General features: G+C 38.4%; 2 protein-coding genes and 2 non-coding genes across 4 annotated transcripts; all 4 read right to left on the bottom strand.

The window, feature by feature from the left end:
- Nucleotides 1-2,660: 2,660 nt before the first annotated feature.
- Nucleotides 2,661-4,775, bottom strand: LOC148574340 (uncharacterized). Its single transcript, XM_088505888.1, has 2 exons — nt 3,836-4,775; nt 2,661-2,677 (listed from the first exon to the last, which is right to left on the bottom strand). Exons 1-2 carry the CDS (start codon nt 4,773-4,775, stop codon nt 2,661-2,663), a joined length of 957 nt encoding a protein of 318 aa, XP_088362014.1.
- Nucleotides 4,776-13,294: 8,519 nt separating this feature from the next.
- LOC148574337 (uncharacterized) lies at nt 13,295-65,396 on the bottom strand. Its single transcript, XM_088505887.1, is given in 4 exon segments — nt 13,295-13,597; nt 62,097-62,905; nt 62,908-62,994; nt 65,282-65,396. Coding segments are annotated over 4 exon segments (1,314 nt in total).
- LOC148574339 (small nucleolar RNA R71) lies at nt 20,654-20,760 on the bottom strand. The gene has a single exon (XR_015906788.1). It is a non-coding gene; the product is annotated as a small nucleolar RNA R71 (small nucleolar RNA).
- LOC148574338 (small nucleolar RNA R71) lies at nt 28,099-28,206 on the bottom strand. The gene has a single exon (XR_015906019.1). It is a non-coding gene; the product is annotated as a small nucleolar RNA R71 (small nucleolar RNA).
- Nucleotides 65,397-72,089: the final 6,693 nt, after the last annotated feature.

The following is a 72,089-nucleotide window of genomic DNA, read 5'->3' as shown; positions in this document are numbered from 1 at the left end:
AAGTTGTTATAACTTATTTATTTTGTACAAGAACCCTTATCATTGGAGGTCATGTGATCGTGGTTCTCTATGTCCTAACCTCGTATAAACTACACTCGTTAATTATCATTAACCCATTGTTGGTTGGATCCTTCAATTGCTTTTATCATTAGCAATTTTTGTTATCAATTTGCTAAACTTCAAAACAACATCCATTAATTTGTTATTCATGTTATGTATACTACTTAAGTGTTTTCCCGAGGCAGTCACTTCAAGGCTTTCTTTAAGAATTGCTAAAACTCAATTTTCTTTGATATTTTTTGTTAGTTATTTTCAAAGTATTTTGGAGGTTGGGAAAACATTGTCTCTTATTAGTTACATAGGAAGCTAGATTTGCAGTTAGTGAAACTAACATTAATTAAGGACTTTAGAATAGGAACTTAGCGATCTATTTGAAATAGATAGGTTTTCAATGGATGTCTCCAAAGATTGGATGGATATGCCCCATCATTTGAAAGAATATCAACTCCGTGTAGAAAGGTTTTTACATTTTTCTTTTTCATCAGCGGGAATTCCTCAAGGGGAAGAAATTCAATGCCCATGTAAAAAGTGTTGTAATAGACTTTGGTTAAAGCGAGATGACGTGTATAACCATTTAATATACCACGGATTTGTAGAAGGTTATAGGTGGTGGTTTAATCATGGAGAATCATTTGTTGCTATGGATGCTGACAGTGAAACAAACGATGAATATATTGTAATGATAACATTGATGAGCTGTTACGTGATAGATTCAGAGATACTACATAATTTGATAGACAAAATACAGGGCCCAACGAATGTGCAAAGGAATTTTATAAATTGGTGGACGAGGCAAGCCAAGAATTATACCCCGAGTGTAAAGGATTCACAAGATTATCTTTTACTATCCGTCTTTACCTGTTAAAATGCTTGCATGTTAGAGATTCCTGAATTTCAGTTTCGTAAGCTAATTCGGTATTGGAGTCTTCCTACTATCAAGGTAATGTTATGTCTTCTATTTCTTCTAGCTATCCTTGATTTTTTTGTGATTAGACTTGGTATTTCAAAAAAAGTTGATGTGATTTTCAAAGAGAAAGAAAATGTGTCCATTAAGAATAATAATATCTTTTTTTCATATTTATATTTAGGCTATGTCTGTTAAGAATACTAAAAATAGGTCAAAGCAAACATGTCCTCACCAAATGGGATCCACAAATTTTGCAATAGTGCGCAAGCAGCTGGTAACATAACTTATTTTTTTGTGATTTCTCCTTTATATCCATGTTATATTGTCGAGTTAGTATGCTTCATGTAAATTTTTCTCTTCATACTCTAGCGTGACTCTAAAGATAACAATGGAGAGCCATCAAGGGCTGAAATTTTCATAGCAACTCGCACAAGTAAAAATGGAAAAGAAATTAATGCTAAAACACAAACAACAATTGTGAGTTGTTTTGTATTTGTATTTAGACTTGTACAATATAAATTCTAGATAGATTTGTATATATATTAAGTTAATGTGACTTTGTATTTTTGTTGTTGTTGCTTTTGGTAGAATGAACTTCAAAGCTGCATAGAGGCAGGGGAAAATTATGAGGATGCATTTGTAGCAGTGCTAGGAAAGGACCGACTAGGTCGAGTTCGTTGTTATTGGACTTCAGTTACAAGAAGCTCTTTTAGAAAGGATGATGAGATTCGCCAAGTGAAGGTTGAATACAATGATAAGGTTTTATCATTAGAAAAGAAGATGGATGGTGTTTGTGGTCTATTAAAGGTGATGTTACACCAACTCAATCCTAGAATGAGTGACGAAGAGGTAGCAGCCTTAGTGCAAGTAGCCCAAAATTCTCCTTTGGATGCCTCAAGTAGTAGACCAAGAAATACTCCCCACTCCTTCGAAGCAACTCACATTCCACCAACCAATGATGTAAGTAACTGTTCTAACCTCGTATTATTGTCATTCCCTTGATTTAGATTATAGAATTTCATTTTTGATGTTGAATTTATGTTGCTGGCTGAATATGTACTGTTGATTTATGTCCTAACCTCGTATTATTGGTTGTTGAATTTTCTTGTAGTGTACTATTGGCTGAATATGTATTGTTGATTGCTTAACTATAATTTTTTCTATGCTTTATCTTCTCATTGACATGGCCAAAAGTAACTAAGGGAGGTTTACCAAATAGCTAATTACTCCCTAATTACTATATTTTATGTTTAGCTATGAGTGGATGATTACATGTTGTGTCCTGCACCAGGCTGTTAAAGGTAGCTGATTTGAATAGCTACAACAACACTTGAGTTATTATAAAGACTACACAACCCATAAGTCGATAACTTCCACATGATCATGTGATATTGTATGTATATTGAAGAAAGACCACCGCTTTTTGTCTAGTTAAAGCTTGTGTTAATTGTTTGATCTAATCATTAGAAATTGGAAATAGAAAAAAGTGATGCTGAAGCTACCAACTGTGATTTTGAAGCTTCTTCGTATATTGTCTTGTGGCTGGGAAATTACTGAATATGTACTATTGATTGCTTAATTTGCTGCTTCGCATGAGTTTTTCTTTCAATTTTTTGTAGATAAATAGAATGAAATAAGTATATGTGTTCAATTCAATTTATTGTAGGAGCTAACCTTCTATTTTTCTTAGCTTCTATTCAAATAAAGTATCTGTTGAATTAGAATATAGGTATGTTATCAATGGTGCTAGATAAAAAAGTGCCAAGGGGAGCATATATGGTTGTGACCTTGTATAGGGACTATTTCTTTTGTGTTTGATATGTGTTTTTTGTTCTAATGGCTGAATATGCAATATTGCGGGACCTAATTAAAGTTGCCTTGCTATTTTCATGTTTAATCAATTTGGATTTGCAATTGGATTTGTTGGACTTAATTGAAGTCTCTTTTATAACATGCACTAACACAAGATTCTTTAAAATTCTGCAGGGTAGTGATAAAAACAATGGAGCTCATAATGGATGATCACACTACTCATGAAATTTGATATTTTGTAACTAAGAATATAAAAGAAGTAGATATGTGACAGTTGATGGAATTGCAATTCTTATTTACTTGTTATGACTTTACTTTTTGGTACTTTGTCATCAAAGCCTACTTTTGTGGTGACAATTTTTGTATGTATGTCTTTTTTTATGGGAAAATTTATATTTGTTGGATTAGTTCAATATATATAATTTTATTTTGGTCTATGATTTTAAAATTATGTATGAATTTTGCACGAAATATTAGGAAGATTAATGAAAAAAAAATTTTGACCAAACTTATGGGCACACTAAAAAAGGGAGGCTATATCTTAATTTTGGGCTCAACAAGCACGCATAATAAGCGTGGCCATAACTTGGCAACCGGCACGCTTTAAAAGCGTACTCATATCCTCATCTATTTGCACATTTTCTAAGCATAGCCGTATCTTTCCGTATTTGTAAATAGCCACGCTTTTGGAGCATAGCCATATGTTTACCCTATTGGCACGTTTAAAAAGTGTAGCCATATCTTCTCCTATTGGCACACTTTTAAAGAGTACCCAAAGCATACATTCTGGGACGTTTTAAAAGTGTGGTGATATGTGTACTTTTCGGTACGCTTTTGAAGCATATAGTACCTATAGGTTAAGACCTATGGCCACGCTTTTTAAGCGTGGCGATAGAGCAATTGGCACGCTGGCGGATGTGACCCTTTCAAAAGCGTGCCGATAGCTCAAAAAGCGTGGCAAAAAGTTATTGGCACGCTTTTTTGTACTTTTTGGCACGCTTTTAAAGCGTGGCAGAAAGCTTATTTTCTTGTAGTGTAGCCCTAGTCTTATGTTACGAGATTCTATAGCAAAATTAGGACGAAGCCTATCAAAGTCTTTCCATGATTGGACATTAGCTGGATGTCTTAACTTTCCATCTTTTGAACGATGTTCATCATGCCACCTTAATGATTCAGCTATTTTTGAACACATGAACAACTTCTTAAGCGTTGGAATCAAGGGAAAGTTCCTCAAAACCTTTGCAGGCACAGATTTTTTCTTCAACTTATCAACTTCCGTATCTACCTCAACATTTTCAATGTACCTAGAAGCTCCACAAATTGGACAAAATTCATCATCTTCATATATATCCCAGAACAAAATGCAATCATTGGGACATGCATGAATTTTATTATAACCAAGTCCTAGATCTTTTACCATGACCTTGATTTTATTGAAAGAATCAGGAATATTCAAATGAGGAATTGCTTCTTTCAATAATTCAAGTAGAGTAGTAAAGGATGCGTTGCTCCAACCATTTAGAGTCTTCAACATATACATTCGGATAACGAATGATAATGTGAAAATTTTTTTACAACCAGGATACAACTCTTGTTTTCCTTCCTTAAGCAATTTATAAAACTTTTCAGCATCTTCATTTAGTCCATCACCATCTTTATCTCCTTCAAGCACATGCCTAAATGTCTCATTTAGCAACCCTTCAATGTCATCGAAAAATCCTTGCTGGACCTCAACCTCTTCAGAATGAATATCCATGTGACTTATCCTCTCGCCATGATGAACCCACACAGTGTAACCTCTTTCAAATCCCTTACTTATTAGATTGTCATCAACTTCATCCCTTCGCCCCCAACTAAAGTTGTTACATATTGAACAAGGACAAAGGATTTCTTGTCCTTGTGATCTACCTTTAGAAAAGGCAAAATCCAAAAAAGAATTAACACCATGCTGGTACTCCTCAGTATGTCTTGTTAAACTAGTCCACTCTTTGTCCATTACTTTGTCAACTAAAATAAAATTTACAGACATAGACTTTAGACTAACGATAAGTGATTTTTTCAATCAATAGCTTATTAATTTTAAAGGTTCCTAGAAGTCAACCACTAATGCTTAAAAGAAACATCTCAAGCAATCATAAAACTAACAATTTGTATCCAATAAAGTATTCAAAGAAGTTTAATCAATCAATCAATCACTAAATGTTCTTAATAATTAAATCTTCAAAAGAAATCAAAGAGATAACATGCTAAATTATTTACCTGTAGTGTAGTTCAATTTCTAAGATGGTGGCAGCTACAAAGAGTGGAATAGTTGAATGTTTAATACGGTGCAATTCTCAACAGCTTGTGCTTTGTCATTACCTAGACAGTGCTCAAGTTAGTACTTTTGAACTACGACATGGATGCCTTAATAATTAGGTGGAAAAAACAAGAAAAAATTTAAAAGTAATAAAAAACATCAAATTAGAAAGTTAATTGTGCCATGTTTTGAAAATCAAAGCTAGTTTGGCATTATCAATATTAGTCATTAATGAATGTTAACATTTTCTCAATATTAGTGATTAGTGAATGTTAACATTTTCTCATTGGAAACTTTTCAAACAAGCTATTAGAAAATCAAAATTACTATTCATTGACATTTTTTTTATATAATCATTAATTAATATAACTGAAATACTTTAGATTTCTTAAAAAAATAATAACATTGCATAAATTGTAAGGAAACAAGAAAAAACCGGAGCATATTATAAATTGGATAAGGTTTTGGGTCGGTGGGATGACTGGTACTAAATTTGGTACTAAAATATGAATGTCCTAACCATATATATATATGAATCAAATTTAATATAAGTTATAATTAAATATGCAATTTTATAGTTACACGCGGTCTTAGACATGCAGATGAAAGACTTAAATAAATAGCATGCTGACAAAAAAAATGATGTTAAGAAATTAATTTTTTTAACTAATACTAATTAACTTTTTTTAATTTTTTTATTTATTTTAAATTCTTGATAATAAATCACAAATTCTTATTTCTTAATTTCAAACAAGCTATTAGAAAATCACTACAAATTTTGTCCTAGTCAACTATATTAAAAAGGCAAAAAGTTTTTTAACTTAGTTTATATCATTCACAAGCCTAAAAGCAATACCTTACTTACATAAACAGTTTCTAAAAACCCTAAAATCTAATTGAAAAAGTACCTTATCTAACTTTTGAAAGAATCGACTCTCTAAGAGGGAGCCATCCATGAACAACTTCACCAACAGTAACTGTGAGTCAACTTGAAAAAATCTCCTCCTCTTACCTGTACTAGTATTGTTCCAAATCTGATGCTACCTTCTTCTGGAGACATGAGTCAGACTCATCCCTTGCTTCCTATGAATCAAATTTTGGACCCAATTATTATATAGAATAATATATGCGTTCACATTTTTAACTTATATATGTCTAGATTCGAGGAGTGGGTTATTTTCTAATTAAAAACATTGAAATAGATAGATTCTATTAACAAAAGAGAACAAGGTTTTTCCATATGCCCTGCTTCTAAGTTCCTCTATGTATTTATTATTATTATTATTATTATTATTATTATTATTATTATTATTATTATTATTATTCATGAATCACATAATATTGCTTTTAATCAAATAGTAATTAACATTGAAAGAAAAGAGAATGTAAGATGGAAGCAATATATAAGATCGAAGCAATTTATTAATATGAAGAGACTTGAGTTACCTAAATTAGTGGTTGAGCCACAACGAGCTGAGGAGGCAGAGGACCGCAAGCAATTCAGAAGCAGAACAACGACGACAAGGGTAGACCATGACGCAATGCGAGGAGCGACTTTAGCAACGACGACTAGGAGAGAACCAGCAACGACCACGCACGCCGGGAAAGAGGAGAGGGGCATACACAACCAACGTTCACGGTGAGGAGAAGGGCAGACACGACCCACGTACGCGGCAAGGAGAGCGGCAAAGAGGACCCAAGTATGCGCAGGACAGAGGCAGAGACGCAACAATAGCGCACCACGAATGGCTTTTTTCGGCGGTGGGTTAGGGCTTCCTAGTAAAGGGAATGAAGATGGTGACTGATGGGTTATGCTGGTGGGAGTTATAATCACGTGAAGGAATGAACGGGAACTAGAAAGTCTTCTATTGGGCTCTAATTAACTCTTTGGATTTTTCTTTAAAAGTTTTAAAGTAATATTATATGTTAAATTTTAGAGGAACTGAATGAAACAAAACTTAATATTTGTATTAAATTTATTTTTTTTATAAATAATATTTGTTAAATTATTTAAATAATATTAAAAAATTATTATTTTGGATTTTTTTAAGTGTCAAAACAATATATTATGTTAAATTTTAGAGGAAATTGAATGAAACAAAAATTAATATTTGTTTTAAATTTATTTTTTCATAAATAATATTTGTTAAATTATTTAAAGAACATTAAAAAATTATTTTTTAATAAAAAATTTGATGTAATGGTTATAAAACCGTTCTTTAAAATAGTCAAAGAGAACAGTTTTATTTTATTGCTATAACGTAGTAAAAAATTGAACTTCAACAATAACATTGTAAAAACCGTTCTCTAATATTATCTTATAGAACGGTTTTAAAGTGTTACAATTTTGTCAACATTTTTTATGCGTGTTCTTTGTACAAATATTTAAACAACAATAAAAAACCGTTGCCTAAAAATAAATCATTGTAACGGTTATAAAACCATTCTTTAAAATAGTCAAAGAGAACAGTTTTATTTTGTTGCTATAAAAATAGTGAAAAATTGAACTTCAATTGCAACAGTTTAAAAAATCATTGTCTAAAACCCTCTAAGAGAACGGTTTTAAGGCGTTACAAATTTTGGCGTTGCTAAAGCCCATATTTGTGGTAGTGATGCCCCTCCTCCTCTGGTCTCTAGAACTCACAATGGGGTCCTTGAAACAGTCTTCTTGAAACTTGGCCCCGCATGTAACGCCGGGCCGCGACGTGTGGAACGCCACTCAACTAAAAAAGGTCTTGGGAGGTAAAAATGTGGCATGTGACATGCCCAAAGTGGGTCTAAAATTCCCTTGTATATTGCACATAGAAGCCTTCACTTACTGTGTCGAAGGTGTGTAAAGCTCAAACGCCCGTTCTTCCTGGCGTGTGGAACGCCCATTATTCACTGGGTCGTGCGTATGCATGATCATGATAAAAATCTTTAATCGTGCATACGCATGCAGCATGCATACGCATCAGTCCTCACTTTTCGAGCTTTTGCGCGTACGCATGTAGCATCTGTACGCATGAATCCCCATTTTTCAGGTGTTGCGTGTACGCATGAGGTATGCGTATGCATGAGTGCACTTTCGAAGGCATTTCATTCTACACACCCATTCAACCAGGCGTGTTAAACGCCATGCAATTCTTCGTGGGCCATGCTTTCAAAAGTGTGGACTAAAGTTCCAAAGCATGTCTAAAGCTTGAAAGTGTGTCCAAAACTTCCTTTTTTTTCTTCTTTTGAGCTTGTTTTGTGCTTTTTGCTTCATTTTCTATTATTTCCTGCAAAATTCATCAACTCAAGCAATCAAAGCAATATTCAATTTAAGCATAAAAATTCTCTATAATTAAGCATTATGCATTGATTTCTTATATGAAAAAGCATAGCAAAACATAACATGATGCGCTTGCATCATTGAGATAGAAGAAGAATTAAAATGCATTAGAAAATAGGTGCAGTATATTTGCTTAGAAATGGACATTTATACTTTGTTGATGTTTATTTATACTTTTCACAAGTGATTGTAATGCCTTGTAAGGCAATTACTACAAGAAAATCACCCATTCAGCAACACTTTTTTTAAGCTACATTTGAAAAGCGTAGCCTATGCATAGAATAGGCTACACTTTTTTGCGTATTACATTTTTTATGAGAATAGGAAACACGAGTATGGCATCACTTGAAAAGTGTCTCCCTAGATATTAAAAAAAATCACATATAAAGCGTAGCCGTTGCTTAATATCTATGGATACACTTTTCTTACCAAAGAGAACGCTTTTGAAAAGTAACCTATTTGTTATATTTTGGGTGCACTTCAAAAGTGTCTCCTAATATTAAAAATCCAAATAAACACTTAAGTAAAAAATTTTTTGTCCTCACCCTCAGTCCCTCACTCACGCAATAGACCCCCTCATACTCACTCAACACACACTTGAAAGAGGGAAGAAATCAGAAAGCTAAGGGGGAGAACGGGAAAAAAAAAGATAGGAGAGGAAAGGAAGGAGAGGACGACGCCGGCTAGGGCTCCACCATCGTCTTCGTCGAACAACAGTGTGAGATGGAGAGAGAGAGAGAGAGAGAGCTCGAGGAAGAGAGAAAACGCAATGGAGGAGAGAGGAAGGGAGTGCTCTGTTGCCGCTGAAGCTCCACCGCCGCTGCTAGGGCTTGTTGTCGTCGCCGTTCTGCCACCGTCGGGTTGCTATGCCGCCGCCGAGGAGCTCGAAGGGACGTCTCGCTGTTGTCATACTCTGTCGCTGAGCTGCCTTCGACTGGAGCTTGCCGCTGAGTTGCTGAACCGTCTCCAAGCCGTTCCGGTGCTGCTCATCTCTTCTTCACTGTCACTGTTCATCACCATCATTGTATCCTCTGTCACCAGGTAAGCAATCTCTGTTATGTATCCTCTCTTTCTCGCTCATTCTCTAAAATTGCTCTCACTTTTCAGTTCTAAGGTGTGTATGGCTTTGATAGTGGCTAAGTGAGATAGAGAAGGTATGTATCAATTTTCAGTTGGTTTTGTGAATTTTTGGGATTTTTGGGTTCTAATTTAAGGTTTTCTAATTTTAGGTTTTCAATTAGTTTAGTATCTTAAGGAAAAATTAATGAAAAGAACAAGTTTCACACTGAAATATTTTAATTTATGTCTTGGTTCATATGCATTCCTTGAACATAGAGGTTGTTTTCAATTTCTAGCTTCAAGCTATATTTCTATCTGATGCTTTTTTTGGTTATGTTTTCTTTGCTTTGGGTGTCTTATATGAAAATTTGATAACCAATTTAAATATAACAATACCAATAGTTGTTGATTGTGCAAGTTTAAAATATTTATTCATAGTAGTTTTGTACTCAAATTATTTTCATTACCTTGCTGACCAAGTGACCATTGTAAACATTGTTCTGTTCAACGTTAACTATCTTTGTTGGTGCCATAGAATATTATGAGTTATTAATCAACTATCTTTGTTGGTGCCATAGAATATTATGGGTTATTAAAAGTTGATTAAGACAAATTTTATTAGTAATTCGATCAATTCAACAACTAATTTAGAGTCTTAAACAATCACTATCTCTTATAAATGGCTAATGATTTTTATTAGAGGATATTTATGTATAATATAATATTTTAATTTTTTGTAGAGTATTAGTAATAAATTCTAAGTGGTCTCATGCTTATTTTGATATGACTATGTTTAATTTAGTGTGAGATATATGAATATTCAAAATTGACTTCATTCCAATACATTTGATTCATTATAAGTATATTTTGTTTACAAATAATTTTTATTATTTAAAAAATTATTTAGTATAATTATGTATTTATTTTTATTTTATAATATTTAACTCGTTCAATTAAAAATATATAATTATATATATAATCATATTACTAAATATTATGTTGTACAAAAAATTATTAGAATATTATATATAGAAAATTAAAAAAAAAATAATGAGGGACCTAAAGCTACACTTATATAGAATAGCTATAGTATACAATATGGCTACACTTTAAAGGTGATGCAATAGCAAGGATAAGTGTAGCCTATTCTGGTAAGTATGAAAAATGAAAAGTATAGCCTTTGATCCTGAATAGCATCACTTGAAAAGCACACCCGATTCCCAAACGTCAAAAGTGTATCCTTTAGTATAGAAAAGCGTAGCTTTTGAGAATAGGTTATAAACCCATATTTTATGATATATTTTGTACTTAGTTTGAGTGATTTATTCAATCCTTCACCCACTTATTCATATTAATTGCATGGTTTTACTTTCCCTTCCTTATTATGTGATGTATGTGAAAAACATGTTTCCTATACTTTAAAATTAATTATTTTAATTACCTTTATTTCCATTCGATGCCGTGATTTGTGTGTTGAGTAGTTTCAGATCCCCTAGGGTAGGAATGACTTAAAGGAATGGAAAGGAAACATACAAAAATGGAAGGAAAGCACAAAACGGAGTTTTTGAAGAAACTAGCATCCACACGATCGCATGGACGACGCGGCCGCATGCCAAGCGCGAAGAAGCAGCGACACGGCCGCATGACTGACGCGACCGCGCGCCTTAAGCAGAACACATATGACGTGGCCGCATGACTGACGCGACCGCGTGACAAGAAAAACTCCAAATGACGCGACCGCGTGACCCACGCGGACGCGTGACAGAGGCCACGCACCAGAAATTGCAGAAAACGCTCCCAGCAAATTCTGAAGCCCTTTTTGGCCCAAATCCAAGTCCAGAAGGCATAGACCAGAGGTTATAAAGTGGGGGAATGCATCCATTCAAGGAGAGTCTCCACTTTTAGTTAGTCTTCATGATTTAGATTTTGTTTAGAGAGAGGTTCTCTCCTCTCTTTAGGATTAGGATTTAGAATTAGGATTTTATTCGCCCTCAGGATTATCTCTTTATCAGGTTCAATATTCCCTTTTATTTACTTTTGCAATTTAATTTATGAATTCTTCCATGTTACAGATTACTCTTTTGAATTAACGTTATTTGAGGTATTTCAGTTTAATCTTGCTTTATTTTATTTACATTATTGTTATTCCCATCTGAAGACATTTTTATTCCAGTAGATTTACTTTTCTCCTTTTGGTCTTGGTTAAGAAATCAGTAACTCAGGAGTTATCAAACTCAAACATGATTGATAATTGTTATCTTTGTTAATTAAATTGAACTTCAATAATCCCAATCTTTTCTTAGGAAATAAATAGGATTCGAAGTTCAAACCAATTAATCCCTTGACCTTTCTTTATCTTAGTAAAGGTTAACAAAGTGGAATTAAGATTTAATTCTCATCATCATTGATAAGGATAACTAGGATAGGACCTCCAATTTCTCATACCTTGCCAAAAGTTTATTTACAGTCATTTATTTATTTTACTTACCATTTAAATTGCTTGTTCTTCATTTACTTTATTTAAACCATTCGCTCCTCATTCTCAAAACCCCAATTTACAATCTCCATAACCAATAATAAGAACATACTTCCTTGCAATTCCTTGAGAAGACGACCCGAGGTTTGAATACTTCGGTTATCAATGTATTTAGGGATTTGTTACTTGTGACAACCAAAACGTTTGTACGAAGGGATTTCTGTTGGTTTAGAGACTATATCTACAACGCGACTGTTTTTATAAAATTCTTTACTGGTAAAAATCCTAACGTCAATAGGCAACGGCCGAATAAGCATCCTCCACTAAAGCATCTCCATAGCCCGAAAAGCGTAGCCTTTGCCTAAGGCATCATTTTTTTTATGTTTGGCTACACTTTTCAAGTGTATTTGAATGAGTATTTTTCTTGTAATGTATGCTTGTTTTGTTACTTTAAATTACAACAATGAAGAAGAAAAAAAATTCCTATCTTAATTGTGAATTTCAAAAGAACTCCATATCAATTCACAATTGATTTCTAATACATAATAATCAACATTTGTATTCTTTAATACCATAAGTAATCGAAAGTAGTAATTGTTATTAAATTCCTTTTTAAACAGACCATTGTCATATAGGTAAACATTGTAAAGGGTGTTTAGGCAAGCACACCAAAATAAAACATACGTCAATGGCTTGTTATCTAAACAAAACACCAAAATAAAAGTTTCATTTCATAAAAAAAAACACCAATCTACAAGGCTTTGCTTGTGATAAAAATAAAGGCCTAAATTCAAAATACACAACAAAACCCGGACACAAAACCTACTGTTTAGAAATATGTCACCACTATAGAATTAACTCTAGTTTAGGTTGTGTTTGGGTTCGGACTTAGACTTTAGATTAGGCTTAGACACTGATTCATGAGCATCTTTAGTAATTTTTTTATTAATTCTTTGACTAAAGTTAGTGATTTCCTTGTTATAACTGAGATTTTTGTGCTTTAATTAATGTTTCTTAGAGTTATTTTGTGCTTTGATATGTATAGAAAGTTATTGAAAAATTTTAGACAAAAATAAAAGAGGAGAAGGAGAACCAAAGAAGCCCTGAAGAACCAAAAAAGAAGGCATGAAAAACGAAGCAACCTCCCAAGGAACCAAAAATTGAAAACAAGCCAAGGGAAGTTCAAAGAGAATTTGCAACCCTGACCTCTTCCAACTCCATCAAGGATAACTTGAGCTCTGGAGGTCCAAATAATGTAGTTTGAACAGCATTCAAAAGCTAACTTCCATAGGTTTTGAACGATATATAATAGTTTATAGTGGACTTGCAAATAACACAGCCTTCTCCTACATTGAACGCAGCCCCATCTCAAGCGCAAGTTTCCCTGCTCCTCACGCAGCCTCCAAGTCCATTCCCAGGGGCTATTCTCAACATCTGCACCTCACACAACTCTCCTTGCACCTCACACAGCACTCCAGAGGCCTCCAACATCTTCACCTCGGGCCTACGTCTCACACAAGATATGTTGCATCTTACACACCAAGAAGGGACCACTCCCAAGGACATCCTAATCCTTCCCAATCTTTCACTAATGTCTCTAACTTCAAGTGCTCTCTTTGATTGGCCCAAGATTAACTTGAAGCCCATGATTTCAACTAAGCATGACATCAACTTTTGAATTTCAAATTACAAGAAAGATCACTAATTAGTTAAGATTTATTAAGAAAATATTTGATTTGAATTAGATTTGATTTTGTTTTGAATTAGTTTGAATTTAAATTCCAAGTCATTATTTATATAAAATCCGGTCAAACCGTAATTAATTAAGTAATAAATTAAATGAGAGCGAAAATAGTTGGAAAATTTACCAATTGTAATTTGAGAAATTTAAATATGAGATTTGGACTCGGTGGATTTTCTGAGTCGAAAAACATACTTTTCTGCGTAAAAATACATACGAAAAATTTGACCGGCAGTACCAGCTGAGATCTGTCTACTACTGTAGCTGAGAAGATTAATTATGAGTGAGAAAGGTTAAAAAGTTAAAAATTTGTAATTGAGATTGTAACAAATCATTAAAACATACATTAAAACGCTAATCTTAAAGGTTTTGGCCCAAAATTGGGCTAAACGGCCATATATATGAACCGGACTCAAGTTGGACCCAAGCCCAACATATATAAGCCCTAGCTTAGGCCATTTCAGCACTAACAACTCACTCATTTACACACTCATGCTGAAATTGAAGAAGAGATGGTCAAGAGAGAAACCCTAAGCTCATAAACACTAAATCTACCATAACTTCCTCTTTGGAGCTCCAATCGACGAGCCGTTTGTAGCCGCACGTCGCCCTTGTCAAGCTCTTCAAGTCTATCTAGGTATTGTGATAAGAAATCTCGAAACTCATTCCCAGTTTTCAATTTTCTTTTAATTTTGTGTTTTGGGTTGAGTTTTTTGGGAGATCTTGAATTTTGATGTTTAGGGGAGATTCAATGGTGAGTTCTTGCAAGGTTTTAACCCAAAGTCACGTGGAATAAGGTAAGAGAACCTTTCTCCACTGTTTATCCAAGTTTGAATTATGAACTTTGATGTGTGGAAAATGATCCAACACTAAACTCACCGGCAAGTGTACCGGGTCGCATCAAGTACTAATAACTCACGTGAGTGAGGTCGATCCCACAAGGATTGAAGGATTGAGCAATTTTAGTTAAGTGGTTGATTTAGTCAAGCAAATAAGAGTTGATTTGAGTGATTTGTATCCAACAGAAGCTAAATTGCATGGAATTTAAAGGGAGAGGGATAATTGGCAAGAATTTAAAGTGCAGAAGAATTAAAAGAGCTGAATCTTAAAGTGCAAGTAATGTAAATTGCAGAAACTTGAATTGCAAGAAATATAAATAACTGAAACTTAAATTGCAAGAAATGTAAATGGCTTGAATAATAAAAGAATTTGGGGACTGGGAGTGCAGAAATTAAAGAATCACAAGTAAATTGCAACAAACAGAAGAGTAGAAGATGAATTGAGTTGAAGTAGATCTCAAACAGAAAAGTAAATTAGCTTGAAGAAGCATTCAGCAAATGAACTAAAATGAAAATGCAGATCTCAGGGGTCAAGAGACTAGAAATCCAAGTCTAGATCTCACTACCTTCCTTGATCCAACTCATAGAACAATTGCAAACAAATTAAAGATCAAACAGTAAAGAAACTTGAATTCAAATCACCAAATCTTGAATTATGCAGAGAAAGGAACAAAGAGATCTCAAGGTGAGATTGAGAAAGAAATTTCCTCAATTCTCAACACCCAAGACTCAAGCAAAGTATGTAGAAAAGAAAACAAGAAAACCCAGAGGAAGAGAACTCAATTCTCCTCCCAATTCTCTAAGATCCAAAATCAAAGTAAAAACTCTCAAAATTACAGGTGAAAATTGTAAAAGAAGAAAAAAGTGTTCCTTTCTAACTCAAACTAGCTTTTATTTATACACTTCCTTCTAATGGCCATTAAGCCTTGAATTTAGGCCCTTGGCCTTGATGGAAGTGGGTTGAAGATAGCCTATGTTGATTGCTCTTGGTCTTGAGAAGAAATCCGTTCGCACTATGGACTTTGGGATCATTTACGTTTGAGTCAATGTTTGAGGCAAACGTTGACTCAAACGTCTTCGTGTAATGGCATCATGCAGAATGGGGATTTGTTGTCACTCACATTTGAGTTCACGTTTGAGGTCAAACGTGATCCCTCCAAGGCAATTTTCAGCCAACGTTTGACCTCACGTTTGAGGCAAACATTGGCGCAAACGTTGAGTCCTCCAGGGTATTCCTTTAAGCCAACGTTTGACCTCACGTTTGAGGAAAACGTTGGCACAAACGTTGAGTCCTCCAGGGTATTCTTTTAAGCCAACATTTGACCTCACATTTGAGGCAAACGTTGGCGCAAACGTTAGCTCTTCCCAAGGTGGCTTCCTTAGCCAACGTTTGACCTCACGTTTGAGGCAAACGTTGGCGCAAACATTGATCTCTTCCAGGGGATTCCTTAGGCCAACGTTTGAGTTCATGTTTGAGGCAAACGTGAACTCAAACGTGATCTTCTCAATGCTGCCCTCGTTTCCATTCCTGCCATCTCCTTTCTTCAACCTTCCTCCAAGCCTTTTGTTCACCTATCATCAATCAACAAATGCATCAAAGCAATGCTAAAATCATGAGACTTCTTATCCTGGACATATAAGCAATTATAGCACAAAACCTCATGAAAATGCATCAATTTACTCATGGTTGATTGAATCCAAGTACACATGAATTTCTACCCAAATGGCTTACTTGTAACTCAAGAAAGTGTATAAAACCTATGAAACAAGTGAAAAATTGCTTGAAAAACTAGTATAGTCCAAACCAATAGTCAATCCTTAAATCAAATTAAATTTTTGGTTGTGTCACAAGTACAAACCCCAATAAGAATTAACCAAAGTATTTAGACTCCGGGTCATCTCACAAGGAATTACAATGAAGTGTATGATTATTGGCTATGAAGGATATAAGGGGGGATTTTGATTGATAAAAGGGAAAGAAATTAATTGACAAGGAAAGTAAATCAAGCAAATAACTAAAGAAAGCAAGTAATAAAGAGAGACATTCATGGCAAGAATTGAGATCATAGGCTTTTTATCCTAGTCATACAATGATTAATTCATCTTATTTAGTCAACTCCAACAAATGGAAGAAGGTATCATGTTATCTTCACATAGGAAGAATGTCAAACAAGACTAATCAATCATATCACAATAATAACAAGAATCGATCTCATTACGTCATCTCCAACATTGGAAGAAGATATAGGTTATCTTCCATGAGAGAAAGTCTAACAAGACTAGTTAATCTCAAATCAAAAGTCCTAATCAACTTACTAATTGGATTAGCAAAAGATTAGAGTCATTGAAAATGATATTAACTAACAACTCTAGATCACCAACATAAGTTGGGTTTTCATGACTCAAGATTGCCTAATTACTCTTTCCAAGCCAAGAATGCTCAACATCTACTCTAAGATCCACCAAGCATTTTGTCAAACACTTGGAAGGCATAAAAGGAAAGCATAATAAATGACAAGAAATAGTAAAATCTATCAACTACAAATTGGAAGGAGACAAGATCAACAACTCAAATTAACAATTAAAAGAACATCAAACATAAATTTCATAAAAGAGATCCAAATCCATTAAGAGTTCAACATCACAAAAGAGAACAAAAAGGGAAATTAACAAGAAAACTAAGAGAGTCAAGTAGTAGGAACAAGAAATTATGAAGGAAACAAGATGAAAACATGAAAATTGACCTAGATCTAAGATGGAGATTAACCTAACCTAATTCTAGAGAGAAGAGGGAGCTTCTCTCTCTAGAAACTAACCTACATGATGCTATACTACCAAACAATTGCTCCCCCCTTGCCCAAGCTTGAATTCTGCATGAAATAGTATTAGAAATGAGTTGGGTTTGTGATGCTAGGGCATTTTGGCCAGTTTCACTGACCTTTTCTTTACTGTTTTTAGGGTAGTTTCATGCATTTTCTTAGAAAATAAGTTAGTTTTGGGTAGATATTCACTTACATCTTGATTCAAGCATACATTGTGCACTTTACATGATTTCATGAGGATTTTGCATAAATTATATGATAAATTGGATGATGCATGACTCATGACTTGGACCAGAACTTTGATGCACTTTGTTGCTTAATTTCAGGACAAAGGAAGCAAAGAAGAACCACGTTAGCAGTCACGTTAGTACCGCTAACGTGACCTCTAACGTGGAATGGGTGCTAACTTGCAAAGTTAATGAGAAAGGTAATCGCCAATAATGCCCTCGAAGCCATCATAAGCCCACGTTAAGAGTCACGTTAACTAAGTTAACGTGAACTCTAACGTGGAAGAAGACAACAAGGCCAACGTTAGTGACACTCGCCTTTGTCACTAACATTGGACCAAGCTCATAATTGGCCACGTTAGTTGCCATGTTAACTTAGTTAACGTGGCTTCTAACGTTAAGAAGCAAAAAGGAAGCCAACGTTAGTGACATTCACCTTTGTCACTAACGTTGGCCAAGCTTCCATAAGCCACGTTAACTCCCACGTTAACTTAGTTAACGTGGAAGCTAACGTGGAGAGAGCAATTGGTCGCCAACGTTAGTGACACTTACCTTTGTCAGTAACGTTGGGGTGAACCACCAAGAGCCACCATGAGCAACGTTAACTCCCACGTTAACTTAGTTAACGTGGAAGCTAACGTGGATAAAGAGATGATGAGCCAACGTTAGTGACACTCACCTTTGTCACTAACGTTGGAGATGGCTAGCATGACCACGTTAGAAGCCACGTTAACCTAGTTAACATGGACTCTAACGTGAGAAATAGGGGCACATTGGAACGTTAGTGACAAAGGTAAGTGTCACTAACGTTCTCGAAGGATTGGAAAGCTTACGTTAAGAGCCACGTTAACTAAGTTAACGTGGACTCTAACGTAGGGAAGGGGGAGGTTTATCAACGTAATTGGGAAAGGTAAGTCCCAATAACGTGTGCGAAGGACCAAGAGGCAACGTTAGTGGTAACGTTTGTGCCACTAACATTGAGGTTAACGTGGCTCATACTTAGGTGAGCAACGTTAGTGAAAAAGGTGATTGTCACTAACGTTCTCGAACCCACACTTTCACTTAACGTTAACACCACTAACGTCCTGAGCTAAAAGTCCCTGCCTACTTCACACTTTCTCTCTGCAAGCAAAGCTAAGCCCAATGATGAAGATAACTGCTTCAAACTCAGGATCCAAAAGCCCATACCCAAGACTTGAAGAGCCAACTAGAAGATCAGAAGAGTAGTATATATAGGAGTAGCTTTGAATTAATTGGAGAGCTGGAAAGCTTAGGGAGCCTTTGGCCTAGAATTACTCTCTGTATTTTACTTTCTCTGCACTTCTAGTTTACTTTCAGCATGTATTCTCCATCTTTGTTTTTATTTTCCAGAGCTATGAACAACTAAACCCCTTTCATTGGGTTAGGGAGCTCTGTTGTAATTTGATGGATCAATTTTAGTTTTCATTCTCCTTCTTCTATCTTTTCTCTTGATTTTACTAGAAGGCTTTCGATCTTCATCCAATTAGGTAGTTATCTTGAAAAAGAAGCTATTCATACTTGGATCTCTTCTGAACCTTGAAAGAGGAATGAAGGGATCATGCTAGAAATGCTTTCTCATGCTGGACCAAATTGGGTGTGGATGGATATGTGACTATAATCCTTCCAACACTTGATTTGGGAAATGCATGTGGTATAATCAGTGACCATACTTCATCTCTTCTCATGAGCAATTGACCAAGGAATTGGCTATTGATCAAGATTTGAGAGATTGAATTACAAGGAATTGTAATTCGATCACTTAAGATTGTCAAGGAGATCAATAAATGCATTGATTGAGGAAGAGATGAAAATGAACTTGATCCGGAGAATGCAACATCTCCTGAGCCCAATGAACTCCCCATTTCTGATCTTACCCATTCTCTTTAATTTCTGCCATTTACTTTTATGAGCAATTGCCCCATCCCCATTTAAGATTCTGCAATTTACTTTCCGCCATTTACATTCAGCTATTTATTTCCAGCATTTACTGTTTCCACCATTTACTTTCCCGCCATTTAATTTTCTGCAATTCTCAACTCAAATTCTGGTTCGCTCAACTAGAACATTCCTTTAATTAAAGTTGCTTGATCAATCAATCTCTGTGGGATTCGACCTCACTCTATTGTGAGCTTTTACTTGACGACGAATTCGGTACACTTGCCGAAGGAAATTTGTTGAGAGACAAGTTTTTCGCGTATCAAGTTTATGGCGCCGTTGTCGGGGATTGATTTTGAATCAACAATGATTAAATTGGAGGATAACTAGATTGAGTATTTTTAGTTTGTTTGATTTAATTTTCTGTTTGAGTAATTTACTTTCAGTTTTAGTTAATTTCTCCCCCTCCCCTTACATTTTCATTTTTTTTAGTTATTTACAATTCAGTTCACTGACCCACTAACTGTTTGATATATTGCATCACTCACACTAACAGTAATTCTAACAGAAATACTTCTTGCATCTATTTTCCTTGCTTGTGCTTTGTTGGTTGTATGACAGGGAAAAGAAGCGGGGCTTCAACTTCCTTTGATTCAGAACCTGAGAGGACCTTCCTTAGATTAAGGAGGGAAGCAAGAGAAAAACGAGTAGTGGGTGCCGAGGAAGAGGAGGAATACTTTGAACTAAACATGGAAAAAAACATGGAAAACCATCATGAAGAAGAGGCTCACAACCATGGCAGAGAAGGTCGAGCAAATCATGCTGGGGAGGAGAGAAGAGTTTTAGGCTCTTACATCAATCCAAACCCAGGAAACTGTGGAAGTAGCATTCAAAAGCCGACCATCCATGCCAATAATTTTGAACTAAAACCGCAGCTCATCACCCTTGTTCAGAACAACTGTTCGTTCGGAGAAGGAGTCCAAGAAGATCCCAATCAACATCTAACCACCTTCCTGAGGATATGTGACACGGTGAAGTCTAATGGTGTTCATCCTGACGCCTATAGACTGCTCTTATTTCCATTCTCACTCAAGGATAAGGCAGCCAAGTGGCTGGAGTCTTTTCCGAAGGAGAGTTTGACAACTTGGGAAGATGTGGTGAACAAATTTTTAGCCAAATTCTATCCTTCCCAAAGAATCAACAGGCTGAGAGCTGAGGTCCAAACTTTCAGGCAACAAGATGGTGAGACTCTATATGAAGCATGAGAGAGGTTTAAGGACCTGACAAGGAGGTGTCCACCAGATAGGTTCAATGAATGGGTGCAGCTATACATTTTCTATGAAGGCCTTTCTTATGAATCAAAGAAAGCAGTAGACCACTCATCCGGGGGATCTCTGAACAAGAAGAAGACCATTGAGGAGGCCATAGATGTCATTGAAACTGTAGCAGAAAATGACTATTTCTATGCTTCTGAAAGAGGGAACACTAGAGGAGTGATGGAGCTAAACAATGTAGATGCTCTGCTGGCCCAAAATAAGCTCATTACCAAGCAGCTGGCTGACCTCACCAAGAAGATGGAGAGGAACCAAGTAGCAGCAATCACCACTTCATCAGCAACCCAAGAAGGAGTGAATGAAGAAGCAGAGGGTAGTCAGGAGCAAGCCAACTACATTGGGAATTCACCTAGGCAAAACCATGATCCATACTCCAAGACCTACAACCCTAGTTGGAGGAATCACCCAAACTTTGGGTGGGGGAATCAATAAGATCAAGGCCAAGATCGGAGACATCACAACCCCAACAACAATGTAGCTCACCAACAATTCACACAGAGAACATATCAACACCACCATGACAACACCTCTCCACATCCATATCAAAACCAAAATAATATTTCTCATCCTTCCACTTCTAATCCCAATCACCCATCATTTGATGACAGACTCTCAAGGATTGAGAATCTACTTGAAGGCATAGGCAAAGAGATTCAAGACAACAAGGCGTTCAAGGAGGAAGTGCGAGCAAATTTTAAGAACCAGGGAGACACCATCAAGAGGTTGGAATCTCAAGTAGGGTATCTCTCTGAGCAGATTCCCAAACCTACAGATGGATTCCCAAGTGACACAGAGAAAAATCTAATAGGAGAAACAAAGAAAGTAAGATGGGAAAATTGCAAGATGGTCACTATAAGTGATAAGGAGACTAAGGACAAGCCAAACAAGCTGTCAGAACAACCTGGAGATACCTCAGCAGAGGAGAAGGTAAAAGATCACCAAGAACCAAAAATCTCACAACAAGAGCTGCTGAGACTCTATGCACCCTTTCCCCAACTACTCAATGGTGCTGTGGAGAAGAGAATATACTCAAGATTTCTTGACTTGTTTGCATCTCTACATGTAAACATACCATTCATCAAGACCATCCAACAAATGCCTGCATACATCAAGTATATGAAGGAACTGCTTCCCAGGAAAAGCTCACTCAAGGGAGGCCAAACTATAGTGATGAACAAGGAGTGCAGCGCCCTCATTCAACCAGAGTTGCCTACAAAAAGAAAGGACCCAGGGAGTTTTCACATACCCTGTGCCATAGGAGAAACAATGTTTGATAGAGCACTCTGCGACTTGGGAGCAAGCATCAACTTAATGCCCTTGGCCCTTGTGAAGAGGCAGCAGATCAATGAGATAATGCCCACAGATGTAGTCATCAGGCTGGCTAACAAAACTAAAAAACAAGCAATAGGAGTGGTGGAAAATGTGTTGGTAAAGGCTGGGAAATACTTCCTCCCAGCAGACTTTGTCATATTGGACATGGAAGAGAGTTACACTCACCCAATCATATTGGGAAGACCATTCCTAGCTACAGCCAGAGCACTCATAGACGTGGAGCGAGGGGAGCTAATCTTGAGGATCCATGATGAATAGCTCACCTTCACTGTCTTCAAACTCTCACAAGAAACGGATCAAGAGAACAAGGAACCAAGGAAGGATCACAATGAGATACTGAAGGAAGAGATGAGTACTGAAGAACAACAAGCTCATCCGGAAACTCCCTTGGTTGATGGACAAGGAAACAAGCAGCTGTCACAGCTCAAGGAAAAGCTGGAGGAACCTAAACCACCAGAGGCATGTGAAGACAACATCAAAATTTCTTTAGAAGAAGAGGCCACAAAGAGTAAGACAACATCACAAGGAACAAAGAAGAAGGTACCAAGGAGGTGGAGGAACAAAAAGATCCCTACAGAGGACTTCTCTCCAGGGGATAAAGTGATCTCAGCTTACTTCCCAGATATCCCCCCTGATCTCCCCACTGTGCCATCTCAGCTACCTAAGGTCTTCGCTATCAACAGAGTTCTCTCCTTGGAACATGTAGAGATCATTGATACAACTACTGGATATAGGTCTACTGCCAGAGGAGAAGACTTGAAGCACTATCGACCTCCTTGATGAAGGCAAAACGTCAAGCTAGTGACTCTAAAGAAGCGCTTCATGGGAGGCAACCCATGTTTTATATGCTTTTAGAAAATAGTTAATAAGTCAATTTTTATGAATTCCAACTCAAACTTGACTAACACTTGGTGAAATCCTTGTTATGCAGTATATAGTGAAGAACAAGTTTGGTGTTCAAAGCATGCCAAGAAAGCATGAATGCAACTCAGAGCATGCTAGTCTTGGAGCTTTGAACAAAGACTTTTTCATCACAATGCTCCAAACTAAGTTTGGTGTCAGCCAAGGTGCCACGAATATGCATATAAAGATGCACAGTTAGTTAGTTAGTTGGTATTCATGAATAAACAATCTAATTCTTTTTCTTTATTATTCTAGCCGTAAAGTTTAAATCTTTTTTTATGATATTGATTTTTTTTATTTTATTTTTATAGGGAAAAGGAAAGGAGCATTGAAGAGGATTGATTGGACAATTAAATGAAGAAGGTTTGGACACCACAAAAGGAGGATACAACACACGTGCCCCAAAGGGGGATGTATTGGAAAATGTTGCCATGCAACATTGAAGAAAGGAGACCCTTGAAGACCGAACCAATAGCCCTCATAAAGATGAGGACCCTTGTGCTCATGCTCTATAAAACCCCATCCGTCCATCCAACAACCTCCACATCAATCCATACCTTTCATCCCCTCATCATCTCTCTATATAAGTGAGTCCTGGTGCGTACTTACCCCTCACACTCGAATTCCCACTCTCTACACTTAACACTTCCGGCATCCAAAATTCCTTCATCACACCTCGTCCTAACCAACCAAATTCCTCATCTATCCGTACCTTCCAATCTCCTCACACAGCAACTCAAGTTCATGGCATCATCAAGCTCCAAGAGACAAAAGAGGAAGGAACCAATGGAGAGCATTCCTTTCGATGAGAAGAGATTCAAAACTGCGTTCCATGAACAAGAATTTGAGCGGATAAAGCTCAAAAAGATACTGCCCAAGTTAACCTTCCAAATCAATGAAGACGAGTGCCCACAGATTCAGGAGAAAATTGAACAAAGAGGGTGGCTGATGAGCGGATAATTTATACGCTTTTTGGCATTGTTTTTAGTATGTTTTTAGTAGGATCAAGTTACTTTTAGGGATGTTTTTATTAGTTTTTATGTTAAAAATCACATTTCTGGACTTTACTATGAGTTTGTGTATTTTTTCTGTGATTTTAGGTATTTTCTGGCTGAAATTGAGGGACCTGAGCAAAAATCAGATTCAGAGGTTGAAGAAGGACTGCTGATGCTGTTGGATTCTGACCTCCCTGCACTCAAAGTGGATTTTCTGGAGCTACAGAACTCAAAATGGCGCGCTTCCAATTGCGTTGGAAAGTAGACATCTAGGGATTTCCAGAAATATATAATAGTCCATACTTTGGCCGAGTTTAGATGATGTAAAAGGGCGTTGAACGCCAGTTCTACGCTACTGTCTGGAGTTAAACGCCAGAAACACGTCACGAGCCAGAGTTAAACGCCAGAAATACGTTACAAACTGGTGTTCAACTCCAAGAATGACCTCTGCACGTGTAGATTTCAAGCTCAGCCCAAGCACACACCAAGTGGGCCCCGGAAGTGGATTTATGCATCAATTACTTACTTCTGTAAACCCTAGTAGCTAGTCTAGTATAAATAGGACTTTTTACTATTGTATTTGACATCTTTGATCAGTTTTATGATATCTTAGACTTTCATGGGGGCAGGCCATTCGGCCATGCCTGAACCTTTCACTTATGTATTTTTCAACGGTAGAGTTTCTACACTCCATAGATTAAGGTGTGGAGTTCTGCTGTTCCTCATGAATTAATGCAAAGTACTACTGTTTTATATTCAATTCAACTTATTTCGCTTCTAAGATATTCATTTGCACTTCAACATGAATGTGATGAACGTGACAATCATCATCATTCCCTATGAACGCGTTCCTGACAACCACTTTCGTTCTACCTTCGATTGAATGATTATCTCTTGGATCTCTTAATCAGAATCTTCGTGGTATAAGCTAGATTGATGGCGGCATTCATGAGAATCCGGAAAGTCTAAACCTTGTTTGTGGTATTCTGAGTAGGATTCTGGGATTGAATGACTGTGACGAACTTCAAACTCACGAGTGCTGGGCGTAGTGACAGACGCAAAAGGAGGGTGAATCCTATTCCAGTATGATCGAGAACCTCAGATGATTAGCCGTGCTGTGACAGAGCATTTGGACCATTTTCACAAGAGGATAGGATGCAGCCATTGACCACGGTGATGCCTCCAGATGATTAGCCATGCAGTGACAGTGCATCGGACCATTTTCACAGAGAGGATGAAAAGTAGCCATTGACAATGGTGATGTCCTTACATAAAGCCAGCCATGGAAAGGAATAGGATTGATTGGATGAAGACAGCAGGAAAGCAGGAGTTCAGAGGAACAAACGCATCTCTATACGCTTATCTGAAATTCTCACCAATGATATACATAAGTATTTCTATCTTTATTTTCTGTTTATTTGTTATAATTTTCGAAAACTCCATAATCAATTATTATCTACCTGACTGAGTTCTACAAGATGACCATAGCTTGCTTCATACCAACAATCTCCGTGGGATCGACCCTTACTCACGTAAGGTTTATTACTTGGACGACCCAGTGCACTTGCTGGTTAGTTGTATCGAAGTTGTGAATGAAAAACGATTTATTAAGACGTGCGTACAGAGTTTTTGGCGCTGTTGCCTGAGATCACAATTTCGTGCACCAAGTTTTTGGCGCCGTTGCCGGGGATTGTTCGAGTTTGGACAACTGACGGTTCATCGTGTTGCTCAGATTAGGTAATTTTCTTCTTATTTTATTTTCAAAAAGTTTTCAAAAAAAAATTTTCAAAAATCTTTCAAAAATTTCTCATCTGTTTTCAAAAATTATTCTAAATTTTTTTAAGAATGAATTCTAGTGTTTCATAAAGCATGTTGAAGCCTGACTGGATGTAAAGCCATGTCTAAATTCATTTGGACTGGGGCTTCCAACCCAATATTATCAAGAGCAAGCTAGTTGTTGCTAATCCACCTGCTGCTGTTCTGGATCCACCTGATTTACATCCTAAAGCTGACTGGCTATTAAGCCATGTCCAACCCTTTGATTGGAGCTTTGGGCTAATATTGAAAGATTCCTGGAATTCTTCTTAAAGATTTTGGATTTCTTATTTTCTTTTTCCTACATGTTTTTCGAAAATAATATACAAAAATCCAAAAAAAATTTAGAAAATCATAAAAATAAAAAATATTTTGTGTTACTTGTTTGAGTCTTGAGTCAGATTTTAAGTTTGGTGTCAATTGCATGTTCATCTTGCATTTTTTCGAAAAATTCATGCATTCATAGTGTTCTTCATGATCTTCAAGTTGTTCTTGGTAAGTCTTCTTGTTTGATCTTTAAATTTCCTTGTTTTGTGTCTTTCCTTGTTTTTCATATGCATTCTTGCATTCATAGTGTCTATACATGAAAAATTTTTAAGTTTGGTGTCTTGCATGTTTTCTTTGCTTATAAAAATTTTTTAAAAATATGTTCTTGATGTTCATCATGATCTTCATAGTGTTCTTGGTGTTCATCTTGACATTCATGGCATTCTTGCATGCATTCATTGTTTTGATCCAAAATTTTCATGCATTGCATCATTTTCATGTTTTTCTCTCTCATCATAAAAAAATTCAAAAATAGAAAAAAAATATCTTCCCCTTTTTCTTCTCATAAATTCGAAAATTGGAGTTGACTTTTTCAAAAATTTTTAAAATTCAATTGTTTCTTATGAGTCAAATCAAATTTTCAATTTAAAAATCTTATCTTTTTCAAAATCTTTTTCAAAAATTAAATCTTTTTCATTTTTCTCATTTATTTTCGAAAATTTTAAAAATATTTTTCAAAAATCTTTTTCTTAATTTTACATCATATTTTCGAAAATATCATCAACAATTAATGTTTTGATTCAAAAATTTCAAGTTTGTTACTTACTTGTTAAGAAAGATTCAAACTTTAAGTTCTAGAATCATATTTTGTGATTTCTTGTGAATCAAGTCATTAATTGTAATTTTAAAAATCAAATCTTTTTCAAAATTAATTTCAATCATATCTTTTCAAAAATATCTTCTTATCTTATCTTTTTCAAAAATTTGATTTTAAAATATCTTTTCTAACTCCTTATCTTCTTATCTTTTCAAAAATTGATTTTCAAAATTTGTTTCAACTAACTAACTAACTTTTTGTTTGTTTCTCATCTTTTTCAAAACTACCTAACTAACCCTCTCTCTCTAATTTTCGAAAATATCCCCCTCTTTTTCAAAAAAAAAATTCTTTTTAATTAACTAATTGTTTCAAAATTCAATTTTAATTTATTTCTTCTTTTAATTTTCGAAAATCACTAACCATTTTTCAAAAATAATTTTCAAAAATTCTCTTTCTCTCTCATCTCCGTCTATTTATTTATTCATCTACCAACACTTCTCTTCATCTCACATCTCTGCTCTCCTCACCCTTGTGTTTCTTTTCTTACATTACATTCTTTTCTTCTTCTTTTCTTCTACTCACACAGGGACCTCTATACTGTGGTAAAAATGATCCCTATTATTATTATTTTTTTGTTCCCTCTTTTTCATATGAGCAGGAGCAAGGACAAGAATATTCTTGTTGAAGTAGATCCAGAACCTGAAAGGACTCTGAAGAGGAAACTTAGAGAAGCTAAATTACAACAATCCAGCAAGCACCTTTCAGAAATTTTCGAACAGGAAGAGGAGATGGCAGCCGAAAATAATAATAATGCAAGGAGGATGCTTGGTGACTTTACTGCACCTAATTCCAATTTACATGGAAGAAGCATCTCCATCCCTACCATTGGAGCAAACAATTTTGAGCTGAAACCTCAATTAGTTTCTCTGATGCAACAAAACTGCAAGTTCCATGGACTTCCATCTGAAGATCTCTTTCAGTTCTTAATTGAATTCTTGCAGATCTGTGATACTGTTAAGACTAATGGAGTAGATCCTGAAGTCTACAGGCTCATACTTTTCCATTTTGCTGTGAGAGACAGAGCTAGAGTGTAGTTGGACTCTCAACCCAAAGATAGCCTGAACTCTTGGGATAAGCTGGTCACGGCTTTCTTAGCCAAGTTCTTTCCTCCTCAAAAGCTTAGTAATCTTAGAGTGGATGTTCAAACCTTCAAACAGAAAGAAGGTGAATCCCTCTATGAAGCTTGGGAGAGATACAAGCAACTTACCAAAAAGTGTCCTTCTGACATGCTTTCAGAATGCACCATCCTGGATATATTCTATGATGGTATGTCTGAATTAGCTAAGATGTCATTGGATACTTCTACAGGTGGATCCATTCACCTATAGAAAACGCCTGTAGAAGCTCAAGAACTCATTGACATGGTTGCTAACAACCAGTTCATGTACACTTCTGAGAAGAATCCTGTGAGTAATGGGACGCATCAGAAGAAGGGAGTTCTTGAAATTGATACTCTGAATGCCATATTGGCTCAGAACAAACTATTGACTCAGTAAGTCAATATGATTTCTCAGAATCTGAATGGAATGAAAGCTGCATCCAACAGTACTCAAGAGGCAGTTTCTGAAGAAGAAGCTTATGATCCTGAGAACCCTGCAATAGCAGAGGTGAATTACATGGGTGAACCATACGGAAACACCTATAATCCCTCATGGAGAAATCACCCAAATCTCTCATGGAAGGATCAACAAAAGCCTCAACAAGGCTTTAATAATGGTGGAAGAAACAGGTTTAGCAATAGTAAGCCTTTTCCATCATCCACTCAGCAACAGACAGAGAACTCTGAACAAAATACCTCTAATTTAGCAAACTTAGTCTCTGATCTATCTAAGGCCACTGTGAGTTTCATGAATGAAACAAGGTCCTCCATTAGAAATTTGGAAGCACAAGTGGGCCAGCTGAGTAAAAAGATCACTGAAATCCCTCCTAGTACTCTCCCAAGTAATACAGAAGAAAATCCAAAAGGAGAGTGCAAGGCCATTGATATAACCATCATGGCTGAATCCAAGGAAGAAGGGGAGGACGTGAATCCCAAGGAGGAAGACCTCCTGGGAAGTCCAGTGATCAATAAGGAGTTTTCCGCTGAGGAACCAAAGGAATCTGAGACTCAACTAGAGACCATAGAGATTCCATTAAACCTCCTTATGCCATTCATGAGCTCTGATGAGTATTCCTCTTCTGAAGAGAATGAGGATGTTACTGAGGAGCAAGTTACCAAGTACCTTGGTGCAATCATGAAGCTGAATGCCAAATTATTTGGTATTGAGACTTGGGAAGATGAACCTCCCTTGTTCACCAATGAACTGAGTGATCTGGATCAACTGACATTGCCTCAGAAGAAACAGGATCCTGGAAAGTTCTTAATACCTTGTACCATAGGCACCATGATCTTTGAAAAGGCTCTGTGTGACCTTGGTTCAGGGATAAACCTCATGCCCCTCTCTGTAATAGAGAAACTGGGAATCTTTGGGGTGCAAGCTACTAAAATCTCATTAGAGATGGCAGATAATTCAAGAAAACAGGCTTATGGACAAGTAGAGGACGTGTTAGTAAAGGTTGAAGGCCTTTACATCCCTGCTGATTTCATAGTCCTAGATACTGGGAAGGATGAGGATGAATCCATCATCCTTGGAAGACCCTTCCTAGCCACAGCAAGAGCTGTAATTGATGTTGACAGAGGCGAACTAGTCCTTCAATTGAATGAGAACTCCCTTGTGTTTAAAACTCAAGGTCATCCTTCTGTAAACATGGAAAAGAGACACAGTAAGCTTCTCTCAAAACAGAGTCAACCAGAGCCCCCACAGTCAAACTCTAAGTTTGGTGTTGAACTCCCATATCCAAACTCTAAGTTTGGTGTTGGGGAGTCTCAACAATGCTCTGAACATCTGTGAGGCTCCATGAGAGCCCACTGTCAAGCTATTGACATTAAAGAAGCGCTTGTTGGGAGGCAACCCAATTTTTATTTATCTAATTTTATTTTTATTGTTATTTCATGTTTTATTAGGTTCATGATCATGTGGAGTCACAAAATAAATATAAAAATTAAAAACGGAATCAAAAACAGCAGAAGAAAATTCACACCCTGGAGGAGGATCTCACTGGCGTTTAAACGCCAGTAAGGAGCATCTGTCTGGCGTTCAACGCCAGAACAGAGCTGCGTTCAGACGCCAGAAATGCACAGTGAAGAAGAGCTGGCGCTGAACGCCAGAAACAAGCATCTGGCTGGCGTTCAACGCCAGAAATATGCTGTATCTGGGCGTTGAACGCCCAGAACAAGCATCAATTCGGCGTTTAAACGCCAGAATTGCATGCAAAGGCATTTTACATGCCTAATGGGTGCAGGGATGCAAATCCTTGACACCTCAGGATCTGTGGACTCCACAGGGTCAACTCAGCATTTGTGGACCCCACAGGATCCCCACCTACCTCCACTCACTCTCTTCCCTCTTCTCAATGTTCATCCTCTCTTCCCAATAAACACTCTTCCCCAAAACACTTCACCACTCACATCATCCACTCTTACCCATAAACCTACCTCATAAACTCCACCTACCTTCAAAATTCACAAATCAATTTCCCACCCAAACCCACCCATATGGCCGAACCTTAACCCCCCTCCCTTCCCTATATAAAGCCCTCTATTCTTCTTCATTTTCACACAACACAACCCTCTCTTCCCCTTCTTGGCCGAAACACATCTCTCTCTCCCTCTCCTCCATTTTTTCTTCTTCTTCATCTATTCTTTCTTCTCTTGCTCGAGGGCGAGCAATATTCTAAGTTTGGTGTGGTAAAAGCATAAGCTTTTTGTTTTTCCATTACCATTGATGGCATCCAAGACCAGAGAATCCTCTAGAAAAGGGAAAGGGATGACAAAAGCTTCCACCTCTGAGTCATGGGAGATGGAAAGATTCATCTCCAAAGCTCATCAAGACCACTTCTATGATGTTGTGGCCAAGAAGAAGGTGATCCCCGAGGTCCCTTTCAAGCTCAAGAGAAATGAGTATCCGGAGACCCGACATGAAATCCAAAGAAGAGGTTGGGAAGTTCTAACAAACCCCATCCAACAAGTCGGCATCCTAATAGTTCAAGAGTTCTATGCCAATGCATGGATCACTAGGAACCATGATCAAAGTAAGAAGCCGAACCCAAAGAATTATCTCACCATGGTTCGGGAGAAATACTTAGATTTTAGTCCGGAAAATGTGAGGTTGGCGTTTGACTTGCCTATGATGCAAGGAGATGCACGCCCCTACACTAGAAGGGTCAACTTTAATCAAAGGTTGGACCAAGTCCTCATGGACATATGTGTGGAAGGAGCTCAATGGAAGATTGACTCCAAAGGCAAACCGGTTCAACTTAGAAGACTGGACCTCAAGCCTATAGCTAGAGGATGGTTGGAGTTCATACAATGCTCCATCATCCCCACTAGCAACCAATCTGAAGTTACTGTGGATCGGGCCATCATGATCCATAGCATCATGATTGGAGAGGAAGTAGAAGTTCATGAAGTCATCTCCCTTGAACTCTACAAAATAGCCGAAAAGCCCTCTCCTAGGGCAAGGCTAGCTTTTCCTCATCTTGTTTGCCATCTATGTTACTCAGTTGGGGCTTTCATAGAAGGAGACATTCCCATTGAGGAAGAGAAGCCCATCACTAAGAAAAGGATGGAGCAAACAAGAGAGCCCGTTCATGGATCTCAAGAGACGCATGAAGCTTATCACCATGAGATCCCAGAGATGCCTCAAATAAATTTTCCTCCACAAAACTATTGGGAGCAAATCAACACCTCCCTAGGAGAATTAAGTTCCAACATGGGACAATTAAGGGTGGAACATCAAGAGCACTCCATCATCCTTCATGAAATTAGAGAAGATAAAAGAGCAATGAGGGAGGAGCAACAAAGACAAGGAAGAGACATAGAAGAGCTCAAGGACATCGTTGGTTCCTCAAGAAGGAAACGCCACCATCACTAAGGTGGATTCATTCCTTGTTCTTAAATTCTTTGTTTTTCGTTTTCTTTATGATAAATGCTTATCCATGTTTGTGTCTTATTACATGATCATTAGTCTTTAGTAACTTTGTCTTAAAGTTATGAATGTCCTATGAATCCATCACCTCTCTTAAATGAAAACTATTTTAATTCAAAAGAACAAGAAGTACATGAGTTTCGAATTTATCCTTGAACTTAATTTAATTATATTGATGTGGTGACAATGCTTCTTGTTTTCTGAATGAATGTCTGAACAGTGCATATGTCTTTTGAAGTTGTTGTTTGAGAATGTTAAATATGTTGGCTCTTGAAAGAATGATGACAAGGAGACATGTTATTTGATAATCTGAAAAATCATAAAAATGATTCTTGAAGCAAGAAAAAGCAGTGAATACAAAGCTTGCAGAAAAAAAATATAGCGAAAAAAAAAGAGAGAAAAAGCAAGCAAAAAAAGCCAAAAGCTCTTAAAACTAAGAGGCAAGAGCAAAAAGCCAATAACCCTTAAAACCAAAAGGCAAGGGTAATAAAAAGGATCCCAAGGCTTTGAGCATCAGTGGATAGGAGGGCCTAAAGGAATAAAATCCTTGCCTAAGCGGCTAAACCAAGCTGTCCCTAACCATGTGCTTGTGGCGTGAAGGTGTCAAGTGAAAACTTGAGATTGAGCGGTTAAAGTCTAGGTCCAAAGCAAAAGAAGAGTGTGCTTAAGAACCCTGGACACCTCTAATTGGGGACTTTAGCAAAGCTGAGTCACAATCTGAAAAGGTTCACCCAATTATGTGTCTGTGGCATTTATGTATCCGGTGGTAATACTGGAAAACAAAATGCTTAGGGCCACGGCCAAGACTCATAAAGTAGCTGTGTTCAAGAATCAACATACTGAACTAGGAGAATCAATAACACTATCTGAACTCTGAGTTCCTATAGATGCCAATCATTCTGAACCTCAATGGATAAAGTGAGATGCCAAAACTATTCAAGAGGCAAAAAGCTATAAGTCCCGCTCATCTGATTGGAGCTATGTTTCATTGATAGTTTGGAATTTATAGTATATTCTCTTCTTTTTATCCTATTTGATTTTCAGTTGCTTGGGGACAAGCAACAATTTAAGTTTGGTGTTGTGATGAGCGGATAATTTATACGCTTTTTGGCATTATTTTTAGTATGTTTTTAGTAGGATCTAGTTAATTTTAGGGATGTTTTTATTAGTTTTTATGTTAAAAATCGCATTTCTAGACTTTGCTATGAGTTTGTGTGTTTTTTCTGTGATTTCAGGTATTTTCTAGCTGAAATTGAGGGACCTGAGCAAAAATCAGATTCAGAGGTTGAAGAAGGACTGCTGATGCTGTTGGATTCTGACCTCCCTGCACTCAAAGTAGATTTTCTGGAGCTACAGAACTCAAAATGGCACGCTTCCAATTGAGATGGAAAGTAGACATCCAGGGCTTTCCAGCAATATATAATAGTCCATACTTTGGCCGAGTTTAGATGACGTAAAAGGGCGTTGAACGCCAGTTCTACGCTGTTGTCTGGAGTTAAACGTCAGAAACACGTCACGAGCCAGAGTTGAACGCCAGAAATACGTTACAAACTGGCGTTCAACTCCAAGAATGACCTCTGCACGTGTAGACTTCAAGCTCAGCCCAAGCACACACCAAGTGGGCCCCAGAAATGGATTTATGCATCAATTACTTACTTCTGTAAACCCTAGTAGCTAGTCTAGTATAAATAGGACTTTTTACTATTGTATTTGACATCTTTGATCAGTTTTATGCTATCTTAGGCTTTCATGGGGGCTGGCCATTCGGCCATGCCTAAACCTTTCACTTATGTATGTTTCAACGGTAGAGTTTCTACACTCCATAGATTAAGGTGTGGAGCTCTGCTGTTCCTCATGAATTAATGCAAAGTACTACTGTTTTATATTCAATTCAACTTATTTCGCTTCTAAGATATTCATTCGCACTTCAACATGAATGTGATGAACGTGACAATCATCATCATTCCCTATGAACGCGTGCCTGACAACCACTTCCGTTCTACCTTCGATTGAATGATTATCTCTTGGATCTCTTAATCAGAATCTTCGTGGTATAAGCTAGATTGATGGCGGCATTCATGAGAATCCGGAAAGTCTAAACCTTGTCTGTGGTATTATGAGTAGGATTCTGGGATTGAATGACTGTGACAAACTTCAAACTCGCGAGTGCTGGGCGTAGTGACAGACGCAAAAGGAGGGTGAATCCTATTCCAGTATGATCGAGAACCTCAGATGATTAGTCGTGCTGTGACAGAGCATTTGGACCATTTTCACAAGAGGATAGGAGATGCAGCCATTGACCACGGTGATGCCTCCAGATGATTAGCCATGCAGTGACAGTGCATCGGACCATTTTCACAGAGAGGATGAAAAGTAGCCATTGACAATGGTGATGTCCTTACATAAAGCCAGCCATGGAAAGGAGTAGGATTGATTGGATGAAGACAGCAGGAAAGCAGGAGTTCAGAGGAACAAACGCATCTCTATACGCTTATCTGAAATTCTCACCAATGATAAAGATAAGTATTTCTATCTTTATTTTTTGTTTATTTATTATAATTTTCGAAAACTCCATAATCAATTATTATCTGCCTGACTGAGATCTACAAGATGACCATAGATTGCTTCATACCAACAATCTCCGTGGGATCGACCCTTACTCACGTAAGGTTTATTACTTGGACGACCCAGTGCACTTGCTGGTTAATTGTATCGAAGTTGTGAATGAAAAACGATTTATTAAGATGTGCGTACAGAGTTTTTGGCGCCGTTGCCTGAGATCACAATTTCGTGCACCAGTGGCAAAGGCTCACGAATCCAGAGGAGAAGATCAATGCAAACCTCATCAAAGAGTTCTATGCAAATGTGGTTAGAGAAGACAAAACCAAGGCCCCAACCTTCAAAAGCTACGTAAGAGGAAAGGAGGTGGACGTCAGCCCAAATGCTATAACAAGAACTCTTCACCTGAAATCACCACATTTTGATGAGCTCAGTTATCATGCAAGGATAAATAAGAGCCCTGACAATGATGAGCTCACAGAAATCGTGACTGATATCTGTGTTATAGCAGCTGACTGGGAGAGGTATGTAGATGGGAGACCCCGATTCATCAAGAGGGGAGACCTTAGCCCGAAGGCCAAGGGATGGTTTGAACTCATAAGGAGGTCTATCCTCCCAGCTGCAAATAATTCAGAGGTCAATATCAATCGAGTGACTATGGTACATTGCCTAGTACAGGGTGGAGAAATCAATGTGCATGAACTCATAGCTGAGGGGATTCAAGAGTCAGCTGAGAAGGTTGATCCGGGTGCCAGGCTTTGGTACCCCAGCACTATTCTCAGATTGTGTACAAGAGCCAAGGTAGTCTTCGAAGATAGCAATCCAAACTGGGTGAATCTTGGGAGGCTAGTTACACTCCAGTGTCTGATCTATACTACTCCCGCCCAACAACAAAGAAGACCCCAAATAGGAAAGCAAAAAGCGAAAGAAGGAGCTCATCAAGAGGAATCTCATCAAGAAGAATATCAATAAGAAGAACATCATGACCCAGCCAACTTGAATATGAATCACCTTCTAAGAGCCATTGAATATTTGGGGATGAGACATATGGAAGGACAAGAGCAAATACTAAACCTTCAGTCCAACTGGATGAGCCAACAAGAAGAGTGGCAGAAACAACAAATAGAGCAGCAACAGGAACACTACTCCCAGCTCACTCAAGCCATCCACTAAGTTACTGAGAGGCAAGAACGTCAAGATAAGCACTTGCAAGAACTCAATCAGTGGCAAATAGCTCAGATGAAAGCATTCAATGAGTTCACTGTACTTAATGAAGGACGGCAACTACATAGGGAGGAGTTCAACGTAAACACTCAAGCCAAGATGAACTACATGTCTAGTCATATGCATCATCTACACTATGCTATCCCTACATATGATGAGGTTCAAAAAGATTTTGTAGAACAAGAAGAAAGGAAAGTGAAACAGCAGAAGAAAACACTAAAGAAGAAGATGGAAGATGGTGGTTTCTGGAAGAAGTTGATTGGAAAGAGCAAAGGGAGTGGGAGTACGAGCACTCAAGAGGGACACAAAGAGGACAAGCAAGGAGGAGAGCATGGGCAACCACATGAGTAAAAGGTGGTGGAGTTCCTTCTTTGGTCCATCTTTTTCTATGCTTTGAATAAGGAAGATCTTGTATGAGATAGAACATGCTTCCATGTTAGTTTGAACCATTTTCAATTCTGTCTTTAAAACTTTTTGTTGATTAGGGCTGTGTTTGCTAGTCTGAATGTCATTACTACATCATTTCCTTACTTATTTGTATGCTTGTCCTTTTGAATCAAATGAAAAGAGAATGAGTGTTTTATAAAAGACCAGAGTGGAGTTCATACTATGGAGTAAGTTCTTGAGTTTGTGGTGTGATCATAAGTTAGCTAAGTTGGTTCAACCACAAGGTGAGAAGACAACTATCTGTCATGAATACTATGCTTTGAACGCACCCCATGAGACTAGCTAAATAACAAGATCCTAATAAGAAAAAGGGAAAGAACAATCAAAGTTGAAGAATAAAAGAAAAATAGCAAGAAAAGAGGCTAGGCACCAAGGGTTTGAGTCTTGAGGGATGTGTCTGTGGTGTTCTTGTACCAAGGATCTGCTTGGATTACTAAGCTCTCAGGGGTGCTTTATCACTTGGTAACTTGGGTTAACTAACCCGGGATCATCAGCTGAAAGTCCACTATCAAGAGCAATCTTTGCTACAGAACATTTAGTAACCCAAAGAGGTGCTGGACACCAAGACCTCAAGGAAAGAAAATAAACAAACCATGTGCCTGTGGTGTGTATGTATGGGGGAGAGACTTGAGGAAGTAAGTCCTTAGGGGTGCTTCAACACCTAGCACCTTGAACCAACTGGTTCGGGAGTGTTGGCTGAAAGCTTATTTTAAAGAGTTGCCCCCTTACAGAGCACTTAGCCTAAGAACACAAATAAGCCCTGAAATGACAACAAAAGGATCAATGAATAAAATTCTCATGGGATGCAATCACAGTGAGTATTCTAGGACATGATAAAGGTCTGAAAGCCAGTGAAGGAATGAACCTAAGTTGCTATGCATGAAACCACCATAAAACCAGAAACATGACTTCCACAAGAATGACTCATTTCTCTTGGCATTCCATTCATCATTCTCTTGTTCCAGTACTTGCTTAGGGACAAGCAAGCTTTAAGTTTGGTGTTGTGATGCCAGGGCATTTTGGCCAGTTTCACTGACCTTTTCTTTACTGTTTTTAGGGTAGTTTCATGCATTTTCTTAGAAAATAAGTTAGTTTTGGGTAGATATTCACTTACATCTTGATTCAAGCATACATTGTGCACTTTACATGATTTCATGAGGATTTTGCATAAATTATATGATAAATTGGATGATGCATGACTCATGACTTGGACTAGAACTTTGATGCACTTTGTTGCTTGATTTCAGGACAAAGAAAGCAAAGAAGAACCACGTTAGCAGTCACGTTAGTCCCACTAACGTGACCTCTAACGTGGAATGGGTGCTAACTTGCAAAGTTAATGAGAAAGGTAATCGCCAATAACGCCCTCAAAGCCATCATAAGTCCACGTTAAGAGTCACGTTAACTAAGTTAACGTGAACTCTAACGTGGAAGAAGACAACAAGGCCAACATTAGTGACACTCGCCTTTGTCACTAACGTTAGACCAAGCTCATAATTGGCCACGTTAGTTGCCACGTTAACTTAGTTAACGTGGCTTCTAATGTTAAGAAGCAAAAAGGAAGCCAACATTAGTGACATTCACCTTTGTCACTAACGTTGGCCAAGCTTCCATAAGCCACGTTAACTCCCACGTTAACTTAGTTAACGTGGAAGCTAATGTGGAGAGAGCAATTGGTCGCCAACGTTAGTGACACTTACCTTTGTCACTAACGTTGGGGTAAACCACCAAGAGCCACCATGAGTAACGTTAACTCCCACGTTAACTTAGTTAACGTGGAAGCTAACGTGGATAAAGAGATGATGAGCCAACGTTAGTGACACTCACATTTGTCACTAACGTTGGAGATGGCTAGCATGACTACGTTAAAAGCCACGTTAGTGACACTCACCTTTGTCACTAACGTTCTCGAAGGATTGGCAAGCTTATGTTAAGAGCCACGTTAACTAAGTTAACATGGACTCTAACGTAAGGAAGGGGGAGGTTTATCAACGTTATTGGGAAAGGTTAGTCCCAAAAACGTGTGCGAAGGGCCAAGAGGCAACGTTAGTGGTAACGTTTGTGCCACTAACGTTGAGGTTAACGTGGCTCATACTTGGGTGAGCAACGTTAGTGAAAAAGGTGATTGTCACTAACGTTCTCGAACCCACACTTTCACTTAACGTTAACACCACTAACGTCCTGAGCTAAAAGTCCCTGCCTACTTCACACTTTCTCTCTGCAAGCAAAGCTAAGCCCAATGATGAAGATAACTGCTTCAAACTCAGGATCCAAAAGCCCATACCCAAGACTTGAAGAGCCAACTAGAAGATCAGAAGAGTAGTATATATAGGAGTAGCTTTGAATTAATTGGAGAGCTGGAAACTTTAGGGAACCTTTGGCCTAGAATTACTCTCTGTATTTTACTTTCTCTGCACTTCTAGTTTACTTTCAGCATGTATTCTCCATCTTTGTTTTTATTTTCCAGAGCTATGAACAACTAAACCCCTTTCATTGGGTTAGGGAGCTCTGTTGTAATTTGATGGATCAATTTTAGTTTTCATTCTCCTTCTTCTATCTTTTCTCTTGATTTTACTAGAAGGCTTTCGATCTTCATCTAATTGGGTAGTTATCTTGGAAAAGAAGCTATTCATACTTGGATCTCTTCTGAACCTTGAAAGAGGAATGAAGGGATCATGCTAGAAATGCTTTCTCATGCTGGACCAAATTGGGTGTGGATGGATATGTGACTATAATCCTTCCAACACTTGATTTGGGAAATGCAAGTGGTATAATCAGTGACCATACTTCATCTCTTCTCATGAGCAATTGACCAAGGAATTGGCTATTGATCAAGATTTGATAGATTGAATTACAAGGAATTGTAATTCGATCACTTAAGATTGCCAAGGAGATCAATGAATGCATTGATTGAGGAAGAGATGAAAATGAACTTGATCCGTAGAATGCAACATCTTCTGAGCCCAATGAACTCCCCATTTCTGATCTTACCCATTCTCTTTAATTTCTGCCATTTACTTTTATGAGCAATTGCCCCATCCCCATTTAAGATTCTGCAATTTACTTTCCGCCATTTACATTCAGCTCTTTATTTTTAGCATTTACTGTTTCCACCATTTACTTTCCCGCCATTTAATTTTCTGCAATTCTCAACTCAAATTCTGGTTCGCTCAACTAGAACATTCCTTTAATTAAAGTTGCTTGATCAATCAATCTCTGTGGGATTCGACCTAACTCTATTGTGAGTTTTTACTTGACGACAAATTCGGTACACTTGCCGAAGGAAATTTGTTGAGAGACAAGTTTTCCGCATATCAGTTGGGCCCAAAGTACTTCAGAAATCGCTGGGGGCAATTTCACTTTAGTGGGCCACAAGCAGCATCGGTGCGCACGGGTACATGACGCGTGTGCGCCCATATACGCAAAGCAACATATGGAAAATTTTATATCATTTTGAAGCCCAGGATGTTAGCTTTCCAACGCAACTAGAACCGCCTCATTTGGACCTCTGTAGCTCAAGTTATGGTCGATTGAGTGCATAGAGGTCAGGCTTGACAGCTTCACGGTTCCTTTATTTCTTCATGAGTTCTACCACTTTGCATGCTTTTCTCCTCACTTCCTCCATCCAATACTTGCCTTATGAACCTGAAATCACTCAACAAACATATCAAGGCATCGAATGGAATTAAAGTGAATTAAAATCACCAATTTTTGGGCCTAAAAAGCATATTTTCACATTTATGCACAAATCAAGGGAGAATTGCAAAACCATGCTATTTCATTGAATAAATGTGAGAAAAGGTGATAAAATCTCCCAAAATAAGCACAAGATAAACCACAAAATTGGGGTTTATCAGCGAGCATGTGGATGCGTACGTGACCACCCTGTTTTTCTGAAAAATGCATTTTTAAAGCTTTCAATCATTTCTCGAGCCTTCTAAACCTTTATGGTAATGGGTCTTCATTGTTTTCAGAAAGTGTCCCCACACTTGGACCTTGCTCCATGTGCTTCTCTTCCATTTCTTCATGGTGAACTTTAGCTACAGTTTCATCAATAATGTCGCACTGGAATATAGAATGATCTTCTGGAGGGTGCTTCATAGCTTCATTTAAACTGAATTTCACTGTTTTACCATCTATCTCAAAGGAGTAAGTTCCTGAGAATGCATCCAGCTTGAACTTTGAAGTCTTCAGGAATGGTCTTCCAAGCAGGATTGATGATGGTCTTCCTGAGACATTAGGGGGCATTTCCAGGATATAGAAGTCAATAGAAAATGTGAGCCCCTTAATGCTCACTAATACATCTTCAGCAATTCCGACTACTGTAATAATGCTTTTATCTGCTAATACAAAATGAGCTGCTGACCTTTTTAAGGGAGGGAGCCTCAAGGTATCATATATAGACAATGGCATTATACTAACACATGCTCCTAAATCACACATGCAGTCAGAAAAAATTACACCTCAAATGGTACAGTTAACCATACATGTACCTGGGTCACTACATTTTTCAGGTATACCTCCCATTAAAGCAAATATAGAACTACCTAAAGGAATAGTTTCTAATTCATTATCTTATCCTTATGTATGCATAAATCTTTTAGAAACTTTGCGTATTTAGGTACCTGCTGAATAACATAAAAAAAGGGGAACAGTTACCTCAACCTTTTTGAATATTTCTACCATTTTGGGATCAAGTTCCATCTACTTCCTGGATTTCTTTGCCAGGTGTGGAAATGGGATAGGAATGGCGTCCTGTACAGCCTCTGCATCCTTTGGTGTTTCGTTCCGTGGTTGAGCTACTTCTTCTTCAACTATGTCTTGTACGTCCTCTTCCTCTTTAGCATCTTCCACTTCCACTACATCCTCAGTTGGGGCGTGTTCTAGTAGGCTTGGCTCTTCCTGGTCCCTCTCCTGCAATATAGTTTCGGGCCTTAAAGTGATAGCATTGATGCCACCTTTGGGATTAGGTAGGGGTTGAGAAGGAATTTCACTGGAGCTTGAAGGTTGATAGGTGGAATTTGGTGATGAATCTAACCAGGAGACGAGAGCTTGTAAAATGGAAGTCATACCATTTAAAGTAGAGTTCAGCTGCGTCTGCATGTCTTGGTGCCCTTGTGCGAGAAAATCGAGCATCTCGTTATTTGATGAGGAATTTGAGTAAGTGATCTGAGGAACCTGTTGTTCGTTTTGCTGGAATCCTTGAGATTGTCTTAGGTGAGGTGCTCTGTAAGGCTGGTTCTGATTCTACTGTCTATTGTTAATGTTATTATTCCACCTTTGGTTTCCATTATTATCTCTGCCTCCTCTGTTATAGTTGTCCCTCCAATTATGGTTAGAATTATCTCTCCAACCTTGGTTATGGTTTCCACCTTGGTTGTAATTGCCACCTTGTTGATTGTATCCTTGATTCGGGCGGTCATAGAAGTTATGAGTAGCTGCCAAAGTGTTGTCTTCCTGTTGGAGCTGCAGACATTTATCAGTATAATGACTGTAATAAGCACAGATCCCACATACTCTTTGTGGAACCAACTATTGGCTCTGTTGTGGTGGGTGAGGCTGAGCTTGTTGTTGTTGGTTTAACTGCATCTGCTTCAGTAGGTTGGTCATTTCACATATACTCTGTGTAAGAGCAGTAGTCTCAATGCTAGAGGAAACCTCTGCAACAGCTTTTGAGTGGCTACGCCTCGGCCTGTGATTCCTAGTGGACTCAGCTAAGTCACTGATCAGTTGCCATGCTTCATCTGCGGTTCTATACTTTTTCATAGAACCATTACTAGTACCATCCAGTGTAGTTTTATCCTGGGGATTCATGCCTTGAGTCAAGTAGCTGATCAACACTAGTTTGTCAATCATGTGATGGGGGCATACATCTAGAAGGTTCTTAAAATGCTCCCAGTATTCATAGAGAGTCTCTGAGTCACCTTGAACAATACAGAAGATCTCTTTTTTCAGTCTATCTGTGACTTCAGCTGGAAAGTATTTTTTTCAAAAATTCTCTCCTGAGTGTATCCCAGTTGGTAACAGTCACTTCAGGTTGGAAGTAGTACCACTCCCTTACCTTCCCCTCAAGAGAAAACAGAAAAGTAGTTAACAGAATAGAAGTTTCATCTGTACCATTACGCCTAACAGTAGAACAGGCTGTCTGGAAATCTCTAAGGTGCTTAATAGGCTCTTGAGCAGGTAAGCCATGAAACTTGGGCATCAAGTTGATTAGTGCAGTCTTCAATTCAAAATCTGCAGCCATATTTGGATGACGTACTTGATAAGATTGTAGTGTAAAATCTAGGGCTCCAACTTCCTGGAGAGTAATTCTCCTAGGTTTTGCCATGTCACCTGCACATGAATCAACTGGATTAGTAGTAAAGGAGCTTGTCTCGCACTCAGATGGCGGTTTAGATTCACCCTCAGATGAGATTGGTGAATTGATAACAATCACTTCACCACCCTCAGAGGCTAACCGACGTCGAGCTCGCCTAATACGTGAAAGAGTTCTTTCAATTTCAGGATCAAAAGCGGCTAAGCTCGGATCAGGCAATGATCGCGTCATTCAATGAGAAAGACGTATAGCTCATGGTAATAGAAATAAAAATAAAATATGCAAATAAAATAAAATATGTACACTAATTAATAATCTAGCACACTATTGCAACTCTCCGGCAACGGTGCCAAAAATTGATGCGTAGCAGAAGTTAGACCAATTAAGAGAGTCTTAATAAGAAAAATGCGTTGCAAGTATAGCTCTCAACCAGCTAAAGTCTACCTCACCAATTTAAAAAGGGGTTGTCACAAATTTTAGAAATAAAAATACTGGGAGTATGAGTCCCAGGTCATCTCCCAATGAGTTGCAGGAAAGAGTGCTATTTTATTAACTAGAAGTTTTCCAGAAAAGTTGAGTTTTGATAATGAGTAAAAATAATTGTAAATTAAAGCAATTTGAACTAAGAATTATTATTAATATTAAAAGGCCTTGACTGGGGGAATGATTAATTGGAAGTTCTATCCTTGTTGGAATCTTCTCAAGTGTAGTGTAAAGAGGTTATTGTTTTCACATAGTTAACCCTTACTAAATAAAGAAAAGTCAAGTGATTAAGACTCTTACCCGCAAATCCTAGTCCTCTCCCTTGGGGAGGTCTAGCATTAGTGGGTACAGAATTAGCCAACGACATCTAATTTAACTAAGCACTTGAGCATTCCAACTCAAGTGTCTCCTCTTAATCAACTCCCATGTCAAGTAGAAAATCTACTCCATTGACATGGAATTAATACTCATAAAAATATAAGAAGACATAATAAATTAAAACAAAATAAGATAGAGAATGATGAGCGGATAATTTATACGCTTTTTGGCATTGTTTTTAGTATGTTTTTAGTAGAATCTAGTTACTTTTAGGGATGTTTTTATTAGTTTTTATCCTAAATTCACATTTCTGGACTTTACTATGAGTTTGTGTGTTTTTTTGTGATTTCAGGTATTTTCTAGCTGAAATTGAGGGACTTGAACAAAAATCAGATTCAGAGGTTGAAGAAGGACTGCTGATGCTGTTGGATTCTGACCTTCCTGCACTCAAAGTGATTTTCTGGAGCTACAGAACTCAAAATGGCGCGCTTCTAATTGCGTTGGAAAGTAGACATCCAGGGCTTTCCAGAAATATATAATAGTCCATACTTTGACCGAGTTTAGACGATGTAAAAGGGCGTTGAACGCCAGTTCTACGCTGCTGTCTGGAGTTAAACGCCAGAAACATGTCACAAACCAGAGTTGAACGCCAGAAATATGTTACAAACTGGTGTTCAACTCCAGAAAGAGCCTCTGCACGTGTAACATTCAAGCTCAGCCCAAGCACACACCAAGTGGGCCCCGGAAGTGGATTTATGCATCAATTACTTACTTTCGTAAACCCTAGTAGCTAGTTTATTATAAATAGGACTTCTTACTATTGTATTAGATCCTGGATTGTATTTTTGATCCTGTGATCACGTTTTGGGGGCTGGCCATTCGGCCATGCCTGGACCTTTCACTTATGTATTTTCAACGGTAGAGTTTCTACACTCCATAGATTAAGGTGTGGAGCTCTGCTGTTCCTCAAAGATTAATGCAAAGTACTACTGTTTTTCTATTCAATTCAACTTATTCTGCTTCTAAGAATTCATTCGCACTTCAACCTGAATATGATGAACGTGACAATCATCATCATTCCCTATGAACGCGTGCCTGACAACCACTTCCGTTCTACCTTAGATTGAATGAGTATATCTTGGATCTCTTAATCAGAATCTTCGTGGTATAAGCTAGATTGATGGTGGCATTCATGAGAGTCCGAAAAGTCTAAACCTTGTTTGTGGTATTCCGAGTAGGACTCTGGGATTGAATGACTGTGACGAACTTCAAACTCGCGAGTGCTGGGCGTAGTGACAGACGCAAAAGGAGGGTGAATCCTATTCCAGTATGATCGAGAACCTCAGATGATTAGCCGTGCTGTGACAGAGCATTTGGACCATTTTCACAAGAGGATGGGATGCAGCCATTGGCAAGGGTGATGCCTCCAGACGATTAGCCATGCAATGACAGCGCATCGGACCATTTTCCAGAGAGGATAAAAAGTAGCCATTGACAAAGGTGATGTCCTTACATAAAGCCAGCCATGGAAAAGATTAGGATTGATTGGATGAAGACAGCAGGAAAGCAGAGGTTCAGAGGAACGAAAGCATCTCTATGCGCTTATCTGAAATTCTCACCAATGATTTACATAAGTATTTCTATCCTTATTTTAGTATATATTTTCGAAAACTCCATAACTATTTTAAATCCGCCTGACTGAGATCTACAAGGTGACCATAGCTTGCTTCATACCAACAATCTCCGTGGGATCGACCCTTACTCACGTAAGGTTTATTACTTGGACGACCCAGTGCACTTGCTGGTTAGTTGTATCAAAGTTGTGAATGAAAAACGATTTATTAAGACGTGCATACATAGTTTTTGGCACCGTTGCCTGATGACAAGTCATCCTAGCCTATTTTAGCTAGTCTTTTTCTTTTGTTTTCATTAGAATTATGCACTTTCTTGAGCTACAAGCAAGCTAATTGAGTAGATTTTCATGTTTCCCTTGATTGAACCAACCATATATGAATTCATGCCATTTCATGAGGTTTTATGCTATATTTGTTGCATATTATGAAAGATTGAATACCTCATGATTTTGAGCATAGCTTTGATGAGTTTGGTTGATTAATGATAGGTGAAGAAGGCTTGGAGAAAGGTTGAAGCAAGAAGGAATGGCTAGGAGTGAAGAGAGGACAATGGAATAAGTGAAATTGAACCAGGAAGCAAGAAGCTGGACCTAAAGTTAGCATCAAACTTTTGCACAAACTTTTGGTTGAAAAGTTAGCCCCAACGTTAGCCCCCTAACTTGGAGGCTAACGTTGGAACTTGAAAATTCTCCCCTGGGCTTCAAAAGTTTGCGCCAACGTTAGCCCCCTAACTTTGAGGCTAACGTTGGCACATGGATTTCTCCCCTGGGCACCAAAAGTTTGCGCCAACGTTAGCCCCCTAACTTTGAGGCTAACGTTGGCACATGAATTCCTCCCTGGCCATCCAACGTTTGCGCCAACGTTAGCCCCCTAACTTGGAGGCTAACGTTGGCACATGAATTACAATGGGGAAGGAGCAAAAGTTTGCGCCAACGTTAGCCCCCTAACTTGGTGGCTAACGTTGGCGCCACTAGCACACAAGGCATTGCCAACGTTAGGGTCAAAGTTAGACCCCTAACGTTGGCACCAACGTTCATACCAGCAAATTGTGCTGGCTGCTATGAAAAGTTAGAGCCAAAGTTAGACCCCTAACTTTGGCTCAAACTTTTGGTCCAACTTTTGCTAACCTCAAAACCGGTTCAATTGGTTCACTTCGGTTCTTCTCCAAACTTCAAGAGCAATCAACCAAGGCCTCTTTTAACCCAATTCCACCAAGAGCAAAGGCCCAACTCAAGGCTTGAAGATCATTGGAAGAAAGTGTATAAATAGGATAGAATTCAAGTTCTTCGGAGAGCTTTCCTTTTGGAATTTTTATAATAGTTTTCGGAGAGCTTTTGTTATTTAGTGAACTTTAATTTCTTTGCTTTCATTGCTTTCAATTTCATTTTACACTTGTCTTGGATCTTGGATTGGAGAATTGAAGAAATTCTGTTTCAATCTCAATCTTGGATCTCTCTGTTTCTTTACTGTTAATTGAATTTTATTTCTGGTTAATTGCTCTTCATCTATTCTCTTTGCAATTTACAATTCCCTTTCAATTGTTCTTGTTGGATCTAGGAAGGCATTGAGATCTAGACTTGGTTTTCTAGTCTCTGGGACCTGAGATCTGAATTTCTCATTTCACTTCTCTGTTTACTGCCTTCTACGTTCATTTACTTTTCTGCTTCATATCCGGTTCAATCCCAATTCCCTTTCCCTCTTCTGTTTGATGCAATTTAATTTTTCCTTGTTTAATTTCTGCAAATCCACATCCCAATCCCCTTTACATTTCAAGCAATTTACATTCCTTGCGCTTTAAGATTCCGCAATTTACATTTCTTGCACTCTAAGTTTCTGCTATTTAATTTCTTGTTCCTTAAGATTCAGCAATTTAATTTCCTGCACTCTTTACTTTCATGCAATTTACATTCTGCAAATCACAAATCACCCAACCAACACTCGATTCGCTTGACTAAATCAACCACTAAACTGAAATTGCTCAATCCTTCAATCCCTGTGGGATCGACCTCACTCCCGTGAGTTTTTATTACTTGATGCGACCCGGTGCACTTGCCGGTTAGATTTGTGTGTTTTGGGAGAAATTTATTTTTCCTCCAAAATATCTCATCAAGTTTTTGGCGCCGTTGCCGGGGATTGATTAGATTGACAATGATTAAGTGAGGTGGTAATCTAGATCAAGCACTTTTTCTTTAATTTTGATTGACCCACTAACTGTTTGATTTTTTGCTTAAACTAACTAACACTTCAATCTGGCAGTAAATTGAAGTGTCACTGGTTTTGTGCATTTCTCATGCTCTGCTTGTATGTCAGGTACAAGAAGAACCATACCCAATTTTCATGAACAAGACGAAAGAACTCTCAGGAGGTTAAGAAGAGCTGAAAGAGGGAAAAATATTATTGGAGAAGAGGAATCAGACGAAGAATTCCAAGAGATGGAGGAACATTTAACCAATCCACCAGGTGGAGAAGACAACAACAATGGCAACCCACCCCAGAGGAGAGTTTTGGCTTCCTATACCTTTGCAAATCCTAGACATTGTGGGAGCAGCATCTTGGCTCCAAATGTCAATGCCAACAATTTTGAACTCAAGCCACAACTCATCACTTTGGTTCAGAACAATTGCTCTTTTGGTGGAGGACCACTTGAGGACCCACACCAACATTTATCCACTTTCTTGAGGATATGCAACACTGTCAAAACTAATGGAGTGCCCCCTGACAGTTACAAACTGATGCTATTCCCATTTTCTCTTAGGGACAAGGCCACTCAATGGTTGGAATCGTTTCCAAGGGACAGCATTAACAGCTGGGATGATTTGGTAACTAAGTTTCTTGCCAAATTTTATCCACCTCAGAGGATTATAAGGTTAAAGGCTGAGGTACAAACATTTACACAAATGGAGGCCGAACCCATCTATGAGGCATGGGAGAGGTACAAGGCTCTGATCAGGAAATGTCCCCCTGCCATGTTTAATGAGTGGGAGAAGCTTCAAAACTTCTATGAAGGCTTGACACTGAAATCCCAGGAAGCTTTGGATCATTCAGCTGGAGGTTCCTTGCAACTCATGAAAACTGCAGAAGAAGCTCAAGAACTCATTGATATGGTGTCCAACAACCAATATTTCTTTGCCCATCAAAGAGGCCGCCAACCATCACAAAGGAGAGGAGTAATGGAGCTAGAAGGAGTGGATTCAATCCTGGCTCAAAACAAGATGATGCAGCAGCAAATTCAACAACAATTTGAGCAAATGGCCAAGAGGATTGATAGTCTCCAAGTTGCAGCAGTTAACACCAGCCAACCATCAACCACATGGGGACAGAGTGAAGAAACTCAAGAAGAACAACAACAAGAGCAAGTACATTATATGCACAACCAAGGACCAAATGAAGTGTATGGTGATACATACAATCCATCCTGGAAAAACCACCCAAACCTCAGATGGGGAGATAACCATACCCAAAACCAACAACCATGGCAGAGGAACTCAAACCAACACAACCCAAGAAGCAACCAAAACCACAACCAGCAACAAACTAACTAAAACCCCTACAGAAAACCTCAAAACAACTACCCCAACCTCAACCAATACCAATCTAATAACCAACCCACCAACCAAAATGCCTACCATCCACCACCCACATCTCATAACCCACCTCAAGTATCACCTGAAGCCCAAAGAATCACTCACTTGGAGGCCATGATAGACAAAATGTTGAAACACCAAGAAATGGTAACCAAGAATCAAGAAGCCTCCCTGAAGAGCCTAGAGAGACAGATGGGGCAACTCTCCAAGCAAGTATCTGTTGAGAGACCTTCAAACTCACTGCCCAGTGACACAATTCCAAATCCCAAGGAGGAATGCAAGGCAATACAATTAAGGAGTGGGAGAACATTGATAAGCAACAATGACACTACAAAGAAGCAAGCAGAGAACATCAAAGAACCAACCGAGGATGAGAAGCAAACAAAGGCAGATGAGGCTAAGAAGCAAGTTGTGATGCCAAACAAAGGCACTGAGAAACTCAAAGAGAAGGGCAACCAGTCACATAGCTCAAAGGAAGTAGCTCAGGGGCAGCAGCAAATAGGAAAAAGCATCACACCTCCACTGCCATATCCCCAGAGGTTCAACAAAGAGGTTAAAGACCAGCATTTTCACAAATTCCTTGAGATTTTTAAGAAGCTGGAAATCAATATTCCCTTGGCTGAAGCACTTGAGCAAATGCCTCTATATTCCAAATTTCTGAAGGATCTTATCAACAAGAAAAGAAGTTGGCTTGAAAGGGAAACCATATTACTCACCGAGGAATGCAGTGCTGTGATTCAACGGGGTATTCCACCAAAACTTAAGGATCTGGGAAGCTTTGTAGTCTCATGCACTATTGGCAAGATAATTCTCAACAAGGCTCTCTGCGACCTGGGTGCCAGCATCAATTTAATGCCTCTCTCAATGATGAGAAAACTTGCCATAGAGGAACTTAAACCCACCAGGATGTCACTAGTCATGGCTGACAGATCAATCAAGACACCCAATGGAATTGTGGAGAATCTATTGGTGAAGGTTGGGGAGTTCATTTTCCCAGCAGATTTTGTAATTTTGGACACTGAAGAAGAAGGAATCGACTCAATCATTCTGGGAAGGCCATTTCTACACACAGCAAGGGCCATCATTGATGTAGAAAAAGGAGAAATGACCTTCAGGGTCCATAATGAACAAATGATCATAAATGTGTTCAAATCAATGCAAAACGCTCCTGAGCAAGAGGATTACGTAAGAGTGGATATGATAGACAGTTGGGTGGAAGAAACATTGGAAGAAAATTTTCAAGAGCAAGAAGGAAATCAAGGGGCAACAGAGGAACAAGTGGCTGAGACCTCTACTGAGCAAGATGAAAGACAAGATAAGAAGGAAGATGTACGAAAACAAGAACTGAAACCTTTACCCACCCATCTCAAATATGCATTCCTTGGCACATCGGAGAGCTTCCCAGTAATCATTAATTCATCCCTGACAAAGAAGGAAGAAGGAGAACTTCTTGACGTACTCAAAGCTCATAAAGATGCTTTAGGATGGACCATTGATGACCTGAAGGGAATCAGCCCTGCAGTATGTATGCATAAGATCCTCTTGGAAGATAATTCCAAACCAGTGGTTCAACCGCAAAGAAGACTAAATCCCACAATGAAGGAAGTTGTCCAGAAGGAAGTAATGAAGTTGTGGAATGCAGGGATAATTTTCCCAATATCTGACAGCCCATGGGTGAGCCCGGTTCAAGTTGTACCAAAGAAGGGAGGAATGATGGTCATCACTAATGAGAAGAATGAGTTGATCCCTACTAGAACAGTGACTGGGTGGAGGATGTGCATAGACTATAGAAGATTAAATGATGCCACCAGGAAGGATCATTTCCCTCTCCCATTCATTGATCAGATGCTGGAAAGGTTAGCCGGCCATGCCTATTACTGCTTTTTGGACGGATATTCTGGGTATAATCAGATCGTGGTGGACCCCAAGGACCAAGAGAAAACTGCCTTTACATGTCCATTTGGAGTTTTTGCATATCGGAGGATGCCCTTTGGGCTCTGCAACGCCCCTGCCACATTTCAAAGGTGTATGCTCTCCATTTTCTCTGATATGGTCGAAAAATTTTTAGAAGTCTTCATGGATGACTTCTCTGTTTTTGGTGATAATTTCAATGCTTGCCTAAACCATTTAACTCTTGTCTTGAAACGGTGCCAAGAAACTAATTTGGTTTTAAACTGGGAGAAATGCCATTTCATGGTACCCGAAGGGATTGTTCTTGGCCATAAGGTTTCAAGAAAAGGGATAGAGGTTGATAAGGCAAAGGTTGAGATCATAGAAAAACTCCCTCCACCAATTAATGTGAAATCTGTTAGAAGTTTCTTGGGGCATGCCGGATTTTACAGAAGGTTTATCAAGGACTTTTCAAAAATAGCCAAACCTTTGAGTAATCTGTTAATGCTTGATAACCCTTTTGTTTTTGATGAAAACTGCCAGCATGCCTTTGAAACTTTAAAAAATAGACTCACAACAGCACCAATCATCACACCTCCAGATTGAGAATTACCTTTTGAACTCATGTGTGATGCAAGTGACATTGCAATTAGTGCTGTACTTGGACAAAAGAAGGGAAATTTGCATCATGTCATATATTATGCAAGTAAAGTGTTGAATGAGGCCCAAAGAAATTACACTACAACAGAAAAAGAGTTGCTAGCTGTAGTCTATGCATTTGATAAGTTTAGATCATATCTGATAGGATCCAAAGTTGTGGTTTACACTGATCATGCTGCACTTAACTATTTGATGTCAAAGCAGGATGCTAAACCAAGACTCATCAGGTGGATACTGCTCCTACAAGAATTCGACATTGAGATAAGAGATAGGAAGGGCACTGAAAATCAGGTCGCTGATCATCTGTCAAGGCTACCACAAGAAACAAGTCAAAAAGCATCCCAGCCCATAAATGAAAGCTTCCCAGATGAGCACCTTCTGCAGATCCAGCAAGCACCTTGGTTTGCTGACATAGCAAATTACAAAGTGGGAAGGAAGATACCGCAAGAATTCTCTAAGCAACAAGTGAAGAAGTTGATCAATGAAGCAAAGAAGTTTTCATGGGATGAACCCTTCTTATTCAAGAGATGCTCTGATGGAGTGATCAGAAGGTGTATTCCTGAAAGTGAAGTGAGGGACATCTTGTGGCATTGTCATGGTTCAGCCTATGGTGGACACTTTGGCCCAGAAAAACAGCCGCAAAAATACTGCAGAGTGGCTTCTATTGGCCAACTATCTTCAAGGATGCCAGAGAATATGTACACCAATGTAATGAATGCCAGAAAGCAGGAGGATTAACAAGAAGGAATGAGATGCCTCAAAACTTTATCCTAGAATTAGAATTGTTCGATCTATGGGGAATTGATTTCATGGGGCCTTTTCCTCCTTCCTATTCTTTTAGATACATCCTGGTAGCAGTGGAGTATGTCTCAAAGTGGGTGGAAGCCATAGCCACAACCACCTGTGATGCACAGATCGTCCTCCAATTCCTTAAAAAGCACATCTTCACTAGGTATGGAGTGCCCAAGGGTCTTATTAGTGATGGTGGTAGTCACTTTTGCAACAAACAAATGGAGAAACTCCTTCACAAATATGGAGTAATTCACAAAGTAGCCACACCTTATCATCCTCAGACTAACGGCCAAGCTGAACTTGCAAATAGAGAATTAAAGAAGATCCTAGAGAAAACAGTGGGAATCACAAGAAAAGATTGGGCTAGAAAGCTAGAGGATGCATTGTGGGCATATAGGATAGCTTTTAAAACTCCTATTGGCAAGTCACCCTTTCAGCTATTGTATGGAAAATCCTGCCACCTCCCTGTAGAGCTTGAACACAGAGCTTTTTGGGCCACTAAACTCCTCAACCTTGATCCCCAAGCTGCAGGAGAAAAAAGGTTGTTACAACTAAATGAGTTGGATGAATTTAGACTAGAGGCTTATGAAAGTGCGAAGATATACAAGGAGAAAGCTAAGAAGTGGCATGACAAGAAGATCACAAAGAAGGAATTCAAGCCAGGACAGCAAGTGCTCCTGTATAATTCGAGGCTTAAAATTTTTCCTGGCAAACTGAAGTCTAAATGGACTGGCCCATACTTGGTGACAAAGGTTTTTCCCTATGGGAGTATTGAACTGCTAGATGAGGCAACAAATAATCAATTCACAACAAATGGTCATAGAGCAAAGCTGTATTTGGGAGGACAATTGGATAAGGAAAAAGAGGTTCAACACCTACAGCCCTCTTAAAAAGAATTGAAAGATGTCAAGCTAGTGACAATAAAAGAGCGCTTGTTGGGAGGCAACCCAACCGGAGGTAGTCTTCTTTTCATAACTTTTTCAATAAGAATGTTGGATAACTGCTATGTATTGCGAGAAGCTAAGTTTGGTGTTGCACACCAAAAACAATCGAAAGGAGAATGCAAGATGCTAAGTTTGGTGTTCCACCAAAACTTCATTCTAACTTCCTGCACATTGCTAGTTCCAAGCAATCAAACAGATTATTCAACAACTCAACTATTTTTGTTTAGCCTCAATTTCATAACCTTTAGCAAGGACACAAAAGTTTGCCCGGAGTTAACCTGTTGAATCAGAAGAAGTAGCAAGGAATTAAGTCTAGGAGCTAACCACCAATTGAAGATACCATGCATCAAGACTCAAAAAGGAGCACAACAGAAAGAAGAACAAAAGAAATGCAAACCAATAGGTTGTATCTATACTTAACCTTTGCTGTTAAAGAATACTTTTGATTGATGTCTTGTTAAAGTGTTCATTTAGTTCAAACAGATTCAAATTTCTCTTAGAATAAGTAAACTAGTTTATGTGTGTGCTTGTGTGTTTATTTTCACTTGACAAAAAGCATGTTTGTCCCCTGCACTTTTAATTCAATAAAAGAACAGTTTGAATGTGAAGCAAGATAGTCTCTGTTAGATAGAAGTAGAATAAAAGTAAGTGGTGGTATGTGTGTGATTGTATATTAGCTCACTTTTAGTGAATAAAGAGCCAGGATATCTCCTTCTAAGTAAAGAGTGGCTTACTGTCTATGAATCTCAATTGAATTAAATTCCTTGGTTAGAAAGAAAAAAAAAAAGGGAGGAAAGAAAAAAAAGGGATAGCCAAAAAAGTGGCAAAACAAAAGAAAAACAAAAAGAAACAAAGCTGGACACCAATAGCTTGAACCTTAGAATATATGTCTGTGGTGTCTTTGTATTAGGATCTGCTTGGATTATTAGGCTCTTTGGAGTGCATCAACACTTGGTGACTTGGGTTAACTAACCCGGGATCATCAGCTGAAAGTCCACTATCAAGAGCAACCTAACTACAAGGCATTTAGTAACCCAAAGAGGTGCTGGGCATCAATGTTTTAAGAAGGAATGTGAGCCAAGTGTCTATGGTGAATAATGTGTCAAGTATAAAGAAAAGAAAATGAACTTGCTACACATGACACTCAAATAAAGCTTATGAACAAAGTAATAGCCAAGGATAAAGGAATAATGAGAGGTCATAGCATTATGTCACTTGAAGCTTGAAGGAGACTTTCTAGGCCTAGGAGTCAATAAGAAGTGAGTATTGGCATATCCACACAAAACCCCATGAACTATCAATAATACTCTGCTAGCATGAACATCCTCTTCTATTTCATTCTTTCTTCTCAATAAATCTTTTCTTGCTTGGGGACAAGCAAGCTTTAAGTTTGGTGTTGTGATGACAAGTCATCCTAGCCTATTTTAGCTAGTCTTTTTCTTTTGTTTTCATTAGAATTATGCACTTTCTTGAGCTACAAGCAAGCTAATTGAGTAGATTTTCATGTTTCCCTTGATTGAACCAACCATATATGAATTCATGCCATTTCATGAGGTTTTATGCTATATTTTTTGCATATTATGAAAGATTGAATACCTCATGATTTTGAGCATAGCTTTGATGAGTTTGGTTGATTAATGATAGGTGAAGAAGGCTTGGAGAAAGGTTAAAGCAAGAAGGAATGGCTAGGAGTGAAGAGAGGACAATGGAATAAGTGAAATTGAACCAGGAAGCAAGAAGCTGGACCTAAAGTTAGCATCAAACTTTTGCACAAACTTTTGGTTGAAAAGTTAGCCCCAACGTTAGCCCCCTAACTTGGAGGCTAACGTTGGAACTTGAAAATTCTCCCCTGGGCTTCAAAAGTTTGCGCCAACGTTAGCCCCCTAACTTTGAGGCTAACGTTGGCACATGGATTTCTCCCCTGGGCACCAAAAGTTTGCGCCAATGTTAGCCCCCTAACTTTGAGGCTAACGTTGGCACATGAATTCCTCCCTGGCCATCCAACGTTTGCGCCAACGTTAGCCCCCTAACTTGGAGGCTAACGTTGGCACATGAATTACAATGGGGAAGGAGCAAAAGTTTGCGCCAACGTTAGCCCCCTAACTTGGTGGCTAACGTTGGCGCCACTAGCACACAAGGCATTGCCAACGTTAGGGTCAAAGTTAGACCCCTAACGTTGGCACCAACGTTCATACCAGCAAATTGTGCTGGCTGCTATGAAAAGTTGGAGCCAAAGTTAGACCCCTAACTTTGGCTCAAACTTTTGGTCCAACTTTTGCTAACCTCAAAACCGGTTCAATTGGTTCACTTCGGTTCTTCTCCAAACTTCAAGAGCAATCAACCAAGGCCTCTTTCAACCCAATTCCACCAAGAGCAAAGGCCCAACTCAAGGCTTGAAGATCATTGGAAGAAAGTGTATAAATAGGATAGAATTCAAGTTCTTCGGAGAGCTTTCCTTTTGGAATTTTCATAATAGTTTTCGGAGAGCTTTTGTTATTTAGTGAACTTTAATTTCTTTGCTTTCATTGCTTTCAATTTCATTTTACACTTGTCTTGGATCTTGGATTGGAGAATTGAAGAAATTCTGTTTCAATCTCAATCTTGGATCTCTCTGTTTCTTTACTGTTAATTGAATTTTATTTCCGGTTAATTGCTCTTCATCTATTCTCTTTGCAATTTACAATTCCCTTTCAATTGTTCTTGTTGGATCTAGGAAGGCATTGATATCTAGACTTGGTTTTCTAGTCTCTGGGACCTGAGATCTGAATTTCTCATTTCACTTCTCTGTTTACTGCCTTCTACGTTCATTTACTTTTCTGCTTCATATCCGGTTCAATCCTAATTCCCTTTCCCTCTTCTGTTTGATGCAATTTAATTTTTCCTTGTTTAATTTCTGCAAATCCACATCCCAATCCCCTTTACATTTCAAGCAATTTACATTCCTTGCGCTTTAAGATTCCGCAATTTACATTTCTTGCACTCTAAGTTTCTGCTATTTAATTTCTTGTTCCTTAAGATTCAGCAATTTAATTTCCTGCACTCTTTACTTTCATGCAATTTACATTCTGCAAATCACAAATCACCCAACCAACACTCGATTCGCTTGACTAAATCAACCACTAAACTAAAATTGCTCAATCCTTCAATCCCTGTGGGATCGACCTCACTCCCGTGAGTTTTTATTACTTGATGCGACCCGGTGCACTTGCCGGTTAGATTTGTGTGTTTTGGGAGAAATTTATTTTTCCTCCAAAATATCTCATCATTGCCTGAGATCACAATTTCGTGCACCAGAGAATTAATAATTAATTAAAAATAAAAATAGCTCTATATATTAATAAATTCAAAATGCAACATACTTAATTGAATAGGGTCAATGAGCAACTAATAAGAGTAAAGGAATAAGGAAACAAACTAAAGTAATGTCTTCACAGAGGTAATAACTCTTCAGCATCCAAAAAATACAAAGCAAAAGCCTAAACTACTAATGTAAAGCTAATCTAGATATAGATCTGAAACTGAAAGAAATCCTAATATCGATGTATCTGAATGTGTGTGGATGCGTATTGAGTTTTTGCATGTTCCCTAGCTTTAATCTGTGTTTCTGAGCCGAAACCTAGGTCAAAATGCGGCCCGAAATCGCCCCCAGCGTATTCTGTTATTTCTACAGATCGCGCAGGTCACGCGTACGCGTCGTCCACGCATTCGCGTCATTTGGCAATTTTCCTTGTTACGCGTTCGCGTCATTCGTGCAGACTCCACTCCACGCATTTGTGTCAGACACGCGTTCGCGTCGCTGCGATTTCTTCATTTCGCGCGCTCGCATGAGCCATGCGGTTGCGTCAGTGTTCGCTGGTCATCTCCTTAGTTTCTTGTGTTCCTTCCATTTTTGCAAGCTTCCTCTCCATTCTCCAAGCCATTTCTGACCTATGAAGTCTGAAACACTTAACACACGGATCATGGCATCGAGTGATAGAAAGGAGAGTTAAAATGTACTAATTAAAGGTTTCTAGGAAGCAAGTTTTCAACCATAAACAATACTAGGAAGGAATTATAAAATTCATGCAATCTATATGAATAAGTAGGTAAAGACTTGATAAAACCGCTCAATTAAACACAATATAAATCATAAAATAATGGTTTATCAATGCACTTGCTATATTTCCATTGATGAACTTATCACATGTAGTCGCGACCATGTGTTAACGACATCCTTCTTTACCGTGCAGTAATTATTACTTGTACTGTCCTCCTCCTTGTTTTAACCCTTGGCTTTACATGTTACTTTCCTTTTCCCTTTTCAGGATGGCAACCAAGAAGGGTAAAGAGAAAGCTGCTCCCAAACCACCGGCAAGGAGAGGAACAAAAAGAGTGCTAGCTGCGGAACCATCCTCAACATCAGTCAAGCCATCCACAAAGCGAGTCAAGAGGATCATCAAGGTCGATGAAACAGAGAAAGCCTTTCCAGCAAGGGACACTGCGCGGTTCACTAACCGCTACTGTGAGCAGATGTTCCCCATCCTGGCTGAGTGAAACTACAACAATGAGCACCTACCCATCCTCCCTACCCACATTATTGAGTTTGTAGAGCCCCGCATTGAGCACAGACAATGGGGATTCTTACGAAGACAGCCACGGCAGGTTAACCTTTCATGGGTAGTTGAATTCTACTACAATTTCTACATGCCAACCCTACAGTCTGTCTATGTCCGTCAGAAGCAAGTCCCGATTTCCAAAGAGGCCATTCAGCGAGCTTTAGATCTCCCCCCTGCTGCAGAAGGATTGGATGCATACCAAGAAGCCTCTTTCAAACGCCAGACATACCAATTTGACTGGGACGCCGTCCTCAGAGTTATAGCACAACCTGGCAGCAGATGGATATATGGATACCATCGATCCCGACCTAAGGGCATATTGGCTTTAGCACTCACCTTGGAGGCTCGAGTGTGGGCACAGATTATGTCCCATTACGTCTTTCCGAGCACTCACGAGTTCTCCTTCACTGCAGATATGGCTGTTCTCCTCTGGTGTGTCCTTACAGACCAGCCTCTTAACCTACCAAGACACCTCTGGGACGCCATGGGACACGTACAGATTACGGGCAACCTACCTTTTTCCGCCTTGGTTTCAGATCTAGTTTCGGCAGCCAGAGTTTCCTACAGAGCTGGGGAAACCAAGTCCATACTTCCGTGGGATGATCAGATTGTCCCCAATGGGAAGTACATCAGACCTCCAGCAGCCACTATCAGCCGGACCGCAGACCCGACCGGAGACACCCTTTCTCCTTCCACATCACAAGCACCTTCAACAAATCAGCTGCTCCTACAGATACTTCAGAGGTTAGACCGGCTTGACCGGCAGGCGAAGCGAATGGAGTGCTGTAACAAGCGCCAATTTACATACCTCAAGGAGCTGATTGTTGGCAACCACCCACCTGAAGAAGAACCAGACACTCCGAACTCCACCTCACCTACCAGCACCGGAAGCCATGACAATCCCGACGGTGGAGATGCTGTTACAAGCCCCCCTTTGTTCCTAACTGATGGCACCGAGGACGGTGCCAAGCTTTAAGTGTGGGGAGGTCGGTCCGTACCTGACTTCCGGAGGTAATCTCTTTCTTAACACCAACATTTTTTTTTCTTTTGTTAGATAGAATAAATTGCATGATTATTTGCATTTATGTTTGCTTGGTTAAATTAATAAATTTCTTTTCAAGACTCTATTTTATAATATTTCACTAATTTAAATTAAAAACTTTTTTGTTAAACTTGTTTGAAGACTGTAAATTAGAACATGAATTATAGCTAAGAACACACAACCCAGTAGATTTTTGAGCCTAATAGTTTGGTTACATCATCTAACCATGATATTTTATTCTTGTGTGTTTTCTTCCCTATGATTGTAATCTTTATTTTGTTCTTTTCTATATGTCCAATGTTTAGTGTATTCACATGCTTGCATATGATTGAGGCCATTATTTTATTAGCTCACTTATCCCAAATAGCCTACCCCTTCAATTACCTTTGTTAGCCACCTTGAGCCATGTAATCCCCATTTGTTCTATATTTTACCACATCACTAGGCTTAAGCGAAAAAATAAATTAACTACCCCAAATTGAATCTTTGGTTAGCTTAAGATAGAGATTGTGTACCAACTAAGTATGGGAAAATTGTGGGAACATGGGTTAATAAGGGAATGTGCTATGTTTCTACTTTGATAAAATATTAGTAATTTGGCTACCTACTCATGTGAGACCAGAAAAATTGAAAATCCATGTGCATTGATATGTTATGTTTACTTTTATATTTAAAAAAAAAACCAAAAATATTCAGTTAAATAAATAAATAAATAAGGGGACAAAATTATCCCAATGTTAAGCTAATGAAAGATCAATGCATAGGTGATACAAGTAAAGAAGAGTTGATGCATGAGTATGTAATGCAAAAGTGGGAATTTTGGGTAGCTAGGCATGATTTTAGAACTATATAGAGTGTATGTATAGGTGAGAGCATAGGTTAGTCAAGGATTCAATTTATACCTCACTTAGCCATATATATACCCTCACTTTTACCTTAGCCCCATTACAACCTTGAAAAGACCTCATGATGTTTGCATTGGTACATTAAATATTTGTTGATTGGTTAGGTGAAGAACAAAGTTTAGATAGCATGACTAGAGAAGAGTAGAGTGATTACCCTATACACTTGAGTGATTAGAGTGCACATACACTACCAGTGAGGGTTCAATGCATGATTCTATGTTCCCTGCTTTCATGAGCTGTCTACTTACAAGTCTACTTGTGTTTACTGTATGATTTAAATTAATGATATTTGATTTATGTCTGTCTTGAAGAACTAATTTACTTTTAACTAAGTATACAGAATCATCTTAGCATATAGTTGCATTCATACATAGGTTGCATTTCATGAGTTTCACTTTTTCCTATCTATTCTTTTGATCTCCTTGAGCTTAGCATGAGGACATGCTAATGTTTAAGAGTGGGGAGTTTGATAAACCACTATTTTATGGTTAATCTTGTGCTCAATTGAGTGGTTTCATTAAGTCTTTGCACACTTATTCATACGAATTGCATGGTTTTACAACTCCTTCCTAGTTTTGTTCTATGGTTGAAAACTTGCTTCCTAAAACCTTAATTTGTGTATTTTAATCCCCCTTATACCATTCAATACCGTGATCTGTGTGTTCAGTATTTTCAGGCTTTACAGGGCAGGAATGGCTTAGAGGATGGAGAGAAAGCTTGCAGAAATGGAAGGAGCACAAGAAATAAAGGAGATGACCAGCGAGCATTGACGCGCATGCATGGCTCACGCGTGCGCGCAATTTGGAGATTTTTACAATGACGCGTGCGCGTACCTGATGCGTACGCGTGGATTGAAGTTCTGCTAGATGGCGCGTGCGCGTGCGCGTGCTTGACGCGTACGCATGACACGCAAAGATGACCAGCGACGCGTGTGCGTGCTTGACATGTACGCGTGACATGCGCGATTTGCAGAAATCACAGAAAATGCTGGGGGCAATTTTGGGCCGAGTTTGGACCCAGTTTCTGGCCCAAAAACACAGACTAGAGCCAGGGAACGAGCAGAGACTCAAGAGAGATTCTCATTAGTGTAGTTTTAGTTTTAGTTTCGAATCTTAGAGAGAAAATTACTCTTCCTCTAGGTTTTCTTTTACATTCATAATTTTTAGTTTTATGCTTTTGCTTTGGATATTGAAGAGTCATTGCCTCCGTTGAAGAAGTTATTATTCTAATTTGTTTTTTTATTCCCTTACTCTTCCATATCCTTAATCTTTGTTCAGAGTTACAATTGGATTGTTTTTAGAATTTATTAATGCAAAGGATTACTTTTACTTTTAATTAATTTGTAGTTATTGTCTATCATGTCTTTCTTTTATTTCCTTTTTAATTCTGTGCAAGTAATTTTTATGTCAATGGAGTAGACTCCCAACTTGACTTGGGGGTTGGTTAAATGGAGACCCTAGAGTTGGAATGCTCAAGTGATTAGTTAAATTGGAAGTTGTTGGCTAATTCTCTATTTATTAACGCTAGACCTTCCCAAGGGAGAGGACTATGATTTGTGAATAAGAGTTAGCTCAATCACTTGACTTTCCTTTATTTAGTAAGGGTTAACTAAGTGAAAATAACAACCTTTTTATACAACACTTGAGAGAATTTCAACAAGGACAGAACTTCCAATTAATCATTCTCCAGTCAAGGCTTTTTATTCTGAATATATAAATATCTTTTAAATTTCATTACGTTAATTTACAATTATTTATTTCTTGTTATCAACTCTAAAAAATTCTCGAAAAACATCTGATTAATAAGATAGCACCCTTTTGTCAACTTGTTGGGAGACGACCTGGGATTCATACTCCCAGTATTTTTATTCTGATTTTGTGACAACCTTTGTAAATTGATATGCAGATTTTTGCTAGTTAAGAACTATACTCACAACGCTATTTCTTATATTAATTTCTTAATTGGCTGATTTCCGCCCGCATCAATTGCAATCATAGGGAAGAAAACACACAAGAATAAAAATCATGGTTAAATAATGTAACAATATAATTAAGCTCAAAATCTCACAGGTTGTGTGTTCTTAGCTCAAAAACCATATTCCAAATTGAAATCTTCAAACAAGTTTAGCAAAAAAGTTTTAATTTAAATTACTGAAATGCTATGAAAAGGACGATCATGCCATGGTGGGTAGTCTCCCACCTAGCACATTTAGTTATTGTCCTTAAGTTGGACATTCGGTGGGCTCCTTGTCATGGTGGCTTGTGCTTGAACTCATCTTGAAACTGCCACCAATGCTTGGACTTCCAATAAGCTCTATCAATTCCCAGTAAATTCCCCAAGCTTTGATGGAGTTCTTCACAAGCTTTGAGCTCCCAAAGTTGATCTTTTTGTATGCCGGGATCACAAATCTTGTTCCTACACCCAGCTGTAAGTTGTTCATCATCGCTCCAACCGGGTGGCAAGCAATCCAAATTCTCAATGCAATACCAAACTCTTCTCTTAGATCCAACCAAATGTTCACTAGCTACACCCTTGCATCTAGCTCTTGAAGTATCGACCTTGATGAGCCTTGATTTGCAACTCCAAATACTAAACATCCTTCTCTTACGCTTAATGCCACAAAGCTTCCTAAGTTGGCCATCTGTTTCAAGAATACTGTACTCAAGTGGGATAGGAAGGCGAAGAGAGATAAGTCTTACCCACTCAAATGAAGGAGTAGATGGCAACCTAGGTAGAGAAGTCTCCAATGATCTTGACAGAGCATATTCAACTCCCGTCCACCCTTTCCGAAGGACTTCCACTTCCACATCATTCTCAGACTCAATCAGAGAAGGGTCTTCATATTCACGGAGTTCATTTGTGGATGTAGATTCATCACTAGGAGGACTTGATTCATGATCCTCATCACCAAGGGAACTTGCTTCTTGATCTATCCCATCCAAGTCTTCATAAGGAATATGCCATGGAGGTTGTGCCCTGGATTTCTTGACATCAATTTCAATCTTCTTGGAGGAATACTCTGCAACTCTAGATTTCCATGGAGGTTCAGCGTCTCCTAAGTCTTCAACCACTTCTTCCTCTTCAACTATTACGGCTTCCTCCACTTGTTCCAATACAAAGTCACGTTCCTCATTGTCCAATGGAGTTTCTAGTGTCTCCTTCATGCTAGGCTCTTTTATTGATTCTCCATATGTAGCCATGGGAGTACTTTGAGTGTCCAAATGTTGGGAAGCTAATCGATTTACTACCTCGGTCAAGGCAGCCGTGAATTCTAGTACTTCCATTTTCATCTCTCTTTGCCCTTGAAAAAGAACACCAATAGTGTCATGCATTGGAGATTGGGGTGGATATGAGGGTTCATTATTTGGGAGGAAAGGTTCATGATATGAGGGTGGTTCATCATAATAAGGAGGTGGTGGTTCAACACTCTCCATCTTTTCCACTTGTTGCACAACACACTTCAATTCCTTGTTCTCAGGTTGAGATTATTTAGCCATGAGAGCTTCGTGTACTTCCGGATTTCCACTTTCTCTAATTGATGAAGAGTTGCTTGAAATTGATCCAGTGTCTCCTTGAGACGATCCTTTGACTCTTGTTCTGCTTGGATAACATAATTAGGATCATATGGCTCTTAGATTAATGGATATGGACAAGGTGTATATGGAGGTGGTGGTTCTTTGAATTAATTGGGTTGGAATTGGGGTGGTTCCATATATGGTTCATATGGCTCATAAGGTGGTTGGTATGGTGGATGAGGGTTAGGATCATATGAGGGTGTTTGGTAGTAGGGGCTTGTGAGTATGGTGGTTCAAAGCTACGTTGAGGAGGGGGTTCATAGGCATATGGTGGGGCTTTTTGGTAACTACAAGGGGGTCCACCATATCCATTGTCTTGGTACGCACCTCGGAATGGCTCTTGCTCATAGTAAATTGGTGGAGGTTGGTTGTCATGAAAAGGTCCACATAACTATTGTCTTGGGATGCATCGTAGAATGGTTGTTACTCATGGCACATTGGAGGAGGTTGTTGTCGAAAGGGTTGATTAAATCCTTGTGGCTCCTCCCATCTTTGATTGTCCCAACGTTGATGCATGTTCGCATTGTAACTTCCATTCCCTACAACATAATTTGAACCAAACTCGTAACCAAAGGGATGAGAATTCATAATAGCAAATAAAAATAAAGACTAATAAGAATTAATGAAAATAAACTCCTAAAGCTAGAAACACTAACAAAGAAACGAAAAAGCAAAATTATTCACACTATTCACAATAACCAATAATAAGGCACAAGTTTGCAATTCCCCGGTAACGGCGCCATTTTGATGAATATATTTTTGACGGTCTAGAATTTCATAAATGAAACCTCGTTGCAAGTATAGTTTCTAAACCAACAAAGAATCCTTTCATACAAAACTTTGGTTGTCACTCAAACAAATCCCTAAAAATAATAACCGAAGTATTCAAACATCGGGTCGTCCCTCAAGGAATTGCAGGGAAGTATGTTACTATTGGTTATGAGATAGTATCTTTTTGGGTTCTTGAAATATGGAACAAGGAAATAAAATGGCGAGAAATTAAACTAATAGCTGATAAAGCTCTTAGCAAAGTATGAGAACTAGAAGTCCTATCCTAGTTGCCCTTATCAATTGTGATGAGAATTGTCCATTGCTCTCACTTAGTTAACCTCTAACTATGAAGGAAAGTCAAGTGGATGGATTAATTTGATTCCTCAAGTCCTAGTCAACTCCTAAGGAAAGACTAGCTTTAGAGGGATTCAAATCAACTAGCAACTTTCAATTATCAATCAACAAAAGAGTTTGATAACTCAAGAGTCTCCAATTACTCTACTAAAGCCAATAGAAGAAAAATCTAATTTAAAACCCTACCAAGTATTTTATCAAACACTTGGAAGGCACAACACAAAAGTATAGAAAAGAAATAAGAGATAATAAAATCCAAACAACCAATTGCAAGCATCAATGATAACAAATAATGGAAGAAGCAATAAACATGAAATACCTCAAATTGCATTAAATAGAAAATCAAATCTAACGACTAACATGAGAATTCATAAACTAAATTGGCAACATAAAGTAATAAACAAGGGAAATAGATAAACTAAAATGCTAGAACAAATAAAAGTAGAAGAGAAACTAAATTGAAATAGAGTATAAATCTAAAATTGAAAATAGCTAAACCTAAGAATTCTAAAACCTAGAGAGAGGAGAGAGCCTCTCTCTCTAGAAACTACATCTCAAAACCTAAAATTATGTGAATAAAAGTTGTATCAATGAATGATTCCCCTACCTCGCAGCCTCTAATCTGTGTTTTTCGGGCTTGGAACTGGGCCAAAAGGAGACCAGAAATCGCCCCCAGCATCTTCTACAATTTTCGCACGTGGCGCACGTCACGTGTACATGTAATGCACGCGTGCGTGTTACTTAAATGCATGGAAACTATAGAAAATTGCATATTATTTTGAAGCCCCGGATGTTAGCTTTCCAACGCAACTAAAACTGTCTCATTTGGACCTCTGTAGCTCAAGTTATGGTCGATTTAGTACGAAGAGGTCAGGGTTGACAGCTTAACAATTCCTTCAATTTCTTGTATTCCTTCCACTTTTGCATGCTTCCTTTCCATCCTCTAAGCCATTCCTGTCCTATAAATCCTGAAAACACTCAGCAAACATATCACGGCATCTAATGGTAATAAGAGGGAATTAAAATTAGCGAGTTTAAGGCCAAAGAAGCATGTTTTCAATCATAATATAAAATTAGGAAGGAAAATGTAAAACATGCGAATTATAGAATAAGTGTGAGTTTAGTGGATGAAATTCACTAAATTAAGCACAAGATAAACCCTAAAAATGGGGTTTATCATAGACCGAACCAACTAAAGAATAGCGGCCTCATTCCACTAGCAAGGGGATGGTTGGATTTTATCCAGAGGTCTATCTTTCCGACTATCAACCGGTCGGAGTGCACTGTGGACCGAGCCATAATGATCCACTGTATCATGAAAGGAGAGTATGTGGGGGTAAATAACATAATTTTACAGCAGATATACATCATTGCCTTCAATCTTTCTTCAAATGCCAAGTTAGCATTCCCGCATCTCATTTACCGCCTCTGTGATACTGCTAGAATGAAAGTGGAGAATGATTTTCCCATTCCGTTTGAGAGGCTAATCTCCAAGAAGACGATGGAGTATGTGAGGGAATATCAAAGAGTTCAGAGGGAAGATCAGGCTGAGGAGAAGGCTCAATAGGACTAACCTCCCATACCTCGAGGGCAATACTTTCCACCTTAGGAGTACTGACAGTAGCTTACATCCTCTCTTGAGCAGATGAGGATGAACTAGGATAGTCACGGCATCCTTCTCCATCAGATCATGGCTAAGCAAGAAACCCAATGCCATGAGCTTCTTCAGATAAGACAAGACATAGGGCGACTGAGAGGACCGTACGGAGCACAGCCTGAAGAGAGAGATACCCACCATGATGGCTGAGGTGGTTTAATTCCCTTTTCAATTCTTATTTCCCTTCTGCTATTGTTATGTTAATTTCCTATTTTTCTATTTGATTTATATATCCTTCACATGAGTCTTAGTAGTTCCTAGTTTTCCTAACCTAGTTTAATTAAGTTTCAATTCAAGAATGTCTCATTTATCACTATCTGAGCTTAAATTCTAAGAAAAAAAAAGAGAAGCAAGATAAAAAGTGGTGTATGATGCATGTGCATCATGTTATATTTTTCTATACTTTTTCATATAAAAATTAATGCATAATGCTTAATTATGGAGTGTTTTGGTGCTTAAGTTGTATATTTCTTTGATCTTTTAATTTGATAAATTTCGTAGAAAATAATAGAAAAAAAGAAGCAAAAAGCACAAAACAAGCTCAAAAGAAGCAAAAAGAAAATTTTTTGACACGCTTTAAGCCTTAGGCCACTCTTTTAAAAGCGTGGCCCTTGAACCGTGGTCCATGAAAGCATGGCCCATGAAAGTGTGGCCCCTGAAGTGTGTACTATGACGTGTGAAGTCAAGTGTGGATGGCGTGCACTGTGGCGTGTGGATGATGCCAGGGCATCTTGGCTAGTTTTACTAGCCATTTTTTGTATGCTTTAGGTTGGTTTCATGCATTTTCTTAGGAAATAAGCAAGTATTTGGTTGAAAATGCATTCATACAATGATTCAAGCAAACATTGTGAATTTTGAATGATTTCATGAAAATTATGCATGAATTGAATGATAAAATGGATGATGCATGATCTCATGATTAAGAGCAAGACTTTGATGTACTTTGTTTGATTGATTTCAGGTAACAAGAAGCAGAGAAGAGCTACGTTAGCACCACTAACATGGCCATTAAAGTGGAAGGAAGGAAAGCTTGGAAAGTTAGTCAGAACGTTAACGCCACTAACGTTAGCAAAAGGCAAGAAGACCCACGTTAGCAACCCCATTAACTCCACTAACATGGAAGAAAAGAGAAGCCCCAACGTTAGTGAGAAAGTTAATGGCATTAACTTTGAAGAAGGAGCAGCGTTATTGGCAAAAAGTGAGTGCCAATAACACTAGCGAAGCAAAAGAAGACCCACGTTAGCTTCCACGTTAGTTACATTAACGTGGGAACTAACGTGGAAGGAAAGGGAAGTGCCAACGTTAGTGGAAAATGTGAGTGCCACTAATGTTTGCGAAGCAAAGGAAGACCCACGTTAATGGCCACGTTAGTTAGATTAACGTGGACATTAACGTGGGCAAAAGTCTCACCTGGAAGCCTGACCATACCTTCTTCAAACAAGAATAACTTGAGCCACAAAGCTCCAAATAAGGTGATTCTAATGGCATTGGAAAGTAGGATTCCAGATCTTTCCAAGAATATATGGCACTACATGGTGGACACTAAATTTGAGGGAGAAAACCTGCCCCGAAAGTGCAAAGATGAACATGGTATCAACCTGTAGTAAGGCCAGCTGACCTCTTCACCTTCCAAGAAGTGTAACTCGAGCTGTAGAGCTCCAAATGATGCCCTTTCAAAGGCATTGGAAAGTAGACATCTAGGGCTTTTCAACAATATATAATAGTATGGAGTGGACATTAAGTTAGAGCTCCAGAACCTGGCAATATTAAGCCCCTGATCGCTAACGTTATTGTGACACGCTTTTTCCAGTAATGCTAGAGACTATGCCAGCGAGCTTGTCCACTTCAAAGGAGCATAACTTGAGTTACAGAGGTCCAATTGAGGTGATTCTAGTTGAGTTAGAAAGCTGACATTCAGAGCTTTCCAACGATATATAATACTCTATAGTGGGCATGAAATTGGAGCACAAACCAGAGGCATCTTTTAAGTCCCAAAAATACCAATTGGGTAGCAAGTATGACGTTAGCCACACTAACTTCAGCACTAACGCCACACTTGTAGCATTAGTGTGGCTAACGGAAGCAATAAAGCCAAGTCACCCTAGACCTCAATTTGATTCACTTCTCTTTCAAGGACCACCCAACCTCAAGGAAGCAAGCCCACAAGTGTCAACCAATTAAGGCCACAAGAAGCATCTAGAATAAGAATTTTCATTTAATTGTAATTTACTTTTAGTTTCATTTTGTAATTTAGGAGAGCCTATATAAGGGCCTTAGTTTTTACATTCAAAAAAAAGGGGACGGACATTCTGGAATTGGGAATTGAAGAGGGGTCTTCGGACTCCCTCCCCTCACATACTTTTCCTTCTCTTTCTTTGTACTTTTCATTGATGAATTTTGAAGTTTCAATTTTAGTTTTAATCTTCATCTTTACTTTTCTGCACTTTCTTTCTTTTCTATTTTGGTAGAGCAATGATCAACTAACTCTTTTCATTGGGTTAGAGAGCTCTATTGTGATTCAATGGATCAATTATAGTTCTTATTCTTCTTCTTCTTTCTTTTCTCTTGACTTTACTAGAGAGCTTTCGATCTTCATCCAATTGGGTAATTGTCTCGGAAGAGAAATTGCTCATACTTGGATTTTCTCTGAACCTTGGAAGAGGAATGAGGAAATCATGCTAGAAATGCTCTCTCACATTGGATTAGGTTGGGGGTTGGATGGATATTGTGACATTTAATCCTACCAATACTTTGATCTATGAATGTGTATGTTATAATCAGTGACCAAACTTTATCTCTTTCCATGAGCAATTAAATCAAGGAATTAGGAAATTGTTCAAGCTTAAAGATATTGGATTGCCAAGGAATTGGGATCCAATCACTTAAGATTGCCAAGGAGATCAATGAATGCATTGATTGAGGAAGAGATGAGAATGAACTTGATCAGGAGGATCGCAATATCTCTTGATCCCAATGTTCATTTTATTTTTAGTTCTTACATTTACTTTTCTTGCTATTTTACTTTTCTGCACCTTATTGCTTTCTTTACTTTTATGCCATTTACATTTCCTTGTTACTTATCACTCCAATATGATTCGTCTAACTAGGATAATTAATCAACTATTGATTGCTTAATCCGTTAATCTCTGTGGGATTCGACCTCATTCTTTTGTGAGTTATTACTTGACGACAATTCGGTATACTTGCCGAGGGAAATTTGTTGAGAGACAAGTTTCCGTGCATCAGTGGAGTGGCGTATCTAAAACTACAAGCCTTTAAGCCCTCAAAAGTGCAATCTGGGCATGTGGAGGGCGTGCCTGGGAAATGGCATACTGGGCCAACTTCCCAGAGGACAAATTATTGTAATCTAGGTGTGTGAAGGGCGTGCAAGAGATGTGGCACGCTGGGCCACACTTCCACCAGATTGACCTCTCTTCACTCCAACAAGGATAATTTGAGCTATAAAACTTCAAATGAGATGATTCCAGTGCCTTTGGAAGGTAGACTTCTGAGGCTTTACAACCATATAACTTCATAATGGATACTGGATTGGAGATTACAATTAACCCCGAAAAGGAAAGATGAGAATAACATTAGCATTTCACACGCCGGCCAGACCTCTTCATCTTCAAAGGAACATAACCTAAGCTATAGAGATTCAAATGGCACGCTTCTAGTGGCATTAAAAAGTAGACATCCCGAGCTTTCCAACCATATATAACATTTCATAGTGAACACTAGATTTGAGGGTGCAAATCACTATTCTTTCTGGGATACCTACCCGGTGTGTGGCTGGCTTGCCTGGGAAGTGGCACGCTGGGCCAAATTTCCTGCAATCACGCCAGGGTGACCTCTTCACATTCGAAGGAGTATAAATTGAGATATAGAGGTCCAAATGGTGCACTTTCAACGTTGGAAACTTCACATCCAGTGCTTTCCAACCATATATAACACTCCATAGTGGACATTGGATTTGAGGATGCAAATCACTATTTTTCAGCACTATATACCCGCCGTGTGGCTGGCCTACCTGGAAAGTGGCACACTGGGCCAAATTTTCTGCAAACATGCCAAGGTGACCTCTTCACCTTTGAAAGAGCATAACATGAAAGCTGGCGTTAGAAAGCTGACTTCGTGAAATTTCCTAAGATATATAATAGTATATAGTGGACATTCAGTTTGGGGCCGCGGACGACCCCATATTTCAGCATTGCAAAGGCTGGCGTGTCCAGCAGAGTGTCGCCAGCAAGGAAATTATACACACCTTTGAATTTGCACTCCCAGGGGCACTATTTTAATGCTGGCGTGTAGACTGGCATGGGAGAGAAGTGGCATGATGGGCCACAACTCCAGAAAGCAATTTTTATTCAAAATGGGTGTGCCAATCAAGTGGCACTTGAACCACACACAAACTTCCATTTGCAACCTCCAACCTTCAACCAAGCCCACTCCAACCTTTATTCAAGCCACAATTGCCAACCAATCAAGGACACAAGAATTATCTAGAAGTATTTAGTTAAATTACATTTAATTGTAATTTGAATTTGATTTGAATTTGAAATTTAGGATAGTCTATAAATAGGATTTGAATATTCTATTTAATGCAATTTGAGGTATTTCAAATTTATGATTGTTTTATTCTATTTATGATGCTTTCAATTTAATTTAGATTTTCCCCCTTTTGGTTTTGGATAAGTAATTGGTGACATTTGAGTTATCAAACTTAGCAGTTGATTGAAAATTAGAATTTGCTGATTGGTTTGGATCCCTCTAAAGCTAGTCTTTCCACAGGAGTTGACTAGGACTTGAGGAATCAAATTAATTAGTCCACTTGACTTTCCTTTATTTAGTAAGGGTTAACTAAGTGGGAGCAATAAACAATTCTCATCACACTTGATAAGGATAACTAGGATGGGATTTTCAGTTCTTATACCTTGCCAAGAGTTTTTCTAATTATTAATTTATTTTTGGTTTAATTACTCTGTTGGTCCCTATAGTTTCACCAAATTTTTAATTAGGTCTTTATACTTTTTTTCCTTTCGATTGGGTCCCTACACTGCTTTAATTTTGTAATTAAGTCCTTCCTAGTGTAAAAAATAATAGAGTTAACTGAATATTTCTTTGCAAATTGAAGATATTTATAATTAAAAATTTAATTAAATCTTTGACTGCATGTATTTTGGTAAAAATATTATGTTAATTTTAATATTTTTAACATGAAAAGGACGTAATTACAAAATTAAAAGCAGTATAGGGACCCAATTGAAAAGAAAAAAAGTATAGGGACCTAATTAAAAATTTGGTGAAACTATAGGGACCAACAGAGTAATTAAACCTTTATTTTTCCTGCCATTTAAATTACTTGTTCCTTATTTCAAAAATCCAAAAACATACCAAACCCATAACAAATAATAAATACACCTCCCTGTAATTCCTTGAGAAGACGACCCGAGGTTTAAATAGTTCGGTTATAAACTTTACTTGGTTTTGTTACTTGTGACAACCAAACTTTTGTACGAAAGGATTCTCTGTTGGTTTAGAAACTATACTACCAATGCGATTATTTTTATAAAATTCTTTACTAGCGAAAAATCCAATTCGTCAAAATGGCGCCGTTGCCGGAGAATTGCAACTGTGTGCCTTATTATTGGTTATTGTAAATATTTTCTTTTACCTATTTATTTATTTTTATTTTTTGTTTTTTAACTTTTTTTATTAGCTACCATGAGTTCTCACCCCTTTGGCTTTAAGTTTGGTTCCAATGTTGTTGTAAGGAATGAAAATTATAACAGGAACATGCATCAAGGTCAATACAATCAAAGATGGAAGGAGCCACGAGGGTCTGATCATCCCTTTTAGCAACAGCACCTTCCGAAGTACCATGGACAACGACCATCCTACAATGCATGCCCAGAAAATAGATATGGTGGACCCCTTCGTGACAACCAACACCCACCAAATTACTATGGTCAAGAGCCATTCCGAGGTGCGTACCAAGATAATAGATATGGTGGACCCCCTTGTGGTTACCAACAAGCCCTATCATATACCTATGAACCACCTCCTCAACATAGCTATGAACCACCACACTCACAAGCCACCCACCACCATTCACCTCCATATGACCCCAACCCTTACCCACCCCAATTCCAATCCAATTACCCCTAAGAACCACCACTTCCATATGCACCATGTCCATATCCATCAACCCGAGAATCACAGGAACGTCTCAAGGAAACAGTGAATAAATTTCATGCAACCCTTTACCAATTGGATCAAGCAATCAATCGATTAGCTTTCCAACGTTTGGACACTCAAGGAACCCCCATGGTTTC

Source organism: Arachis ipaensis, chromosome B2 (genome assembly GCF_059453495.1).
Source record: "Arachis ipaensis isolate K30076 ecotype BB chromosome B2, ASM5945349v1, whole genome shotgun sequence".
NCBI classification, from domain to species: Eukaryota; Viridiplantae; Streptophyta; class Magnoliopsida; order Fabales; family Fabaceae; genus Arachis; species Arachis ipaensis.
Note: the sequence above shows the minus strand (reverse complement) of the source record. Positions and strands in the feature narration are given on the sequence as shown.

What these genes read in the sequence shown, in the direction of transcription:
- LOC148574340 (XM_088505888.1), bottom strand. Translation starts at nt 4,775, where the DNA reads ATGGACAAAGAGTGGACTAGTTTAACAAGACATACTGAGGAGTACCAG.